The sequence below is a fragment of the Phoxinus phoxinus genome (assembly GCF_949152265.1).
Source record: "Phoxinus phoxinus genome assembly, chromosome: 6".
NCBI lineage: Eukaryota > Metazoa > Chordata > Actinopteri > Cypriniformes > Leuciscidae > Phoxinus > Phoxinus phoxinus.
The window spans coordinates 77,029-149,117 of record NC_136881.1 but is presented as its reverse complement, the minus strand read 5'-3'; the positions used below and the strand labels follow the sequence as shown (position 1 = coordinate 149,117).

Genomic DNA, 72,089 nt, shown 5'->3' with positions numbered 1-72,089 from the left:
GGACGCCGAGAGTGACGTTATGTCCACAGCTCTGACTCTGAGACGGGTCTGCCGGACGCCGAGAGTGACGTTATGTCCACAGCTCTGACTCTGAGACGGGTCTGTCGGACGGCGAGAGTGACGTTATGTCCACAGCTCTGACTCTGAGACGGGTCTGCCGGACGCCGAGAGTGACGTTATGTCCACAGCTCTGACTCTGAGACGGGTCTGTCGGACGGCGAGAGTGACGTTATGTCCACAGCTCTGACTCTGAGACGGGTCTGTCGGACACCGAGAGTGACGTTATGTCCACAGCTCTGACTCTGAGACGGGTCTGTCGGACGCCGAGAGTGACGTTATGTCCACAGCACTGACTCTGAGACGGGTCTGTCGGACGCCGAGAGTGACGTTATGTCCACAGCTCTGACTCTGAGACGGGTCTGCCGGACGCCGAGAGTGACGTTATGTCCACAGCTCTGACTCTGAGACGGGTCTATCGGACGGCGAGAGTGACGTTATGTCCACAGCTCTGACTCTGAGACGGGTCTGTCGGACGCCGAGAGTGACGTTATGTCCACAGCCCTGACTCTGGGACGGGTCTGTCAGACACAGAGAGTGACGTTATGTCCACAGCTCTGACTCTGAGACGGGTCTGTCGGACGGCGAGAGTGACGTTATGTCCACAGCTCTGACTCTGAGACGGGTATGTCAGACGGCGAGAGTGACGTTATGTCCACAGCTCTGACTCTGAGACGGGTCTGTCAGACGCAGAGAGTGACGTTATGTCCACAGCTCTGACTCGACGCAGAGAGTGACGTTATGTCCACAGCTCTGACTCTGAGACGGGTCTGTCGGACGCCGAGAGTGACGTTATGTTTACAGCTCTGACTCTGAGACGGGTCTGTCGGACGCCGAGAGTGACGTTATGTCCACAGCTCTGACTCTGAGACGGGTCTGTCGGACGCCGAGAGTGACGTTATGTCCACAGCTCTGACTCTGAGACGGGTCTGTCGGACGCCGAGAGTGACGTTATGTCCACAGCTCTGACTCTGAGACGGGTCTGTCGGACGCCGAGAGTGACGTTATGTCCACAGCTCTGACTCTGAGACGGGTCTGTCGGACGGCGAGAGTGACGTTATGTCCACAGCTCTGACTCTGAGACAGGTCTGTCGGACGGCGAGAGTGACGTTATGTCCACAGCTCTGACTCTGAGACGGGTCTGTCGGACGACGAGAGTGACGTTATGTCCACAGCTCTGACTCTGAGACGGGTCTGTCGGACGCCGAGAGTGACGTTATGTCCACAGCCCTGACTCTGAGACGGGTCTGTCAGACACAGAGAGTGACGTTATGTCCACAGCCCTGACTCTGAGACGGGTCTGTCAGACACAGAGAGTGACGTTATGTCCACAGCCCTGACTCTGAGACGGGTCTGTCAGACGCAGAGAGTGACGTTATGTCCACAGCTCTGACTCGACGCCGAGAGTGACGTTATGTCCACAGCTCTGACTCTGAGACGGGTCTGTCGGACGCCGAGAGTGACGTTATGTCCACAGCTCTGACTCTGAGACGGGTCTGTCGGACGCCGAGAGTGACGTTATGTCCACAGCTCTGACTCTGAGACGGGTCTGTCAGACACAGAGAGTGACGTTATGTCCACAGCTCTGACTCTGAGACGGGTCTGTCAGACACAGAGAGTGACGTTATGTCCACAGCCCTGACTCTGAGACGGGTCTGTCAGACGCAGAGAGTGACGTTATGTCCACAGCTCTGACTCGACGCCGAGAGTGACGTTATGTCCACAGCTCTGACTCTGAGACGGGTCTGTCAGACACAGAGAGTGACGTTATGTCCACAGCCCTGACTCTGAGACGGGTCTGTCAGACGCAGAGAGTGACGTTATGTCCACAGCTCTGACTCGACACCGAGAGTGACGTTATGTCCACAGCTCTGACTCTGAGACGGGTCTGTCAGACACAGAGAGTGACGTTATGTCCACAGCCCTGACTCTGAGACGGGTCTGTCAGACGCAGAGAGTGACGTTATGTCCACAGCTCTGACTCTGAGACGGGTCTGTCGGACGCCGAGAGTGACGTTATGTCCACAGCTCTGACTCTGAGACGGGTCTGTCAGACACAGAGAGTGACGTTATGTCCACAGCCCTGACTCTGAGACGGGTCTGTCAGACACAGAGAGTGACGTTATGTCCACAGCTCTGACTCTGAGACGGGTCTCTCGGACGCCCGAGAGTGACGTTATGTCCACAGCTCTGACTCTGAGACGGGTCTGTCGGACACAGAGAGTGACGTTATGTCCACAGCCCTGACTCTGAGACGGGTCTGTCAGACACAGAGAGTGACGTTATGTCCACAGCACTGACTCTGAGACGGGTCTGTCGGACGCCCGAGAGTGACGTTATGTCCACAGCTCTGACTCTGAGACGGGTCTCTCGGACGCCCGAGAGTGACGTTATGTCCACAGCTCTGACTCTGAGACGGGTCTGTCGGACGCTGAGAGTGACGTTATGTCCACAGCTCTGACTCTGAGACGGGTCTCTCGGACGCCGAGAGTGACGTTATGTCCACAGCTCTGACTCTGAGACGGGTCTGTCGGACGCCCGAGAGTGACGTTATGTCCACAGCTCTGACTTTGAGACGGGTCTGTCAGACGCAGAGAGTGACGTTATGTCCACAGCTCTGACTCGACGCCGAGAGTGACGTTATGTCCACAGCTCTGACTCTGAGACGGGTCTGCCGGACGCCGAGAGTGACGTTATGTCCACAGCTCTGACTCTGAGACGGGTCTGTCAGACACAGAGAGTGACGTTATGTCCACAGCTCTGACTCGACGCCGAGAGTGACGTTATGTCCACAGCTCTGACTCTGAGACGGGTCTGTCGGACGCCCGAGAGTGACGTTATGTCCACAGCTCTGACTCTGAGACGGGTCTGTCGGATGCAGAGAGTGACGTTATGTCCACAGCTCTGACTCTGAGACGGGTCTGTCGGACGCCGAGAGTGACGTTATGTCCACAGCTCTGACTCTGAGACGGGTCTGCCGGACGCCGAGAGTGACGTTATGTCCACAGCTCTGACTCTGAGACGGGTCTGTCGGACGCCGAGAGTGACGTTATGTCCACAGCTCTGACTCTGAGACGGGTCTGTCGGACGCCGAGAGTGACGTTATGTCCACAGCTCTGACTCTGAGACGGGTCTGTCGGACGGCGAGAGTGACGTTATGTCCACAGCTCTGACTCTGAGACGGGTCTGCCGGACACAGAGAGTGACGTTATGTCCACAGCCCTGACTCTGAGACGGGTCTGCCGGACGCCGAGAGTGACGTTATGTCCACAGCCCTGACTCTGAGACGGGTCTGTCAGACACAGAGAGTGACGTTATGTCCACAGCTCTGACTCTGAGACGGGTCTGTCAGACGCAGAGAGTGACGTTATGTCCACAGCTCTGACTCTGAGACGGGTCTGCCGGACGCCGAGAGTGACGTTATGTCCACAGCTCTGACTCTGAGACGGGTCTGTCAGACACAGAGAGTGACGTTATGTCCACAGCTCTGACTCTGAGACGGGTCTGTCAGACGCAGAGAGTGACGTTATGTCCACAGCTCTGACTCGACGCCGAGAGTGACGTTATGTCCACAGCTCTGACTCTGAGACGGGTCTGTCGGACGCCGAGAGTGACGTTATGTCCACAGCTCTGACTCTGAGACGGGTCTGTCAGACACAGAGAGTGATGTTATGTCCACAGCTCTGACTCTGAGACGGGTCTGTCGGACGCCGAGAGTGACGTTATGTCCACAGCTCTGACTCTGAGACGGGTCTGTCGGACGCCGAGAGTGACGTTATGTCCACAGCTCTGACTCTGAGAAGGGTCTGCCGGACGCCGAGAGTGACGTTATGTCCACAGCTCTGACTCTGAGACGGGTCTGTCGGACGCCCGAGAGTGACGTTATGTCCACAGCTCTGACTCTGAGGCGGCTCTGTCGGACGCCGAGAGTGACGTTATGTCCACAGCTCTGACTCTGAGGCGGCTCTGTCGGACGCTGAGAGTGACGTTATGTCCACAGCTCTGACTCTGAGACGGGTCTGCCGGACGCTCGAGAGTGACGTTATGTCCACAGCTCTGACTCTGAGACGGGTCTGTCGGACGCCGAGAGTGACGTTATGTCCACAGCTCTGACTCTGAGACGGGTCTGCCGGACGCCCGAGAGTGACGTTATGTCCACAGCTCTGACTCTGAGACGGGTCTGCCGGACGCCCGAGAGTGACGTTATGTCCACAGCTCTGACTCTGAGACGGGTCTGCCGGACGCCCGAGAGTGACGTTATGTCCACAGCTCTGACTCTGAGACGGGTCTGTCGGACGCCGAGAGTGACGTTATGTCCACAGCTCTGACTCTGAGACGGGTCTGTCGGACGCCGAGAGTGACGTTATGTCCACAGCTCTGACTCTGAGAAGGGTCTGCCGGACGCCCGAGAGTGACGTTATGTCCACAGCTCTGACTCTGAGACGGGTCTGTCGGATGCCCGAGAGTGACGTTATGTCCACAGCTCTGACTCTGAGAAGGGTCTGCCGGACGCCCGAGAGTGACGTTATGTCCACAGCTCTGACTCTGAGACGGGTCTGTTGGATGCCCGAGAGTGACGTTATGTCCACAGCTCTGACTCTGAGACGGGTCTGTCAGACACAGAGAGTGACGTTATGTCCACAGCTCTGACTCTGAGAAGGGTCTGCCGGACGCCCGAGAGTGACGTTATGTCCACAGCTCTGACTCTGAGGCGGCTCTGTCGGACGCTGAGAGTGACGTTATGTCCACAGCTCTGACTCTGAGATCCGCTCGTTCTGTCTGTCAGGGAGATGTTCGGGTGTTCATCCATGGCTGGCCACGATTCGACCCGGTCCGGTGTGCTTTACACCTTGAATGCGCTGATTTAGTCCGGATCAGAGCATGATTTTCATTATATTTAATGGATACACTTGTGTTGTTCTCGATCGTGCTCGACTGTTGAATATCTTATGTTGTGGAGTCTTTTAGCTTATTCTCGTCAGTTATGGCTCATGTTCATATGCTGCATATGTGGATCCAGCGGTGCTGCTGCCAGTTCATGTGAAATAGCCTTAACTGTATATACTGTTGCTTATTCCCGCTTTGCTATGAGCTGGCACTTATTTGTTCCTACTATCTTTTCCCCTAGGTTCTCTGATGGATTTTGGTGAATCCGGCCCCAGAATATCCCTGAGAATCACCCTAGAAATGACGGACAGGCACTCAGAACGCCTTAGCAACAGCATAGCAACACAAATGACTCGCATGTTCATCAGAAAGTCTCAGAATCACATTTGTCCCTACAGCTGTGGTTTATGAATGCTCTGTTGGACGACAGTGAAAGGACTGTTCTCCGCCCTGATCATGAGGGCATCAGATCTCACATAATCAGATCAAATCAAAGCAACATAGTTCTTCTTATTGCTGCTGGGGTGTTTCTGTTTCACAAAGTGCTTATTGTTACACAGTTTTACAATCCGTTCACATTGTGTGGTTCTGGCTGGTCATCGCTTGAGGTGCAAACGCACATCCAGTAACACACTTGAAAACACCTGGCTTTACCATTCAAGAGCAGTGGAAGTGAGTCAAACACACACACACACACACACACTCTCTCTCACACACACACTCACACACACACACACACACACACACACTCTCACACACACACACACACACACACACACACACAGGGTGAGTCCGCAGCGTGGGTTTGTTTTGAAGCTTTGAATGTTGGGTGTGGATGGGAGTCAGAAACTCTGTTCCCTTCCTGACAGGATCCGAGTTCCTGAGAGATCCCAGAAGGAGAAATGCTAACGGTGAGTTATTCCCACAAACAGAGGAACGTGTCTCAAGTCTGTTTCTCTCCACTGTAGTTCCAGACCCAAGCCCGAGAGCGAGCGGAGAGCCGGGATTGTGTCCACATTAAGCCCGGAGGTCTTTCTAAAGCCCAGGTTAAGATCACTTTACTCTGGATTATTCTTCATTTTCAATAAGAGTTACCGTTGCTTGGTAACACGAATACTGTTCCGTCGTTAATGAACAACTTCACAGGAACAGATGAAGGACACGAGTGGCAGGATCACTTTGAGGTTTTTGTAAGATAATGACTCAACTTCATTCTAAATGATCACTAAGAGTTAGGATCAGTATTCTGAAGTGAAGATCATGGTAACTCACGAGTAATGACTCGAGTCATCAAATCCATCAGAAGCTATTATTATTATCATTATTATTATCTCACAAATACCTCAAAACTTCAGTCATTATACTAGAGTTATTCATCTTTAGAAAACTGTTCCAAATCATTAGCAATTCCTTCTTCCTGCTAGAGTCGTTCCTATTGGGTTACCATGACCTTCACTTTAGAATAAATTATATATTGTGCATTTTTCACATTAATTATGAACCCATATAGCAGTTCTTCCAGGCCTCTGGTAGGAATTAACAGTAGTCACTGATTAGCTAGTGAACTACATTATTCAACTGAGCGCTATTACTTACTAATTCCTTAATCAGAGTTTCATGTTAGTTAATATTAGTTATTAGAATTTAAATACTGTGTTACTCATTTGTTCCTGTGTAGTTATTGATTAATAATAGAGCAGTATTAGTGTTCCCCGTTGCTGAACTATGACTCTCAGGCCAGATGTGAACTGTGAATCCGTGCATTAGTTTAGCAGTCATAAACTCTGTCGATGCCTTCCTCATAAACACAGGGAAAAGGAGCGCTGGAATATGGGTTGGATTTCCTCCTCATGTTTCCTCACGCATGTTTTCGCTCGCGGTGTGTGTGACCCGCGTCTGGTTTCCGCTCACGGTGTGTGACCCGCGTCTTCCTCTGATTGTTCAAAGGCTGCGGTTTGTGTTTCACTCCTTCATATTGTTCACGTGCTTCGGTGTGTTCCAGAAATACACAAGCTGCACTAAAGCTGATCATATATATCGCCGATGAAACTCCGACGTCCAAAACGGTTACTTTTCAGGAAGTGAAATAAACACCATAATTTCAAAAGCAGTTGAACGTAGCGTTGTCATACTTGGTACGGCATCTTTAAATGTAACCATATTCTTCACATGTGAGAAATGCAGGGAGACAGTCAGGCTGACGGAAAAGACTTCAGAACTAGACACGCATCCAAACTTCAATCGAGGATAGTAAGAGTGCAAGGGCTTTAGATGCGACTAGCTTAGTGAACAATGTACATTGTTGGGCTCCAGCTGTAGAGCCGCGCAGCAGGGCAACTGGGTGAGCGTGAGACGCTGTAGAGCAGGGCAACTGGGTGAGCGTGAGACGCTGTAGAGCAGGGCAACTGGGTGAGCGTGAGGCGCTGTAGAGCAGGGCAACTGGGTGAGCGTGAGGCGCTGTGAGCCGCGCAGCAGGGCAACTGGGTGAGCGTGAGGCGCTGTAGAGCAGGGCAACTGGGTGAGCGTGAGGCGCTGTGAGCCGCGCAGCAGGGCAACTGGGTGAGCGTGAGCCGCTGTGAGCCGTGCAGCAGGGCAACTGGGTGAGCGTGAGACGCTGTAGAGCAGGGCAACTGGGTGAGCGTGAGACGCTGTAGAGCAGGGCAACTGGGTGAGCGTGAGGCGCTGTAGAGCAGGGCAACTGGGTGAGCGTGAGACGCTGTAGAGCAGGGCAACTGGGTGAGCGTGAGACGCTGTAGAGCAGGGCAACTGGGTGAGCGTGAGACGCTGTAGAGCAGGGCAACTGGGTGAGCGTGAGACGCTGTAGAGCAGGGCAACTGGGTGAGCGTGAGGCGCTGTAGAGCAGGGCAACTGGGTGAGCGTGAGACGCTGTAGAGCAGGGCAACTGGGTGAGCGTGAGACGCTGTAGAGCAGGGCAACTGGGTGAGCGTGAGACGCTGTAGAGCAGGGCAACTGGGTGAGCGTGAGACGCTGTAGAGCAGGGTAACTGGGTGAGCGTGAGGCGCTGTAGAGCAGGGCAACTGGGTGAGCGTGAGACGCTGTAGAGCAGGGCAACTGGGTGAGCGTGAGACGCTGTAGAGCAGGGCAACTGGGTGAGCGTGAGCCGCTGTGAGCCGTGCAGCAGGGCAACTGGGTGAGCGTGAGACGCTGTGAGCCGCGCAGCAGGGCAACTGGGTGAGCGTGAGGCGCTGTAGAGCAGGGCAACTGGGTGAGCGTGAGACGCTGTAGAGCAGGGCAACTGGGTGAGCGTGAGGCGCTGTAGAGCAGGGCAACTGGGTGAGCGTGAGGCGCTGTAGAGCCGCGCAGCAGGGCAACTGGGTGAGCGTGAGGCGCTGTAGAGCCGCGCAGCAGGGCAACTGGGTGAGCGTGAGGCGCTGTAGAGCCGCGCAGTAGGGCAACTGGGTGAGCGTGAGGCGCTGTAGAGCAGGGCAACTGGGTGAGCGTGAGGCGCTGTAGAGCCGCGCAGCAGGGCAACTGGGTGAGCGTGAGGCGCTGTAGAGCCGCGCAGCAGGGCAACTGGGTGAGCGTGAGCCGCTGTGAGCCGTGCAGCAGGGCAACTGGGTGAGCGTGAGGCGCTGTAGAGCAGGGTCTCTGGGTGAGCGTGAGACGCTGTAGAGCAGGGCAACTGGGTGAGCGTGAGGCGCTGTAGAGCCGCGCAGCAGGGCAACTGGGTGAGCGTGAGGCGCTGTAGAGCCGCGCAGCAGGGCAACTGGGTGAGCGTGAGGCGCTGTAGAGCAGGGCAACTGGGTGAGCGTGAGGCGCTGTAGAGCCGCGCAGCAGGGCAACTGGGTGAGCGTGAGACGCTGTAGAGCCGCGCAGCAGGGCAACTGGGTGAGCGTGAGGCGCTGTAGAGCAGGGCAACTGGGTGAGCGTGAGACGCTGTAGAGCAGGGCAACTGGGTGAGCGTGAGGCGCTGTAGAGCCGCGCAGCAGGGCAACTGGGTGAGCGTGAGACGCTGTAGAGCCGCGCAGCAGGGCAACTGGGTGAGCGTGAGGCGCTGTAGAGCAGGGCAACTGGGTGAGCGTGAGACGCTGTAGAGCAGGGCAACTGGGTGAGCGTGAGGCGCTGTAGAGCCGCGCAGCAGGGCAACTGGGTGAGCGTGAGGCGCTGTAGAGCCGCGCAGCAGGGCAACTGGGTGAGCGTGAGACGCTGTAGAGCCGCGCAGCAGGGCAACTGGGTGAGCGTGAGGCGCTGTAGAGCAGGGCAACTGGGTGAGCGTGAGACGCTGTAGAGCCGCGCAGCAGGGCAACTGGGTGAGCGTGAGGCGCTGTAGAGCCGCGCAGCAGGGCAACTGGGTGAGCGTGAGGCGCTGTAGAGCCGTGCAGCAGGGCAACTGGGTGAGCGTGAGGCGCTGTAGAGCCGCGCAGCAGGGCAACTGGGTGAGCGTGAGACGCTGTAGAGCAGGGCAACTGGGTGAGCGTGAGGCGCTGTAGAGCAGGGCAACTGGGTGAGCGTGAGGCGCTGTAGAGCACGCTGTAGTCGCGGGCCGCTCCTCTGTACCGATAACATCATCAGACAGCTTCTCCTCACTCAGTGACGCTGAGAACCCTGCTGAACGTGCGCTAGGTGCTCCTTTGCGCTTAAAGGAGATTAAGAAAAATAGCATTATACGGGTGTCCCACAGCAGAACTGAATTCAGTCAGTCTGATGGTCAGGTCAGACTTAAATAAGTGCTGGAATGGGAACGCTCTGCTAGCGACTCATTAGCATTAGCACTTTATTCTGGAGTGTGGATTTATAGACAAACGAGACAATCTATTTTTATCAACTATAGTTACCTTTCATTCTCTGTTTCAACTTCTGATCTGAGCTGATCATCAAACCATAAAAACTGAGAGTGGCGGCTCTGATTTTCAGCGTTCACATGATATTACTCAGCTCTGCAGACACGAGCAGCGGGTGTTGGCTTCCTCAGCATCACTGAAATTCACACAATAGTTTTGAAACACTGGAATCCTTCAATAAGAGGCAAACATGCCAGGAAACGTCCCTTCGGAATGACTCTGTGTAATATTATTCACACAAACGCCCACTTGCATGGAAAACGAGGGAGGAGAACGAGTGAAGGCCGAGTGAGGGGACGAGACCAGAAGCTCTGGAGAGGCAGACTGGTTCATGCCGGTCTATCGGTCTGTGTGTGTGTGTCTATCGGTCTGTGTGTGTGTGTGTGTGTGTTTCTATCGGTGTGTGTGTGTGTGTGCCTGCGTGTGTGTGTGTGTGTGTGTGCCTGCGTGTGTGTGTGTGTGTGTGTGTGTGTGTGCGTGCGCGTGTGTGTACGCTGTGTGTGTGTGTGTGTGTGTGCGTGTGTTTGTGTGTGCGTGTGTTTGTGTGTGTGTGTGTGTGTGTGTGTTTCTCCTCAACCTCACTGAATTTCATGAGTCACTTTGGTCTCCTGCGGTCCATAATCTCAGCCAACCATCGTGATGTCAGAGTTTTCATGTAAACAGAGTGTGTGATTTGACATATAACCTCTTGGAGACGAATGTCTCAGCTGTACGGTGTGTGTCGGTTCTGGTTCTGTGTGTTTGGACTGAGGTCGCGATACGACGAGCTCCTGATGAGCGTTTCTCTGCTCTACATCTGAAGGAACTCTAGATGTTCAAATGCAACATATCAAACAAAAATAATTCAAAAGACATTTTAAAGGAGTGTTTGTCATTACGATCAGGTTTGTTCAGATCTGTGGATCGCTGGTGTGATGTCCTCTGTGTGTTTGAACATCTGCACTCTGGCTGGAGTGTTGCTCAATATATGTGGGATATCAGTTTGATCTGGAGTCTTGGGAAAGCTGTCCACACGCTTCACATTCACGCCACGATTACATCACCCGCTCCAGCAGAGCGAGGGCATGAAACGCTCCCAGTGAAGATGTGGAACACTGAAGATGTGGAACACTGAAGATGTGGAACACTGAAGATGTGGAACACTGTGAAGATGTGGAACACTGAAGATGTGGAACACTGTGAAGATGTGGAACACTGAAGATGTGGAACACTGTGAAGATGAGGAACACTGAAGATGTGGAACACTGAAGATGTGGAACACTGAAGATGTGGAACACTTAAGATGTGGAACACTGAAGATGTGGAACACTGAAGATGTGGAACACTGAAGATGTGGAACACTGTGAAGATGTGGAACACTGTGAAGATGTGGAACACTGAAGATGTGGAACACTGAAGATGTGGAACACTGTGAAGATGTGGAACACTGTGAAGATGTGGAACACTGAAGATGTGGAACACTGAAGATGAGGAACACTGTGAAGATGTGGAACACTGTGAAGATGTGGAACACTGAAGATGTGGAACACTGTGAAGATGTGGAACACTGAAGATGTGGAACACTGAAGATGAGGAACACTGTGAAGATGTGGAACACTGTGAAGATGTGGAACACTGAAGATGTGGAATATGGTTTCTCTGCTTTCGGTTGAGCTTCATCAGCACTGATGAACACGAGCGATTACAACACACCATCTCACAGACTGAGGAAGTTACTTCTGATATCATTCATATTAATAATTTATATATAAATACTGTATATATATATATCATCAATGTAAAATACAAATTCAACAATAAATCAATAATTGAATAACTGATATTCTATGACTTGTATGCGTGACAGTTGATGATAGCCATCAATGGCTACGGTTAACATTCTTCAAAACATCTCCTTTTGTGTTCAACAGAAGAAAGAATCTCATACAGGTTCAGGTCAACATAAGGGTGAGTAAATTATGAACAATCCCTTTAATAATGTATAATATTAGAGCTCAAACTAAGACAAACATGTTCAATCACATGCAGAATATTCTCCAGAGTAAATAGACACACATCATCTGTACTAAAGCTCACTGACATTAGACTGGAAAAATGTATTAAAGCATAAACTGTCAATCTGACAATATATGTTGTTAAATATGAACTAATGGAGTTTCATGGCACATGTACTTTATCCTGACAGGACGTTTATCTGCGTTCAGGTGTTTTGTGCTCAGTCACGGTATGTTAATCGTAAAATAAATGTAACACTCACATACGTCTGATCAAGCTATCTTCATGTTGTCTATCACCTGTGGTCAGGGCTCACCTGTGGTCAGGGCTCACCTGTGGTCAGGGCTCACCTGTGGTCAGGGCTCACCTGTGGTCAGCACTCACCTGTGGTCAGGGCTCACCTGTGGTCAGCACTCACCTGTGGTCAGCACTCACCTGTGGTCAGCACTCACCTGTGGTCAGGGCTCACCTGTGGTCAGCACTCACCTGTGGTCACCGCTCACCTGTGGTCAGCACTCACCTGTGGACAGGGCTCACCTGTGGTCAGGGCTCACCTGTGGTCAGCACTCAACTGTGGTCAGGGCTCACCTGTGGTCAGCACTCACCTGTGGTCAGGGCTCACCTGTGGACAGGGCTCACCTGTGGTCAGCACTCACCTGTGGACAGGGCTCACCTGTGGTCAGCACTCAACTGTGGTCAGGGCTCACCTGTGGTCAGCACTCACCTGTGGTCAGGGCTCACCTGTGGTCAGCGCTCACCTGTGGTCAGCACTCACCTGTGGTCACCGCTCACCTGTGGTCAGCGCTCCCCTGTGGTCAGCGCTCCCCTGTGGTCAGCGCTCACCTGTGGACAGGGCTCACCTGTGGACAGTAGAGGATGGATACCCGACCCGAGCCCGACGGGACCCGCCGGTACCCGACGGGCCGGGCCGGGTTCGGACAGATATTTAGAAATGATGTTCGGGTTCGGGTCGGGCTCGGTCACATCAGCGCGATAAGGCATTGAACATTTTAAATTTAAAACAGCTTATGTAGGTAGCCGATGTGCCTGATGCTTTCACCTGATGCAAACGTTCGTTTTTGTGATTAAAATACATTTAAAATATTACCGTCCGTCTTCCTGTGTGCGGACATTTGTTTATATAGCCGTGACAACGAAACGCGTGCATAATGTGCGCGCGCCAGGTGTTAAGAGCGCTTGTTGCTCCACGCGCTGATGCGCTTGTCCTGTTGACAATTACATTTCCGATTGCCTTCCTACAGTTGCTTAATAAAAGCGGGCTTTCCACACAAACAAACGTACAATTGTCATTAGTATGAGAAAAAAATGGGATTTTAACTGTCGGGCTCGGGTCGGGCTCGAACATAAATATCTTTATGCCTGTCGGGCTCGGGTCGGGTTCGGTTACTGCTCTGTCGGACGCGGGCCGGGCTCGGACTGAAAAAGTCGGCCCGATCCGCACTCTAGTGGACAGGGCTCACCTGTGGTCAGCGCTCAACTGTGGTCAGGGCTCACCTGTGGTCAGCACTCACCTGTGGTCAGGGCTCACCTGTGGTCAGCGCTCACCTGTGGTCACCGCTCACCTGTGGTCAGCGCTCACCTGTGGTCAGGGCTCACCTGTGGTCAGGGCTCACCTGTGGTCAGCGCTCACCTATGGTCAGCACTCACCTGTGGTCACTGCTCACCTGTGGTCAGGGCTCACCTGTGGTCAGCGCTCACCTGTGGTCAGCGCTCACCTGTGGTCAGGGCTCACCTGTGGTCAGGGCTCACCTGTGGTCAGCACTCACCTGTGGTCAGCGCTCACCTGTGGTCACCGCTCACCTGTGGTCAGGGCTCACCTGTGGTCAGCGCTCACCTGTGGTCAGCACTCACCTGTGGTCAGCGCTCACCTGTGGTCACCGCTCACCTGTGGTCAGGGCTCACCTGTGGTCAGCGCTCACCTGTGGTCAGCACTCACCTGTGGTCAGCACTCACCTGTGGTCAGCACTCACCTGTGGTCAGGGCTCACCTGTGGTCAGCGCTCACCTGTGGTCAGGGCTCACCTGTGGTCAGGGCTCACCTGTGGTCAGCACTCACCTGTGGTCAGCGCTCACCTGTGGTCACCGCTCACCTGTGGTCAGCGCTCACCTGTGGTCAGCGCTCACCTGTGGTCAGGGCTCACCTGTGGTCAGGGCTCACCTGTGGTCAGCACTCACCTGTGGTCAGCGCTCACCTGTGGTCAGCGCTCACCTGTGGTCAGGGCTCACCTGTGGTCAGCACTCACCTGTGGTCAGCACTCACCTGTGGTCAGGGCTCACCTGTGGTCAGGGCTCACCTGTGGTCAGGGCTCACACACACGTGAGGACACACACACAGTCACACAGACACAGTCTCTCTCTCTCACACACACACACACACACACACACACACACACACACACACACACACACAGGTGAGGACGGACACAGTCTCTCTCTCTCTCACACACACACACACACACAGCCGCTCTTGCCTTGAAACTCAACCTTTTATTCATGTGTGAGTCACTGAAAGACTTTTAATCTGTTCCCTGATGAACAACAGGCTGAACATCTTCTGTTCCGTCAGCAAAGCACCTGCACATGTCAGACTGTATTACAAAATATATTGAAACAAACAATAGAAAAGTGTCTTAAACTAAACCGGCTGAACATTATTACGGTTCGATAAACACACATGGAGAGCGATACACATACCATAGTTATATCATATAGTATATATATATTGAAGTTATTTGGACATTCATTTGCTGCCAGAGAAACTGAGATATGAATTTCTGAAAAGCTGCGTTGAATCAATTTTAATTGTGAAAACTAATTTACAAATAAACAAGACATGACAAATAAAATGTAACCAAATGGTATTTATTTATTGAGCTCACCATGTTATATAAAACGTCTTCAGCAAAACAGTGAATGCCAGGCAGTATTTATAATAAGAAAAAGATTCTTGTCCAGGTGACACTCATGAAGACTCAAACTGAACATTAAACATGATTATTTTCTTCTCCAGGAAACTGTTACACACACACACACACACACCGCGAGCGCATCACGTCTTCCAGAAGTTCGGATTCTGTATCATTCGCCTCTGAAAGTTTTCATACCTGTAAGAGAAACAGAATATCGTCACTACACACACACACACACACACACATACACACAATCTGAGGCTGATCTGGACACACACACACACACACACACAATCTGAGGCTGATCTGGACAGACACACACACACACACCATCTGAGGCTGATCTGGACACACACACACACACACACACCATCTGAGGCTGATCTGGACACACACACACCATCTGAGGATGGAGCTCGCAGGAACGAACATCTCTGACGGGTTAGGTGTCATCTGGGACTGGGACAGCGCAAAAGACGAGGTGAAGTTGTACAAGCTCTCCAGCATCTTCTGCGTGAACTGAGGAAACAAGCAAACGCTCATGAGCGTTACAGGCTCAGTCTCGGTGACGGCACACACACACACACACACACACACACGTCAGTAGTGCATCCCAGATACGAGTGAAGCCCAGCCCACTCATCTGTCAATCAAACACTGCACCGAAACACAAGATGTGCTCTGATATAACTGAGTATTAATGCATGATGAACTAAAGACTCTCATCACACACACACACACACACACACACACCTACACACACACACCTGCTGAAGACGTACGCTGAAGTTTAATGTATCCTGCTCACTTTGCGACTTAAAATAGTCTACTACAATATCTGAAATATGTTAGTTGCAGAATGCTGAACACATGTACAGTTTATTATAGAGTCGGCTTATATAGAGGTCTACGTTCGAGATTGTTGCCCACTCAGAGGCAGATCTACAACGACTCTGCTCATCAAAGACCGTTATCCCTGCCCAACCCTGACCTGCAGTACACACTAACCCCAACCCTGACCTGCAGTACACACTAACCCCAACCCTGACCTGCAGTACACACTAACCCCAACCCTGACCTGCAGTACACACTAACCCCAACCCTGACCTGCAGTACACACTAACCCCAACCCTGACCTGCAGTACACACTAACCCCAACCCTGACCTGCAGTACACACTAACCCCAACCCTGACCTGCAGTACACACTAACCCCAACCCTGACCTGCAGTACACACTAACCCCAACCCTGACCTGCAGTACACACTAACCCCAACCCTGACCTGCAGTACACACTAACCCCAACCCTGACCTGCAGTACACACTAACCCCAAACCCTGACCTGCAGTACACACTAACCCCAACCCTGACCTGCAGTACACACTAACCCCAACCCTGACCTGCAGTACACACTAACCCCAACCCTGACCTGCAGTACACACTAACCCCAACCCTGACCTGCAGTACACACTAACCCCAACCCTGACCTGCAGTACACACTAACCCCAACCCTGACCTGCAGTACACACTAACCCCAAACCTGACCTGCAGTACACACTAACCCCAAACCTGACCTGCAGTACACGCTAACCCCCAACCCTGACCTGCAGTACACGCTAACCCCCAACCCTGACCTGCAGTACACACTAACCCCCAACCCTGACCTGCAGTACACACTAACCCCAACCCTGACCTGCAGTACACACTAACCCCCAACCCTGACCTGCAGTACACACTAACCCCCAACCCTGACCTGCAGTACACACTAACCACAACCCTGACCTGCAGTACACACTAACCCCAACCCTGACCTGCAGTACACACTAACCCCCAACCCTGACCTGCAGTACACACTAACCCCAAACCTGACCTGCAGTACACACTAACCCCAACCCTGACCTGCAGTACACACTAACCCCAACCCTGACCTGCAGTACACACTAACCCCAACCCTGACCTGCAGTACACACTAACCCCAACCCTGACCTGCAGTACACACTAACCCCAACCCTGACCTGCAGTACACACTAACCCCAAACCTGACCTGCAGTACACACTAACCCCAAACCTGACCTGCAGTACACACTAACCCCAAACCTGACCTGCAGTACACACTAACCCCAACCCTGACCTGCAGTACACACTAACCCCAACCCTGACCTGCAGTACACACTAACCCCAAACCTGACCTGCAGTACACACTAACCCCAAACCTGACCTGCAGTACACACTAACCCCAAACCTGACCTGCAGTACACACTAACCCCAAACCTGACCTGCAGTACACACTAACCCCAACCCTGACCTGCAGTACACACTAACCCCAACCCTGACCTGCAGTACACACTAACCCCAACCCTGACCTGCACTACACACTAACCCCAACCCTGACCTGCAGTACACACTAACCCCAACCCTGACCTGCAGTACACACTAACCCCAAACCTGACCTGCAGTACACACTAACCCCAAACCTGACCTGCAGTACACACTAACCCCAAACCTGACCTGCAGTACACACTAACCCCAAACCTGACCTGCAGTACACACTAACCCCAACCCTGACCTGCAGTACACACTAACCCCAACCCTGACCTGCAGTACACACTAACCCCAACCCTGACCTGCAGTACACACTAACCCCAAACCTGACCTGCAGTACACACTAACCCCAAACCTGACCTGCAGTACACACTAACCCCAAACCTGACCTGCAGTACACACTAACCCCAAACCTGACCTGCAGTACACACTAACCCCAAACCTGACCTGCAGTACACACTAACCCCAAACCTGACCTGCAGTACACACTAACCCCAAACCTGACCTGCAGTACACACTAACCCCAAACCCTGACCTGCAGTACACACTAACCCCAACCCTGACCTGCAGTACACACTAACCCCAACCCTGACCTGCAGTACACACTAACCCCAAACCTGACCTGCAGTACACACTAACCCCAACCCTGACCTGCAGTACACACTAACCCCAACCCTGACCTGCAGTACACACTAACCCCAACCCTAACCTGACCCACACTAACCCCAAACCTGACCTGCAGTACACACTAACCCCAAACCCTGACCTGCAGTACACACTAACCCCAAACCTGACCTGCAGTACACACTAACCCCAACCCTGACCTGCAGTACACACTAACCCCAACCCTGACCTGCAGTACACACTAACCCCAACCCTGACCTGCAGTACACACTAACCCCAAACCCTGACCTGCAGTACACACTAACCCCAACCCTGACCTGCAGTACACACTAACCCCAACCCTGACCTGCAGTACACACTAACCCCAACCCTAACCTGACCCACACTAACCCCAACCCTGACCTGCAGTACACACTAACCCCAACCCTAACCTGACCCACACTAACCCACACTAACAACTAGGGGTGTGCATTGGCACTGCCCTCACAATTCGATTCGATTACGATTCACCAGGTAACGATTCGATTCAATTCGATTCTACGATGCATTGCGATGCATCAAAATTCTACTGCACACAACAAGGCAAATTTTTCATCAGTCATGAGGCAATACAAGCAGTCATATATTGAACAACAGATTTTATTGGCTGCTATATGTGTGTATTATCACTACCATTATCACTGCTGTATCTTTGACATAAATGTCATTAAACAAAATAAAATTGAATGGTACAGGGTATTGTATATGGCATTTTCAAACCTGAAAAAGAAAACATAAATCACTGCTTTCTAGGGCTGTAATCTCCCAGTCTATTAGTCGATTGTTGGTCGATACGTTCTGGCTTGACCAAAATTCTGATTGGTCGATTTTTTGCCGCGTTCATTTCATCAGTTTTGCCGCATTCATTTCATTCATTTTGTGCGTTCATTTCATCAGGTGGAAAGCACTAATTGCTAATGGGGGTGTTTTCAGAGCACCCCTGTTTCACAGGTAACAGTCTGTCTTCAGAACACCCCCCTTGTTTTCACTTCTTTTGGATTATCCCAACCCACTGGAGAAGAGAGACAGTCAGATTGAAGAAAGTAGGCTACTAAGGTTTGCTGAATATTATTTATTTAATTGAGAGACCGTTTAATTCATAGTCAGTCCTCCTCTACCATGTCAACAAAGACATCGGCAGCATTTTTTTTTAGAAGACGGGAACATATTATTGGAGCCCAATGCGCGCACTCACGCTGTGCCACTGTTTGTATTAGTTTTGAGCCTATGCTTTATTTTTCAGTTATGCACTTTATTTCGTTTTTGCTCTTGATCTGGTTTGTTTAAAAAATATCTTTTTTTTATTAAAATGGACGTGCCTTTTGTGTTTAAGAGTAAAGCTTTAAGTTAATAATAGTCTATTCGTGTCTCAGCCGCGAAGCTGCGCTCCTGTGTTCAGCCTCGTCTTGTTAAGTTTCCCATTAACTTCGTAGAATCGAAATGTGCCCAGATGTCCGCTTTTCCAAGCTTTGGGTGCGTTTTTAATTACCCGTCTATCGCGGTCATCTCCCTCCGCCTCAGCCGTCTTGATTGTTGTTGTTGTTATGCCCACGGAAGTAATAAACTTCACAACTTTATTGTCCAACTCAAGGCCAGAAAATAAACAGTGACATAATCGATTATGGCACTTTGCCGCATCGATGCTGAATCGTGCATATCCCGCATTGCGATGCATCGCCGAATCGATTATTGTTGACACCACTACTAACAACACGTCTATCTGTGGTAGACTAATTCCCCTACCTGGGCTCCACAGTATCAGACAACAATAACCTTGACGCAGAGCTTGACATGCGCATGGGAAGGCATCGTCAATGTTTGGAAAATTGTTTGGAAAATTGAGCAAGCGTGTCTGGCACAACAAGAACCTCTCATTGCTCCTCAGAGTCCGTGTATACCATGCATGTGTACTTAGCACCTTACTATAGACATGAGACAACATACAGGAGGCGCGAACATCGCCTCAACGCCTTCCATTGTCGCTGCCTTCGTTCCATACTGGGTGTACGCTGGAAGGGTCATGTGAAGGGTTAGACTGAGAGTGTTACCTGTGTGAAGGAGTCGACGGCTGAGAGTGTTACCTGTGTGAAGGAGTCGACGGCTGAGAGTGTTACCTGTGTGAAGGAGTCGACGGCTGAGACTGCTGAATGAGAAACTGGTGTTTGTTGAGCGAGAAGATCCAGAGATTCAACAGAGACTCCGACCTGAGCGACTGACTGAGAACCGGCCATCATCCCGAACGGGTGCGCACCGCCCTCGCCTGGAACACACACACACACACACACACACACACACACACACACACACACACACACACACAGTCTTAGACGGCTGATTACGGGCAGGTTTCACAGGGAACAGATTTGCTAGTTTTTAGACTGTCTGATATTCTGCAGCGTGATCTTCTTCTGTGATAAATCTGCATGTGTATGTCAAGTGATTTAAAGTGGTTTTACACAAAAGGCTCACCAGCTTTCAGCCCGGAGATCTTGAATATGGCGCTGGGCTTGTCGTTGGTGATGAAGCCCAGGAGCTGCCAGACCGGCCCAAGCGCAGGGTCCGGGAAGGAGAAGTACACGGCGCCGCCCATGCCCGCCGGGAAGGGCACCGTGCCCAGCAGGAACACCACCAGGTGATGCACTCGCTCGCAGTCCGGCAGGTCGAACACGAACTTATCAGAGGAGACCTGCTGCGCGTCCGTCTGGACCTGGAACACACCAAAAGGAAGATCAGATCAAGACTAGAGCAAAACCAGATCAAGACCAGAGCGAAACCAGAGGAAGATCAGATCAAGATCAGAGCAAAAACCAGATCAAGATCAGATCAAGACCAGAGCAAAACCAGATCAAGACCAGAGCGAAACCAGAGGAAGATCAGATCAAGATCAGAGCAAAAACCAGATCAAGATCAGATCAAGACCAGAGCAAAACCAGATCAAGACCAGACCAAAACCAGATCAAGATCAGATCAAAACCAGATCAAGATCAGATCAAGACCAGAGCAAAACCAGATCAAGACCAGACCAAAACCAGATCAAGATCAGATCAAAACCAGATCAAGATCAGATCAAGATCAGAGCAAGACCAGATAATCAGTGAGAAACCACATCAGATCGGATCAGATCAGGGCCTGTTGCAGAACAGCTGACACTAGAGGTCTGCACGGGCTTTAAACTGAAGCCCGTACCCGCGATCATTTAACCCGACCCGGCCCGACCCGACAATTACATTTACATATTAAGCCCGAACCCGACCCGAAGCCGAGGTCCATTCTGTTTCTCACAGCAAATACCATGTTTGCAATATGCTATGTTGTATTTAATGATTGCTTGACATATTAAACAAACACATGTCTGCGCAGCGGCGCTATCAGCACAGCAGTGAGAGGACAAACGTGAAGATGCTCCGGTCTTTATGCGGTCATACGCCACAGCTCTGCAAGCTCTACACTGCACGTACTCTGCAAGCTCTACACTGCACGTACTCGGCAAGCTCTACACTGCACGTACTCGGCAAGCTCTACACTGCACGTACTCGGCAAGCTCTACACTGCACGTACTCTGCAAGCTCTACACTGCACGTACTCGGCAAGCTCTACACTGCACGTACTCTGCAAGCTCTACACTGCACGTACTCTGCAAGCTCTACACTGCACGTACTCTGCAAGCTCTACACTGCACGTACCCGGCAAGCTCTACACTGCACGTACTCGGCAAGCTCTACACTGCACGTACTCGGCAAGCTCTACACTGCACGTACTCGGCAAGCTCTACACTGCACGTACTCCGCAAGCTCTACACTGCACGTACTCCGCAAGCTCTACACTGCACGTACTCCGCAAGCTCTACACTGCACGTACTCCGCAAGCTCTACACTGCACGTACTCCGCAAGCTCTACACTGCACGTACTCCGCAAGCTCTACACTGCACGTACTCCGCAAGCTCTACACTGCACGTACTCAGCAAGCTCTACACTGCACGTACTCTGCAAGCTCTACACTGCACGTACTCTGCAAGCTCTACACTGCACGTACTCTGCAAGCTCTACACTGCACGTACTCTGCAAGCTCTACACTGCACGTACTCCGCAAGCTCTACACTGCACGTACTCCGCAAGCTCTACACTGCACGTACTCTGCAAGCTCTACACTGCACGTACTCTGCAAGCTCTACACTGCACGTACTCCGCAAGCTCTACACTGCACGTACTCTGCAAGCTCTACACTGCACGTACTCCGCAAGCTCTACACTGCACGTACTCCGCAAGCTCTACACTGCACGTACTCCGCAAGCTCTACACTGCACGTACTCAGCAAGCTCTACACTGCACGTACTCTGCAAGCTCTACACTGCACGTACTCTGCAAGCTCTACACTGCACGTACTCTGCAAGCTCTACACTGCACGTACTCTGCAAGCTCTACACTGCACGTACTCTGCAAGCTCTACACTGCACGTACTCTGCAAGCTCTACACTGCACGTACTCTGCAAGCTCTACACTGCACGTACTCCGCAAGCTCTACACTGCACGTACTCCGCAAGCTCTACACTGCACGTACTCCGCAAGCTCTACACTGCACGTACTCCGCAAGCTCTACACTGCACGTACTCGGCAAGCTCTACACTGCACGTACTCTGCAAGCTCTACACTGCACGTACTCCGCAAGCTCTACACTGCACGTACTCTGCAAGCTCTACACTGCACGTACTCCGCAAGCTCTACACTGCACGTACTCCGCAAGCTCTACACTGCACGTACTCTGCAAGCTCTACACTGCACGTACTCCGCAAGCTCTACACTGCACGTACTCTGCAAGCTCTACACTGCACGTACTCCGCAAGCTCTACACTGCACGTACTCCGCAAGCTCTACACTGCACGTACTCGCAAGCTCTACACTGCAAATACTCTGCAAGCTCTACACTGCACGTACTCCGCAAGCTCTACACTGCACGTACTCCGCAAGCTCTACACTGCACGTACTCCGCAAGCTCTACACTGCACGTACTCCGCAAGCTCTACACTGCACGTACTCCGCAAGCTCTACACTGCACGTACTCCGCAAGCTCTACACTGCACGTACTCCGCAAGCTCTACACTGCACGTACTCAGCAAGCTCTACACTGCACGTACTCTGCAAGCTCTACACTGCACGTACTCCGCAAGCTCTACACTGCACGTACTCCGCAAGCTCTACACTGCACGTACTCCGCAAGCTCTACACTGCACGTACTCTGCAAGCTCTACACTGCACGTACTCCGCAAGCTCTACACTGCACGTACTCTGCAAGCTCTACACTGCACGTACTCTGCAAGCTCTACACTGCACGTACTCCGCAAGCTCTACACTGCACGTACTCCGCAAGCTCTACACTGCACGTACTCCGCAAGCTCTACACTGCACGTACTCTGCAAGCTCTACACTGCACGTACTCCGCAAGCTCTACACTGCACGTACTCTGCAAGCTCTACACTGCACGTACTCCGCAAGCTCTACACTGCACGTACTCTGCAAGCTCTACACTGCACGTACTCCGCAAGCTCTACACTGCACGTACTCAGCAAGCTCTACACTGCACGTACTCAGCAAGCTCTACACTGCACGTACTCCGCAAGCTCTACACTGCACGTACTCCGCAAGCTCTACACTGCACGTACTCAGCAAGCTCTACACTGCACGTACTCTGCAAGCTCTACACTGCACGTACTCCGCAAGCTCTACACTGCACGTACTCTGCAAGCTCTACACTGCACGTACTCTGCAAGCTCTACACTGCACGTACTCTGCAAGCTCTACACTGCACGTACTCTGCAAGCTCTACACTGCACGTACTCTGCAAGCTCTACACTGCACGTACTCAGCAAGCTCTACACTGCACGTACTCCGCAAGCTCTACACTGCACGTACTCCGCAAGCTCTACACTGCACGTACTCCGCAAGCTCTACACTGCACGTACTCAGCAAGCTCTACACTGCACGTACTCCGCAAGCTCTACACTGCACGTACTCCGCAAGCTCTACACTGCACGTACTCCGCAAGCTCTACACTGCACGTACTCAGCAAGCTCTACACTGCACGTACTCCGCAAGCTCTACACTGCACGTACTCTGCAAGCTCTACACTGCACGTACTCTGCAAGCTCTACACTGCACGTACTCAGCAAGCTCTACACTGCACGTACTCAGCAAGCTCTACACTGCACGTACTCAGCAAGCTCTACACTGCACGTACTCTGCAAGCTCTACACTGCACGTACTCCGCAAGCTCTACACTGCACGTACTCCGCAAGCTCTACACTGCACGTACTCCGCAAGCTCTACACTGCACGTACTCCGCAAGCTCTACACTGCACGTACTCCGCAAGCTCTACACTGCACGTACTCCGCAAGCTCTACACTGCACGTACTCTGCAAGCTCTACACTGCACGTACTCCGCAAGCTCTACACTGCACGTACTCTGCAAGCTCTACACTGCACGTACTCCGCAAGCTCTACACTGCACGTACTCAGCAAGCTCTACACTGCACGTACTCAGCAAGCTCTACACTGCACGTACTCCGCAAGCTCTACACTGCACGTACTCCGCAAGCTCTACACTGCACGTACTCAGCAAGCTCTACACTGCACGTACTCTGCAAGCTCTACACTGCACGTACTCCGCAAGCTCTACACTGCACGTACTCTGCAAGCTCTACACTGCACGTACTCTGCAAGCTCTACACTGCACGTACTCTGCAAGCTCTACACTGCACGTACTCTGCAAGCTCTACACTGCACGTACTCTGCAAGCTCTACACTGCACGTACTCAGCAAGCTCTACACTGCACGTACTCCGCAAGCTCTACACTGCACGTACTCCGCAAGCTCTACACTGCACGTACTCCGCAAGCTCTACACTGCACGTACTCAGCAAGCTCTACACTGCACGTACTCCGCAAGCTCTACACTGCACGTACTCCGCAAGCTCTACACTGCACGTACTCCGCAAGCTCTACACTGCACGTACTCAGCAAGCTCTACACTGCACGTACTCCGCAAGCTCTACACTGCACGTACTCTGCAAGCTCTACACTGCACGTACTCTGCAAGCTCTACACTGCACGTACTCAGCAAGCTCTACACTGCACGTACTCAGCAAGCTCTACACTGCACGTACTCAGCAAGCTCTACACTGCACGTACTCTGCAAGCTCTACACTGCACGTACTCCGCAAGCTCTACACTGCACGTACTCCGCAAGCTCTACACTGCACGTACTCCGCAAGCTCTACACTGCACGTACTCAGCAAGCTCTACACTGCACGTACTCCGCAAGCTCTACACTGCACGTACTCTGCAAGCTCTACACTGCACGTACTCTGCAAGCTCTACACTGCACGTACTCAGCAAGCTCTACACTGCACGTACTCAGCAAGCTCTACACTGCACGTACTCCGCAAGCTCTACACTGCACGTACTCCGCAAGCTCTACACTGCACGTACTCCGCAAGCTCTACACTGCACGTACTCCGCAAGCTCTACACTGCACGTACTCCGCAAGCTCTACACTGCACGTACTCTGCAAGCTCTACACTGCACGTACTCAGCAAGCTCTACACTGCACGTACTCTGCAAGCTCTACACTGCACGTACTCTGCAAGCTCTACACTGCACGTACTCTGCAAGCTCTACACTGCACGTACTCTGCAAGCTCTACACTGCACGTACTCTGCAAGCTCTACACTGCACGTACTCAGCAAGCTCTACACTGCACGTACTCAGCAAGCTCTACACTGCACGTACTCTGCAAGCTCTACACTGCACGTACTCCGCAAGCTCTACACTGCACGTACTCTGCAAGCTCTACACTGCACGTACTCAGCAAGCTCTACACTGCACGTACTCTGCAAGCTCTACACTGCACGTACTCAGCAAGCTCTACACTGCACGTACTCTGCAAGCTCTACACTGCACGTACTCTGCAAGCTCTACACTGCACGTACTCCGCAAGCTCTACACTGCACGTACTCTGCAAGCTCTACACTGCACGTACTCAGCAAGCTCTACACTGCACGTACTCTGCAAGCTCTACACTGCACGTACTCTGCAAGCTCTACACTGCACGTACTCAGCAAGCTCTACACTGCACGTACTCAGCAAGCTCTACACTGCACGTACTCTGCAAGCTCTACACTGCACGTACTCCGCAAGCTCTACACTGCACGTACTCTGCAAGCTCTACACTGCACGTACTCCGCAAGCTCTACACTGCACGTACTCAGCAAGCTCTACACTGCACGTACTCCGCAAGCTCTACACTGCACGTACTCCGCAAGCTCTACACTGCACGTACTCAGCAAGCTCTACACTGCACGTACTCAGCAAGCTCTACACTGCACGTACTCAGCAAGCTCTACACTGCACGTACTCCGCAAGCTCTACACTGCACGTACTCAGCAAGCTCTACACTGCACGTACTCTGCAAGCTCTACACTGCACGTACTCTGCAAGCTCTACACTGCACGTACTCCGCAAGCTCTACACTGCACGTACTCCGCAAGCTCTACACTGCACGTACTCTGCAAGCTCTACACTGCACGTACTCTGCAAGCTCTACACTGCACGTACTCTGCAAGCTCTACACTGCACGTACTCCGCAAGCTCTACACTGCACGTACTCAGCAAGCTCTACACTGCACGTACTCTGCAAGCTCTACACTGCACGTACTCTGCAAGCTCTACACTGCACGTACTCAGCAAGCTCTACACTGCACGTACTCTGCAAGCTCTACACTGCACGTACTCTGCAAGCTCTACACTGCACGTACTCCGCAAGCTCTACACTGCACGTACTCCGCAAGCTCTACACTGCACGTACTCTGCAAGCTCTACACTGCACGTACTCTGCAAGCTCTACACTGCACGTACTCTGCAAGCTCTACACTGCACGTACTCCGCAAGCTCTACACTGCACGTACTCGGCAAGCTCTACACTGCACGTACTCAGCAAGCTCTACACTGCACGTACTCTGCAAGCTCTACACTGCACGTACTCTGCAAGCTCTACACTGCACGTACTCCGCAAGCTCTACACTGCACGTACTCCGCAAGCTCTACACTGCACGTACTCAGCAAGCTCTACACTGCACGTACTCCGCAAGCTCTACACTGCACGTACTCTGCAAGCTCTACACTGCACGTACTCTGCAAGCTCTACACTGCACGTACTCCGCAAGCTCTACACTGCACGTACTCCGCAAGCTCTACACTGCACGTACTCCGCAAGCTCTACACTGCACGTACTCCGCAAGCTCTACACTGCACGTACTCCGCAAGCTCTACACTGCACGTACTCCGCAAGCTCTACACTGCACGTACTCGGCAAGCTCTACACTGCACGTACTCCGCAAGCTCTACACTGCACGTACTCCGCAAGCTCTACACTGCACGTACTCTGCAAGCTCTACACTGCACGTACTCCGCAAGCTCTACACTGCACGTACTCAGCAAGCTCTACACTGCACGTACTCAGCAAGCTCTACACTGCACGTACTCCGCAAGCTCTACACTGCACGTACTCAGCAAGCTCTACACTGCACGTACTCAGCAAGCTCTACACTGCACGTACTCCGCAAGCTCTACACTGCACGTACTCAGCAAGCTCTACACTGCACGTACTCAGCAAGCTCTACACTGCACGTACTCTGGCTCTCTACTGGTCGAAACCACACGATCGTAATGCTTCCAGATTGCAGCTATTCCGGCATCATTTGGAAGTTTCCCTCAGTAATATTTTGCTTTGTCGGACTCATGGCTGCTTGTTGTCGTCTGCTGTCTGTATTGGGACTGAAACAGCGCGAGAGCGGCAGCACATGCGCAAAACAGTTTTGTGATATAAATAATATGATAAAATAAAACAAATGATTAAATTTTTATTTATTTATTTATAACTAAAACTATATATAGCCTATTTAGCTTTTCTTAGTTAAACCCGAACCCGACCCGAGCCCGAGGCTGTTCATTAAACATTAACCCGAACCCGACCCGAGCCCGAGGCTGTTCATTAAACATTAACCCGAACCCGACCCGAGCCCGAGGCTGTTCATTAAACATTAACCCGAACCCGACCCGAACCCGTTCATTAAACATTAACCCGAACCCGACCCGAACCCGAGGCTGTTCATTAAACATTAACCCGAACCCGACCCGAACCCGTTCATTAAACATTAACCCGAACCCGACCCGAACCCGACCCGAGCCCGAGGCTGTTCATTAAACATTAACCCGAACCCGACCCGAGCCCGAGGCTGTTCATTAAACATTAACCCGAAACCCGACCCGAGCCCGTTCATTAAACATTAACCCGAACCCGACCCGAGCCCGAGGCTGTTCATTAAACATTAACCCGAACCCGACCCGAACCCGTTCATTAAACATTAACCCGAACCCGACCCGAGGCTGTTCATTAAACATTAACCCGAACCCGACCCGAACCCGACCCGAGCCCGAGGCTGTTCATTAAACATTAACCCGAACCCGACCCGAGCCCGAGCCCGTTCATTAAACATTAACCCGAACCCGACCCGAACCCGAGGCTGTTCATTAAACATTAACCCGAACCCGACCCGAGCCCGAGGCTGTTCATTAAACATTAACCCGAACCCGACCCGAGCCCGAGGCTGTTCATTAAACATTAACCCGAACCCGACCCGAGCCCGAGGCTGTTCATTAAACATTAACCCGAAACCCGCACATTTTTCGGGACCCGCCGGGCTCGGGTCGGGTAGCAGACCTGTAGCTGACAGTAGTTAGTTCCATCTACTCTTAAGTTGGCGGACTCTGAGTTGAGCGCGTGCACCACAACTATAAAAAGCCATTATCAATGGAGCGCAGATATTATGAGGAACCATGGCAACAGCGCCAGACAAAAAGAGGAATTACTGTTATACAGTGTTGGGTGTAATTAATTACCAAGTAATCTAAATATTGTAATTTAATTAAAGGGATTACTCTTAATTCTTCTGTAATTTAAAATAAAATCTGATGTATTATAATTAAATAGGCTACTGCAGACTATAGAATCCTGAAGTATTGAGGGAATAACATTATATCTAGTAGGCTACTGCAGCACATCGCAGTGATATAATGTTAAGGCAACTAAACAACCAAGAGAAATATATGTCTACTTCAAATGTAACATTTGATCTGTACATCAGCATCGGGGGAATAACATTATAATCTCAGCTGTAAAAACAGCTCTTGTAATAATCACAAATACACTTACATTTCTATAAACGGGTTTTTATGAATGAACTGTTGCTCTCGTCTTCGTCAACAACACGCGCTTGCGCCCCCTGCTGGTGAGGCTGAATAACAGCAGGTGGAGATTATGCTCGGTAATCTACTGCTTTTCCTGCAGTTCCTGGATGTCAATGTTGAATTTACTGTCGAATTTTAACCACTGAATTTGAGGAAGCGAATTTTTAAAGCGAAATAAAATGGATTGAAAATTCCCTGTTGAATATTAAAGGTTGTATTTTTAAACCGTTTGAATATTTTGGAATTGAAATATGAAAGGTGAATATGGATTATTGAATTTTTAATAATGAAAATGTGTTTGAAATGTTTTGAATTGAAATATTCACAGCTTAAATATTTAACCATGTTGAATTTGAGGCAATAAAAAAATGCAAGTCCTAAAATACAATGCATTAAAATGCAAGCATGGTTAATGCAATGCATTTTTTTTTCAAGTAGTGCAATTCAACAGGCTTTTTGTTTCAAAAACATTTGTCATTAATTTACTTCCATACATGCCACAGTTTAATTCTGTAGAATTAGTTTAGAACTACATGATGTAACTCTAATCTACTGTATTTTCAGCTGCCAGTTAAGGAGTTATATAGACTTCATCTTTTTAAAAAAACAACAGTAAAAACAGCAATAAATAAATGTACAGAAAGAATGAATGAGGAGTTTAAACACCGCTTCCTCTTTACAAGGGCAGGAGACCGCTGGAAACTCTGGGTTTACCGGAGAATACCTGCTCCCGACCAGGTTAGGTTCACGGAGTAAGTCACCATGGTAACTGACTCTGAGTATAAGTCACCATGGTAACTGACTCTGAGTATAAGTCACCATGGTAACTGACTCTGAGTATAAGTCACCTCTCTTTCAGAAACGGGCTTGACTTACTCTGCTTTCTCGGGTTTGATAACTTTACCTCCCATTCTGAACCGGAAAACCCAGAGTTTCCCTCATTTCAGGGTTAGCATACTTAAGCATACTTTTCAGAGTTTTCACTTAACCTCCAGATCAACATCCTCTGATGATTAAACAGCTGCATGTGTAATAATGAAAGCTTAATCTGACGTCATCCTGAAATCATATAAACGTCACCATCAGCAGAATTACACGCGCTATGCTGATCATGTGACTGACGCGTTACTGTGTGTGATGATGATGATGATGATGATGATGTTCTCACCAGTCTGCCCGCGACTAAACACCCGAACATCGCCAGCGCTGCTGCACACACACACCGACACACACGCGGACACGAGCATTAATATCTCATGTTACTCAGTGCTGGAAACTTCCAGACGCAGCTGACAGGCTGTAACCTCTGACCCGGAAACAAAACACTAAAGCGCTTCGCTGATTGGAGGATCCAGCGCGCACGCGCGTCCTTAAAGTGCCCTGTTGTGGACTTCTGAACATGACCTCATGCAGTGTGTAATGTTGCTGTGTGGGGGTGTGCATCATAAATAAAGTTCGTTTTTCTCAAAAGAAGAGTCGACTCTGAACCGCTCAAACGAGTCGTTTGTAATTCGAATCTATTTTCGTGAAGTTCACACGTCACGACTTCCTACATTTGCATAATCCCCGCCCACATCTCGCTGTAGCTCGTGCGTGTTTACATCACGTCATCAGAGTAAATCCGGTTTATGGGCTGTGAAGGATCCGTGTGTGTGTGTGTGTGTGTGTGTTTGTGTGTGTGTTTGTGTGTTTGTGTGTGTGTGTGGGATCTGAGACTGGTGCACTGAGGATGAGGAGAGCCCTTCATCACTCCTGTGTGTGTGTGTGTGTGTGTGTGTGTGTTTGTGTGTGTTTGTGTGTGTGTGTGGGATCTGAGACTGGTGCACTGAGGATGAGGAGAGCCCTTCATCACTCCTGTGTGTGTGTGTGTGTGTGTGTGTGTGTGTGTGTGTGTGTGTGTGTGTGTGTGTGTGTGTGTGTGTGTGTGTGTGTGTGTGTGTGTGTGTGTGTGTGTGAGAGAGAGAGAGAGATCACACATGAGGCTCTTCCTCAGGGTTCAAGTCTTCATCGTGGTCTTCCTGAACTGGTGATGCTGAAGACACACTGGTGATGCTGTGGAGTAGGGCTGCACGATATTGGAAAAAAATTACATTGCGATATTTTTCCCCCCAACGATATATATTGCGATATTGAGAGCCATAACTCCAGGCTAAAGACAATAATTACCATTCCATGATATGAATAATTTCACTAATAAGCAAGCTTCATTACAAGTGACAAAAAGGTCACTTAATATTTTATTCCAAAATTAGAACATTTCTGTAAACACAAAAGCAGAACACATTTTTTAATAAAACAGCAGCTTTACACCAACCCCCTGATTGGTTTACAACAATATAACTTAAAATAAATATATTTTTTATAAAACAACTTAAGCATTTTGGTTCACAATCTTTTAAGTCAACTTTTCTTAGCCAAAGTGCCAAAGTAAAACTGTGTTGGTGTTGGTCATCATAATCATATGAAATAAACAAAATGATATAAAACTTTAATATATTTTGTATTAAATCTTCTGAACAGATTAGAGAACATGTTTCTGTAAACAGAAAAGCCGAACACATTTAAACAGCAGCTTTACCGCCTCTGTCAGCGCCGCCGCTCCACGCGCATCACGTGCTGAGGGAGCACCAAAAAAATACCCTAATGAAAAATCAATAATTCTAATGCCGATATTCTTATAGATACAGACATCCCAAGTCTACCGTAAGTTCCGGGAGTCTCCCGCATATTGATATCGGCTCACTGATGCACGCGAATTAGTTAAAATCTCCGGAATCTAAAGCGAGCGCGGCCGCGAGACAGAGACTGTGCTAACACACCGCGCAGCGCGTGCACGGCAGAGAGAGCAAGAGACCGCGCGCATGCCTCATGAAGCGCATGTAATATCTCCCGCTGGTGCTACTGTGCTACTACCCTTCACATCGCATGTTCCGGCGATGTGACTATCGCTCACTCACACATCGCGATGTCGATGTTAAAATCGAATATCGTTCAGCCCTACTGAAGACACACTGGTGAAGCTGAAGACACACTCAGCACCAGTGTGTCTTCAGCATCACCAGTGTGTCTTCAGCATCACCAGTGTGTCTCCAGCAGCACCAGTGTGTCTCCAGCAGCACCAGTGTGTCTTCAGCAGCACCAGTGTGTCTTCAGCAGCACCAGTGTGTCTTCAGCATCACCAGTGTGTCTTCAGCATCACCAGTGTGTCTTCAGCAGCACCAGTGTGTCTTCAGCAGCACCAGTGTGTCTCCAGCAGCACCAGTGTGTCTCCAGCAGCACCAGTGTGTCTTCAGCATCACCAGTGTGTCTTCAGCATCACCAGTGTGTCTCCAGCAGCACCAGTGTGTCTCCAGCAGCACCAGTGTGTCTCCAGCATCACCAGTGTGTCTTCAGCAGCACCAGTGTGTCTTCAGCATCACCAGTGTGTCTTCAGCATCACCAGTGTGTCTTCAGCATCACCAGTGTGTCTCCAGCAGCACCAGTGTGTCTCCAGCAGCACCAGTGTGTCTCCAGCAGCACCAGTGTGTCTTCAGCAGCACCAGTGTGTCTTCAGCATCACCAGTGTGTCTTCAGCATCACCAGTGTGTCTTCAGCATCACCAGTGTGTCTTCAGCATCACCAGTGTGTCTTCAGCATCACCAGTGTGTCTTCAGCATCACCAGTGTGTCTTCAGCATCACCAGTGTGTCTTCAGCAGCACCAGTGTGTCTTCAGCATCACCAGTGTGTCTTCAGCATCACCAGTGTGTCTTCAGCATCACCAGTGTGTCTTCAGCAGCACCAGTGTGTCTTCAGCATCACCAGTGTGTCTTCAGCATCACCAGTGTGTCTTCAGCATCACCAGTGTGTCTTCAGCAGCACCAGTGTGTCTCCAGCAGCACCAGTGTGTCTTCAGCAGCACCAGTGTGTCTTCAGCATCACCAGTGTGTCTTCAGCAGCACCAGTGTGTCTTCAGCAGCACCAGTGTGTCTTCAGCAGCACCAGTGTGTCTTCAGCAGCACCAGTGTGTCTTCAGCAGCACCAGTGTGTCTTCAGCATCACCAGTGTGTCTTCAGCAGCACCAGTGTGTCTTCAGCATCACCAGTGTGTCTTCAGCAGCACCAGTGTGTCTTCAGCATCACCAGTGTGTCTTCAGCATCACCAGTGTGTCTTCAGCAGCACCAGTGTGTCTCCAGCAGCACCAGTGTGTCTTCAGCATCACCAGTGTGTCTCCAGCAGCACCAGTGTGTCTTCAGCATCACCAGTGTGTCTTCAGCAGCACCAGTGTGTCTTCAGCAGCACCAGTGTGTCTCCAGCAGCACCAGTGTGTCTCCAGCAGCACCAGTGTGTCTTCAGCAGCACCAGTGTGTCTTCAGCATCACCAGTGTGTCTTCAGCATCACCAGTGTGTCTTCAGCATCACCAGTGTGTCTTCAGCATCACCAGTGTGTCCTCAGCATCACCAGTGTGTCCTCAGCATCACCAGTGTGTCTCCAGCAGCACCAGTGTGTCTTCAGCATCACCAGTGTTTCTTCAGCATCACCAGTGTGTCTTCAGCATCACCAGTGTGTCTTCAGCATCACCAGTGTGTCTTCAGCATCACCAGTGTGTCCTCAACATCACCAGTGTGTCTCCAGCAGCACCAGTGTGTCTTCAGCATCACCAGTGTGTCTTCAGCATCACCAGTGTGTCTTCAGCATCACCAGTGTGTCTTCAGCATCACCAGTGTGTCTTCAGCATCACCAGTGTGTCTTCAGCATCACCAGTGTGTCTTCAGCAGCACCAGTGTGTCTTCAGCATCACCAGTGTGTCTTCAGCATCACCAGTGTGTCTTCAGCATCACCAGTGTGTCTTCAGCAGCACCAGTGTGTCTTCAGCATCACCAGTGTGTCTTCAGCATCACCAGTGTGTCTTCAGCATCACCAGTGTGTCTTCAGCAGCACCAGTGTGTCTCCAGCAGCACCAGTGTGTCTTCAGCAGCACCAGTGTGTCTTCAGCAGCACCAGTGTGTCTTCAGCAGCACCAGTGTGTCTTCAGCAGCACCAGTGTGTCTTCAGCAGCACCAGTGTGTCTTCAGCAGCACCAGTGTGTCTTCAGCATCACCAGTGTGTCTTCAGCAGCACCAGTGTGTCTTCAGCATCACCAGTGTGTCTTCAGCAGCACCAGTGTGTCTTCAGCATCACCAGTGTGTCTTCAGCATCACCAGTGTGTCTTCAGCAGCACCAGTGTGTCTCCAGCAGCACCAGTGTGTCTTCAGCATCACCAGTGTGTCTCCAGCAGCACCAGTGTGTCTTCAGCATCACCAGTGTGTCTTCAGCAGCACCAGTGTGTCTTCAGCAGCACCAGTGTGTCTCCAGCAGCACCAGTGTGTCTCCAGCAGCACCAGTGTGTCTTCAGCAGCACCAGTGTGTCTTCAGCATCACCAGTGTGTCTTCAGCATCACCAGTGTGTCTTCAGCATCACCAGTGTGTCTTCAGCATCACCAGTGTGTCCTCAGCATCACCAGTGTGTCCTCAGCATCACCAGTGTGTCTCCAGCAGCACCAGTGTGTCTTCAGCATCACCAGTGTTTCTTCAGCATCACCAGTGTGTCTTCAGCATCACCAGTGTGTCTTCAGCATCACCAGTGTGTCTTCAGCATCACCAGTGTGTCCTCAACATCACCAGTGTGTCTACAGCATCACCGGTGTGTCTTCAGCATCACCGGTGTGCCTCCAGCATCACCGGTGTGTCTTCAGCATCACCAGTGTGTCTTCAGCAGCACCAGTCTCTCTTCAGCAGCACCAGTGTGTCTTCAGCAGCACCAGTGTGTCTCCAGCAGCACCAGTGTGTCTCCAGCAGCACCAGTGTCTCCAGCAGCACAAGTGTCTACAGCATCACCGGTGTGTCTTCAGCATCACCAGTGTGTCTTCAGCATCACCAGTGTGTCTTCAGCATCACCAGTGTGTCTCCAGCAGCACCAGTGTCTACAGCATCACCGGTGTGTCTCCAGCATCACCGGTGTGTCTTCAGCATCACCAGTGTGTCTCCAGCAGCACCAGTGTGTCTTCAGCAGCACCAGTCTCTCTTCAGCAGCACCAGTGTGTCTTCAGCAGCACCAGTGTGTCTCCAGCAGCACCAGTGTGTCTCCAGCATCACCAGTGTGTCTCCAGCAGCACCAGTGTGTCTCCAGCATCACCAGTGTGTCTTCAGCATCACCAGTGTGTCTTCAGCAGCACCAGTGTGTCTTCAGCAGCACCAGTGTGTCTTCAGCATCACCGGTGTGTCTTCAGCATCACCGGTGTGTCTTCAGCATCACCGGTGTGTCTTCAGCATCACCGGTGTGCCTTCAGCATCACCGGTGTGTCTTCAGCAGCACCGGTGTGTCTTCAGCAGCACCGGTGTGTCTTCAGCAGCACCGGTGTGTCTTCAGCATCACCGGTGTGTCTTCAGCAGCACCAGTGTGTCTTCAGCAGCACCAGTGTGTCTTCAGCATCACCAGTGTGTCTCCAGCAGCACCAGTGTGTCCTCAGCATCACCGGTGTGTCTCCAGCAGCACCGGTGTGTCTACAGCAGCACCGGTGTGTCTCCAGCATCACCGGTGTGTCTTCAGCATCACCAGTGTGTCTCCAGCAGCACCAGTGTGTCTTCAGCAGCACCAGTGTGTCTTCAGCAGCACCAGTGTGTCTCCAGCAGCACCAGTGTGTCTCCAGCATCACCAGTGTGTCTCCAGCAGCACCAGTGTGTCTTCAGCAGCACCGGTGTGTCTTCAGCAGCACCGGTGTGTCTTCAGCAGCACCGGTGTGTCTTCAGCATCACCGGTGTGTCTTCAGCATCACCGGTGTGTCTTCAGCATCACCGGTGTGTCTTCAGCATCACCGGTGTGTCTTCAGCATCACCGGTGTGTCTTCAGCATCACCGGTGTGTCTTCAGCATCAGCGGTGTGTCTACAGCATCACCGGTGTGTCTCCAGCATCACCAGTGTGTCTTCAGCAGCACCGGTGTGTCTCCAGCATCAGCGGTGTGTCTACAGCATCACCGGTGTGTCTCCAGCATCACCAGTTTGTCTTCAGCATCACCAGTGTGTCCTCAGCATCACCAGTGTGTCTTCAGCAGCACCAGTGTCTTCAGCATCACCAGTGTCTTCAGCAGCACCAGTGTGTCTTCAGCAGCACCAGTGTGTCTTCAGCAGCACCAGTGTGTCTTCAGCATCACCAGTGTCTCCAGCAGCACCAGTGTGTCTCCAGCATCAACAGTGTGTCTCCAGCATCACCAGTGTCTCCAGCATCACCAGTGTGTCCTCAGCAGCACCAGTGTGTCTTCAGCATCATCAGTGTGTCTTCAGCATCAATAGTGTGTCCTCAGCATCACCAGTGTGTCTCCAGCATCACCAGTGTGTCTTCAGCAGCACCAGTGTGTCTTCAGCAGCACCAGTGTGTCTCCAGCATCAACAGTGTGTCTCCAGCATCAACAGTGTCTCCAGCATCACCAGTGTCTCCAGCATCACCAGTGTCTCCAGCATCACCAGTGTGTCCTCAGCATCACCAGTGTGTCCTCAGCATCACCAGTGCAGCACCAGTGTGTCTCCAGCATCACCAGTGTGTCTTCAGCATCACCAGTGTGTCTCCAGCATCACCAGTGTGTCTTCAGCATCACCAGTGTGTCTTCAGCATCACCAGTGTGTCTTCAGCATCACCAGTGTGTCTTCAGCAGCACCAGTGTGTCTTCAGCAGCACCAGTGTGTCTTCAGCATCACCAGTGTGTCTTCAGCAGCACCAGTGTGTCTTCAGCATCACCAGTGTGTCTTCAGCAGCACCAGTGTGTCTTCAGCAGCACCAGTGTGTCTTCAGCAGCACCAGTGTGTCTTCAGCAGCACCAGTGTGTCTTCAGCAGCACCAGTGTGTCTTCAGCAGCACCAGTGTGTCTTCAGCATCACCAGTGTGTCTTCAGCAGCACCAGTGTGTCTTCAGCATCACCAGTGTGTCTTCAGCATCACCAGTGTGTCTTCAGCATCACCAGTGTGTCTTCAGCAGCACCAGTGTGTCTTCAGCAGCACCAGTGTGTCTTCAGCATCACCAGTGTGTCTTCAGCATCACCAGTGTGTCTTCAGCATCACCAGTGTGTCTTCAGCAGCACCAGTGTGTCTCCAGCAGCACCAGTGTGTCTTCAGCAGCACCAGTGTGTCTTCAGCAGCACCAGTGTGTCTTCAGCAGCACCAGTGTGTCTTCAGCAGCACCAGTGTGTCTTCAGCAGCACCAGTGTGTCTTCAGCATCACCAGTGTGTCTTCAGCATCACCAGTGTGTCTTCAGCATCACCAGTGTGTCTTCAGCATCACCAGTGTGTCTTCAGCAGCACCAGTGTGTCTCCAGCAGCACCAGTGTGTCTTCAGCAGCACCAGTGTGTCTTCAGCATCACCAGTGTGTCTTCAGCAGCACCAGTGTGTCTTCAGCAGCACCAGTGTGTCTTCAGCAGCACCAGTGTGTCTTCAGCAGCACCAGTGTGTCTTCAGCATCACCAGTGTGTCTTCAGCAGCACCAGTGTGTCTTCAGCATCACCAGTGTGTCTTCAGCAGCACCAGTGTGTCTTCAGCATCACCAGTGTGTCTTCAGCATCACCAGTGTGTCTTCAGCAGCACCAGTGTGTCTCCAGCAGCACCAGTGTGTCTTCAGCATCACCAGTGTGTCTCCAGCAGCACCAGTGTGTCTTCAGCATCACCAGTGTGTCTCCAGCAGCACCAGTGTGTCTCCAGCAGCACCAGTGTGTCTTCAGCATCACCAGTGTGTCTTCAGCAGCACCAGTGTGTCTTCAGCAGCACCAGTGTGTCTTCAGCATCACCAGTGTGTCTTCAGCATCACCAGTGTGTCTTCAGCAGCACCAGTGTGTCTCCAGCAGCACCAGTGTGTCTTCAGCAGCACCGGTGTGTCTTCAGCAGCACCGGTGTGTCTTCAGCATCACCGGTGTGTCTTCAGCATCACCGGTGTGTCTCCAGCATCAGCGGTGTGTCTACAGCATCACCGGTGTGTCTCCAGCATCACCGGTGTGTCTTCAGCATCACCAGTGTGTCCTCAGCATCACCAGTGTGTCTTCAGCAGCACCAGTGTCTTCAGCATCACCAGTGTCTTCAGCAGCACCAGTGTGTATTCAGCAGCACCAGTGTGTCTTCAGCAGCACCAGTGTGTCTTCAGCATCACCAGTGTCTCCAGCAGCACCAGTGTGTCTCCAGCATCAACAGTGTGTCTCCAGCATCACCAGTGTGTCCTCAGCAGCACCAGTGTGTCTTCAGCATCATCAGTGTGTCTTCAGCATCAATAGTGTGTCCTCAGCATCACCAGTGTGTCTCCAGCATCACCAGTGTGTCTTCAGCAGCACCAGTGTGTCTTCAGCAGCACCAGTGTGTCTCCAGCAGCACCAGTGTGTCTCCAGCAGCACCAGTGTGTCTTCAGCAGCACCAGTGTGTCTCCAGCAGCACCAGTGTGTCTCCAGCAGCACCAGTGTGTCTTCAGCAGCACCAGTGTGTCTCCAGCAGCACCAGTGTGTCTCCAGCATCACCAGTGTCTCCAGCAGCACCAGTGTGTCTCCAGCAGCACCAGTGTCTTCAGCAGCACCAGTGTGTCTTCAGCATCACCAGTGTGTCTTCAGCAGCACCAGTGTGTCTTCAGCAGCACCAGTGTGTCTTCAGCAGCACCAGTGTGTCTTCAGCAGCACCAGTGTGTCTTCAGCATCACCAGTGTGTCTTCAGCAGCACCAGTGTGTCTTCAGCAGCACCAGTGTGTCTTCAGCATCACCAGTGTGTCTTCAGCAGCACCAGTGTGTCTTCAGCATCACCAGTGTGTCTTCAGCATCACCAGTGTGTCTTCAGCAGCACCAGTGTGTCTCCAGCAGCACCAGTGTGTCTTCAGCAGCACCAGTGTGTCTTCAGCAGCACCAGTGTGTCTTCAGCAGCACCAGTGTGTCTTCAGCAGCACCAGTGTGTCTTCAGCATCACCAGTGTGTCTCCAGCAGCACCAGTGTGTCTTCAGCAGCACCAGTGTGTCTCCAGCAGCACCAGTGTGTCTCCAGCAGCACCAGTGTGTCTCCAGCATCACCAGTGTGTCTCCAGCAGCACCAGTGTGTCTTCAGCAGCACCGGTGTGTATTCAGCATCACCGGTGTGTCTTCAGCATCACCGGTGTGTCTTCAGCATCACCGGTGTGTCTTCAGCATCACCGGTGTGTCTTCAGCATCACCGGTGTGTCTTCAGCATCACCGGTGTGTCTTCAGCATCACCGGTGTGTCTCCAGCATCAGCGGTGTGTCTACAGCATCACCGGTGTGTCTCCAGCATCACCGGTGTGTCTTCAGCATCACCAGTGTGTCCTCAGCATCACCAGTGTGTCTTCAGCAGCACCAGTGTCTTCAGCATCACCAGTGTCTTCAGCAGCACCAGTGTGTATTCAGCAGCACCAGTGTGTCTTCAGCAGCACCAGTGTGTCTTCAGCATCACCAGTGTCTCCAGCAGCACCAGTGTGTCTCCAGCATCAACAGTGTGTCTCCAGCATCACCAGTGTGTCCTCAGGAGCACCAGTGTGTCTTCAGCATCATCAGTGTGTCTTCAGCATCAATAGTGTGTCCTCAGCATCACCAGTGTGTCTCCAGCATCACCAGTGTGTCTTCAGCAGCACCAGTGTGTCTTCAGCAGCACCAGTGTGTCTCCAGCATCAACAGTGTGTCTCCAGCATCAACAGTGTCTCCAGCATCACCAGTGTCTCCAGCATCACCAGTGTCTCCAGCATCACCAGTGTGTCCTCAGCATCACCAGTGTGTCCTCAGCATCACCAGTGCAGCACCAGTGTGTCTCCAGCATCACCAGTGTGTCTTCAGCAGCACCAGTGTGTCTTCAGCAGCACCAGTGTGTCTTCAGCATCACCAGTGTCTCCAGCAGCACCAGTGTGTCTCCAGCATCAACAGTGTGTCTCCAGCATCACCAGTGTGTCCTCAGGAGCACCAGTGTGTCTTCAGCATCATCAGTGTGTCTTCAGCATCAATAGTGTGTCCTCAGCATCACCAGTGTGTCTCCAGCATCACCAGTGTGTCTTCAGCAGCACCAGTGTGTCTTCAGCAGCACCAGTGTGTCTCCAGCATCAACAGTGTGTCTCCAGCATCAACAGTGTCTCCAGCATCACCAGTGTCTCCAGCATCACCAGTGTCTCCAGCATCACCAGTGTGTCCTCAGCATCACCAGTGTGTCCTCAGCATCACCAGTGCAGCACCAGTGTGTCTCCAGCATCACCAGTGTGTCTTCAGCATCACCAGTGTGTCTCCAGCATCACCAGTGTGTCTTCAGCATCACCAGTGTGTCTTCAGCATCACCAGTGTGTCTTCAGCATCACCAGTGTGTCTTCAGCAGCACCAGTGTGTCTTCAGCAGCACCAGTGTGTCTTCAGCATCACCAGTGTGTCTTCAGCAGCACCAGTGTGTCTTCAGCAGCACCAGTGTGTCTTCAGCAGCACCAGTGTGTCTTCAGCAGCACCAGTGTGTCTTCTGCATCACCAGTGTGTCTTCAGCAGCACCAGTGTGTCTTCAGCATCACCAGTGTGTCTTCAGCAGCACCAGTGTGTCTCCAGCAGCACCAGTGTGTCTCCAGCAGCACCAGTGTGTCTTCAGCATCACCGGTGTGTCTTCAGCATCACCGGTGTGTCTCCAGCATCACCAGTGTGTCTTCAGCAGCACCAGTGTGTCTCCGGCATCACCAGTGTGTCTCCATTAGCACCAGTGTGTCTCCATTAGCACCAGTGTGTCTCCAGCAGCACCAGTGTGTCTCCAGCAGCACCAGTGTGTCTTCAGCAGCACCAGTGTCTCCAGCAGCACCAGTGTGTCTTCAGCAGCACCAGTGTGTCTTCAGCAGCACCAGTGTGTCTCCGGCATCACCAGTGTGTCTCCATTAGCACCAGTGTGTCTTCAGCAGCACCAGTGTCTCCAGCAGCACCAGTGTGTCTCCAGCAGCACCAGTGTGTCTCCAGCAGCACCAGTGTCTCCAGCATCACCAGTGTGTCTCCAGCAGCACCAGTGTGTCTCCAGCAGCACCAGTGTCTCCAGCAGCACCAGTGTGTCTTTAGCAGCACCAGTGTGTCTTCAGCAGCACCAGTGTGTCCTCAGCAGCACCAGTGTGTCTTCAGCAGCACCAGTGTGTCTCCAGCAGCACCAGTGTGTCTCCAGCAGCACCAGTGTGTCTTCAGCAGCACCAGTGTGTCTCCAGCACCAGTGTGTCTTCAGCATCACCAGTGTGTCTTCAGCAGCACTAGTGTGTCTCCAGCAGCACCAGTGTGTCTCCAGCAGCACCAGTGTGTCTCCAGCAGCACCAGTGTGTCTCCAGCAGCACCAGTGTGTCTTCAGCAGCACCAGTGTGTCTCCAGCACCAGTGTGTCTTCAGCATCACCAGTGTGTCTTCAGCAGCACTAGTGTGTCTCCAGCAGCACCAGTGTGTCTCCAGCAGCACCAGTGTCTCCAGCAGCACCAGTGTGTCTCCAGCAGCACCAGTGTGTCTTCAGCATCACCAGTGTGTCTTCAGCATCACCAGTGTCTCCAGCAGCACCAGTGTCTCCAGCATCACATTTATTATTATTAATTCTAAGAAGTTTCATTTAGATTGTGACCCCCGTTTTTAATCCACTAACAATGTCGTAAATTTCAGTGTTTTATTGTCCAACACAATCAAAATATCCCCTTTTAATTTCAGAAAGCCGGTGAAATTAGTGAATCTTTGTTCACCATCAAATAGTGTTGGCTTTAATTAAACAATTTCACAACAATTCAAGTGAGATTGAAGAACGGAGAAAGAAATAGGTTAGAAAAATAGATTTTATTAAAGTCAGACAAGGAAACAAAAGCAACGTCAATAAAAACGTGATAAAAAAAAAGCAATGAGATAAGAAGATGATCATTATGATCAGTGATGCGTGAGGAGTGTGTCAGCGCAGCCGGTCCCAGCACCAGATGGAGGCGTCGTCACACACACACACACACACACACGGGTGAGGAGTGTCAGCGCAGCCGGTCCCAGCGCCAGATGGAGGCGTCGTCACACACAGCGATCAGGATCCCACTGTCCCGACTGAAGCTCGTCTGCCGGATCGCAGAGGTGCACTTGGGGAGGGTGAGCGTCGTACACCTGAGGACACACACATATACAGTCAGGACACACACACACACACACACACACACATACAGGTGAGGACACACACACAGGTGAGGACACACACACAGGTGAGGACACACACACACACACATATACACGTGAGGACACACACACACACATACAGGTGAGGACACACACACACACACACACACACACACATACAGGTGAGGACACACACACACATACAGGTGAGGACACACACACACACACACACATACAGGTGAGGACACACACACACACACACACATACAGGTCAGGACACACACACACACACATACAGGTCAGGACACACACACACACACATACAGGTGAGGACACACACACACACACACACACACACATACAGGTGAGGACACACACACACACACACACACACACATACAGGTGAGGACACACACACAGGTGAGGACACACACACAGGTGAGGACACACACACACACACATATACACGTGAGGACACACACACACACATACAGGTGAGGACACACACACACACACACACACACACACATACAGGTGAGGACACACACACACATACAGGTGAGGACACACACACACACACACACACACATACAGGTGAGGACACACACACACACACACACATACAGGTCAGGACACACACACACACACATACAGGTGAGGACACACACACACACACACACACACACACTTACTTTGCTTTATGAGGATCTTCCACTTCCAGGTCCCAAACGTACAGCTTCCCGACTTGATTTCCCAGAGCAAGCATCTGAGAGGGTGAACGCACACACACACACTCAATCATCTTCTCACAAACACTACTTATTGACTGAGTCATTAGCTTGCTCTGTTGTCAGTAGCCTACAGTTCACTTGATAGCAGAACGAGACTGAGCTCCACTGTATACCTTCTGCCAGAAGTCCATAGAGAAGCGCATGTACCATATGTCACACTGACTGTAATCAAAGCGGCCGAGAATCGTCACATTAGACTCGTTCGGTTTGATACGGTCAATATCGTCTTCCATTTTCCCAGGTTTCCAACACACAATTGCGTTCTCACATGACTGCGAAACATGATCAAACAAGAGAAATAATAAAGATGAGTGAACGAACATAAGTGTGTATGAGCTTGTGTGTTAGGGTGGCGCACCTTGGAGAGGATCAGGTCCCCGAGCCAGCGCACGCAGTCCACGTAGTTCCTGTGGATGTCCCGCGTCGAGAAGTCTGGGAAGTGGATCTTCTGAGACACGAAAGGCCTGAAACCGACGTAGAAACGGCAGGATAAATGAGTGGCATCAGGGCAGGGAAGTGCACTAGATAGTGGACATCAAGGCAGGGAAGTGCACTAGATAGTGAGCATCAGGGCAGGGAAGTGCACTAGACAGTGGGCATCAGGGCAGGGAAGTGCACTAGACAGTGAGCATCAGGGCAGGGAAATGCACTAGACAGTGAGCATCAGGGCAGGGAAATGCACTAGATAGTGAGCATCAGGGCAGGGAAGTGCACTAGATAGTGAGCATCAGGGCAGGGAAGTGCACTAGACAGTGAGCATCAGGGCAGGGAAGTGCACTAGATAGTGAGCATCAGGGCAGGGAAGTGCACTAGATAGTGAGCATCAGGGCAGGGAAGTGCACTAGATAGTAGGCATCAGGGCAGGGAAGTGCACTAGATAGTGAGCATCAGGGCAGGGAAGTGCACTAGATAGTAGGCATCAGGGCAGGGAAGTGCACTAGATAGTAGGCATCAGGGCAGGGAAGTGCACTAGATAGTGGGCATCAGGGCAGGGAAGTGCACTAGACAGTGGGTGCTTCTCAATATCCCTCCTCGTCTCCTCGCTCCTCCGTCCTCTATCCTATGACCCGGAAACCGATCGAGCTCAGCCATCTTGAAGGACATCTCAATTCTCTAATTGCACCGTGAGGAGGCGAGGATCGAGGAGTGAGGAGCTTCGAGAGGAGCTGTGAGAGAGGATACACAGGTGTATATGCGGAAGTGTTTTATTGACTAAACGTGACGCACGTGTAAATTCTCCTCCCCCTTCACATCGGTCACAATAATTTTATAGTTATATAATTGTATTGCAGTTTATATAAACCACACGTCACATATTTCAACAGGGTATCTTGCTTTATTATTATTTATTATGAATTTCTTAAATAACCAAACTTCAACAACATAAGGGCAGATCTTTTTAGCTCTGCTGATGACGCTGTAAAGTGACGCTCGAGTGATCAAGTATTCCAATGTATAAAAAAAGCTTTCATTCGATTCCTACGTCCTCATTTCCTTTCCTTGCAGCCTTCCCCCGCGTCCTCCAGGGGCTCAGCTCAGTCAGCTGAGACGCGAGGAAAGGAAGCGAGGAAAGGAAACGAGGATGCACAAATAAGAATTGAGAAGCACCCAGAGAGCATCAGGGCAGGGAAGTGCACTAGATAGTAGGCATCAGGGCAGGGAAGTGCACTAGATAGTAGGCATCAGGGCAGGGAAGTGCACTAGATAGTAGGCATCAGGGCAGGGAAGTGCACTAGATAGTGAGCATCAGGGCAGGGAAGTGCACTAGATAGTGAGCATCAGGGCAGGGAAGTGCACTAGATAGTAGGCATCAGGGCAGGGAAGTGCACTAGATAGTAGGCATCAGGGCAGGGAAGTGCACTAGATAGTGAGCATCAGGGCAGGGAAGTGCACTAGATAGTGAGCATCAGGGCAGGGAAGTGCACTAGATAGTGAGCATCAGGGCAGGGAAGTGCACTAGATAGTGAGCATCAGGGCAGGGAATTGCAAGAGATAGTGAGCACTGACCGGTTGGTTTTGCTGGGGTTGTACTCGTACGAGCCGCGAATGGCTTTCAGCATCCGCTCAGAGTCGATCCTCCACAGCTTCAGCGAGTGGTCCATCCCACAAGACATGATCTTCTCCCCGAGCAGGTCAAAATCCTACACACACACACACACACTCTCATCGGTATTAACTTTCTATTAGCCTCACAAACATCATCATCAGCGTGTTTCTTATAATGAGACACACAGGGAATCCTCTGAGACTCACCGCGCTCAACACCTCGTCCCGATGGCCTTCGACTCCACCAAAGATGGCCACCAGTGTATCTGTCTGAACGTTCCACAGGCGCAGCGCGTGATCTACACACAAACACACACACACACACACACGCGATGAAACACTGAGTGCTGAACACGCGTGTCCGTCTTCACACGCCTCATTACCTTTACTGACGGACAGCAGCAGGTTCGGGTCCCGCGGGTGAAACTTGAGTTCGTTGATGGCGTTCCCGTGTCCGACGTAATGCTGCGGGCGAGAGGAGTGTGTGTGACGGAGGAGCAGAAATGCACGAGAGAGTTCAGAGTTCAGCACAGTCACTGGCTCTCACCTTGACGCACTGCATGGTGATGTGGTTGATGATGCGGATGATCCCGCGTGACCCGGCGACGGCTAGTAACGGGTGACTGGTGCTCGAGTCGAACGTCCAGGCGCAGGTGTAGAAGTTCTCATCAGCCTGACAGAGCGAGAGTGGAGGAATAACACACGCCCACGGCACACACACAGTCAGACAGACAGACAGACACACACACAGTCAGACAGACACACACACACACAGTCAGACACACACACACAGTCAGTCAGACACACACACACACACAGTCAGACACACACACAGTCAGTCAGACAGACAGACAGACAGACACACACACACACAGTCAGACAGACAGACAGACAGACACACACACACACACAGTCAGACAGACACACACACACACACAGTCAGTCAGACACACACACACACAGTCAGACACACACACAGTCAGACAGACAGACACACACACACACACACAGTCAGACAGACACACACACACACACAGTCAGACACACACACACACACACAGTCAGTCAGACAAACACACACACACAGTCAGACAGACAGACACACACACACAGTCAGACACGCACACACACAGTCAGACACACACACACAGTCAGACACACACACACACAGTCAGACACACACACAGTCAGACAGACAGACAGACAGACACACACACACAGTCAGACAGACAGACAGACAGACAGACACACACACACACACACACAGTCAGACAGACACACACACACACACAGTCAGTCAGACACACACACACACAGTCAGACACACACACAGTCAGACAGACAGACAGACAGGCACACACACACACACACAGTCAGACAGACACACACACACACACAGTCAGACACACACACACACACACAGTCAGTCAGACAAACACACACACACAGTCAGACAGACAGACACACACACACAGTCAGACACGCACACACACAGTCAGACACACACACACAGTCAGACACACACACACAGTCAGACACACACACACAGTCAGACACACACACACAGTCAGACACACACACACAGTCAGACACACACACACAGTCAGACACACACACACACAGTCAGACACACACACACAGTCGGACGCGCGCACACAGTCGGACGCGCGCACACAGTCGGACGCGCGCACACAGTCGGACGCGCGCACACAGTCGGACGCGCGCACACAGTCGGACGCGCGCACACAGTCGGACGCGCGCACACAGTCGGACGCGCGCACACAGTCGGACGCGCGCACACAGTCGGACGCGCGCACACAGTCGGACCCGCGCACACAGTCGGACCCGCGCACACAGTCGGACCCGCGCACACAGTCGGACCCGCGCACACACAGTCGGACCCGCGCACACAGTCGGACCCGCGCACACAGTCGGACCCGCGCACACAGTCGGACCCGCGCACACAGTCGGACCCGCGCACACAGTCGGACCCGCGCACACAGTCGGACCCGCGCACACAGTCGGACCCGCGCACACAGTCGGACCCGCGCACACAGTCAGACACGCGCACACAGTCAGACACGCACACACAGTCAGACACGCACACACAGTCAGACACGCACACACAGTCAGACACGCACACACAGTCAGACACGCACACACAGTCAGACACGCACACACAGTCAGACACGCACACACAGTCAGACACGCACACACAGTCAGACACGCACACACAGTCAGACACACACGCACACACAGTCAGACACACACGCACACACAGTCAGACACACACGCACACACAGTCAGACACGCACGCACACACACACAGACAGACACACACACACAGTCAGACAGACACACACACACACACAGTCAGACACACACACACACACACACACACACAGTCAGACACACACACACACACACAGTCAGTCAGACAAACACACACACACAGTCAGACAGACAGACACACACACACAGTCAGACACGCACACACACAGTCAGACACACACACACAGTCAGACACACACACACACAGTCAGACACACACACAGTCAGACAGACAGACAGACAGACAGACACACACACACAGTCAGACAGACAGACAGACAGACACACACACACACACAGTCAGACAGACACACACACACACACAGTCAGTCAGACACACACACACACAGTCAGACACACACACAGTCAGACAGACAGACAGACACACACACACACACACAGTCAGACAGACACACACACACACACAGTCAGACACACACACAGTCAGTCAGACAAACACACACACACAGTCAGACAGACAGACACACACACACAGTCAGACACGCACACACACAGTCAGACACACACACACAGTCAGACACACACACACACAGTCAGACACACACACACAGTCGGACGCGCGCACACAGTCGGACGCGCGCACACAGTCGGACGCGCGCACACAGTCGGACGCGCGCACACAGTCGGACCCGCGCACACAGTCGGACCCGCGCACACACAGTCGGACCCGCGCACACACAGTCGGACCCGCGCACACAGTCGGACCCGCGCACACAGTCGGACCCGCGCACACAGTCGGACCCGCGCACACACAGTCGGACCCGCGCACACAGTCGGACCCGCGCACACAGTCGGACCCGCGCACACAGTCGGACCCGCGCACACAGTCGGACCCGCGCACACAGTCGGACCCGCGCACACAGTCGGACCCGCGCACACAGTCGGACCCGCGCACACAGTCGGACCCGCGCACACAGTCGGACCCGCGCACACAGTCGGACCCGCGCACACACAGTCGGACCCGCGCACACAGTCGGACCCGCGCACACAGTCGGACCCGCGCACACAGTCGGACCCGCGCACACAGTCGGACCCGCGCACACAGTCGGACCCGCGCACACAGTCGGACCCGCGCACACAGTCGGACGCGCGCACACAGTCAGACACGCGCACACAGTCAGACACGCACACACAGTCAGACACGCACACACAGTCAGACACGCACACACAGTCAGACACGCACACACAGTCAGACACGCACACACAGTCAGACACGCACACACAGTCAGACACGCACACACAGTCAGACACACACGCACACACAGTCAGACACGCACGCACACACAGTCAGACACGCACGCACACACAGTCAGACACGCACACACAATCAGACACACACACACACAGTCAGACACGCACACACAGTCAGACACGCACACACAGTCGGACACGCACACACAGTCGGACACGCACACACAGTCGGACACGCACACACAATCAGACACACACACACACAGTCAGACACGCACACACACAGTCAGACACACACGCACACACAGTCAGACACACACACACACAGTCAGACACGCACACACACAGTCAGACACGCACACACACGCACACACAGTCAGACACGCACACACAGTCAGACACGCACACACAATCAGACACACACACACACAGTCAGACACGCACACACACAGTCAGACACGCACACACAGTCAGACACACACACACCCCGAGCTCTGAGAAGGATACATCAGCGTCCACATACGACTGCAGCAGACGAATCTCTCCTTGAGAATGACACTCGTATAGAGTCACCTGCAGGAACAAGACAGAGAATCAGCAGAGACACACACGTGTGTGTGTGTGTGTGTGTGTGTGTGTGTGTAATGAATAAGGAGTGTGTCTTACTCACCCGGTTGCTCCCGACTGTAGCGAACACCAGTGGATCTCCTTCTTTACTGTGCCAGTTAAACTGAACCCCGAACAGCGGCTGCCCGTGATCCTCCTGCACGCGTCACATTACACTGTCAAGGTGCCACAAAAGTGCACACTACAGGTGCCTCACAAGTGCACACTACAGAAACACCACAGGCTCTCTTACCCTCAGACTGTTGACACACTTGAAGGAGTATTTGCATTTCTTGGACTTCCATTTGCCCTTGCCCCAGCTCTTCCTGCCCGGGGCATTAGCCGTGTTAGTCGGGGTGTCCGGCCGCTCCGTGTTGGGTCCGCTCTCCACACTGATCGCATCATCCTGGGAAACACATGGGGATCGGGAAACACACAGGGATCGGGAAACACACAGGGGATCGGGAAACACACAGGGGATCGGGAAACACACCGGGATCGGGAAACACACAGGGGATCGGGAAACACACAGGGGATCGGGAAACACACAGGGGATCGGGAAACACACAGGGGATCGGGAAACACACAGGGATCGGGAAACACACAGGGGATCGGGAAACACACAGGGGATCGGGAAACACACCGGGATCGGGAAACACACAGGGGATCGGGAAACACACAGGGGATCGGGAAACACACAGGGGATCGGGAAACACACAGGGGATCGGGAAACACACGGGGATCGGGAAACACACGGGGATCGGGAAAGGAAAAATGGAGACACATTGGGATAACGTCAGAACGTCCTAAACATATAGCAGAAACAAAGCTGTGCACACAAACACACTTCACAGAGAAAGATCAGGCTTAATGTAGTTATTAATTATTGTTATGGGTATTAATAGTAAGACTGACTGGGTTGATCATTCATCGATATAAACAGATAACCGAAGCCAGTCAGATTATACTGATGCTATTCTTGACAATAACATCACAATACTGAACACACTAAATCATGCTAATAAACGAAGGTGATTATCTTTCGCTTATAATGAACACACGATAACAGACAAAGATGAGATCACTCACAAACACACACATTACACATAAACCTACATTATCGTCTCCGGACAGATCGGGGTTGCTGTTTTCGTCGCTGCTTAATTTCTGTTTTTTGTTATTCGGCATCTCGTTTCCCGCCTCGGCATGAGATTCAGACATCTTCCTCCTCATCTTCTTCCAGCAATGCCACACTGCCGGAAAGCGACTCGGGCGGGCTCGTGCCACACTGCCGAAAAGCCGCGAAACAGCACGACAGCTGCAGTAACAGCGCCAGCAGAGGGAGACAGAACTAAGAGTAAACAGCAGAGAAAACCGAAGCTGAATCCGAAATCGTCCCTTATACAGGGCACTATTCGAGAGGACAGCCATTTGTAGTGGTGTCTGAAACCATAGTTATTGACTGCACATTCAATCCCACACTGCACCGCACACCGGCTAGAGAATAATGCACTGTGACTGAACTCCCGCGTCTGACCGGAAGAAGGCGCCGCTGAATCAATCATCCAGTTTCCAAACCTCGCTGGACCAGATATCATACAGGTAGACATTCCTTTTTAATTTATTATTAAATTGTTTAATCAAGGTGTATGCTAGTTTCCATGTCGGAGTTCAAGATAAATATTTTCATTTCTAACGGAGCTGCCAGTTTGCTACGTTTCAAATTATTATTATTAAACAGCAAACAAAATCGGCATCCACTCACTCGTCTTCACTCACTCCTTCAAGTGCACTATATTAGTGGAGTAATGTTCTTCACTCACTCCTTCAAGTGCACTATATTAGTGGAGTAATGTTCTTCACTCACTCCTTCAAGTGCACTATATTAGTGGAGTAATGTTCTTCACTCACTCCTTCAAGTGCACTATATTAGTGGAGTAATGTTCTTCACTCACTCCTTCAAGTGCACTATATTAGTGGAGTAATGTCTTCACTCACTCCTTCAAGTGCACTATATTAGTGGAGTAATGTCTTCACTCACTCCTTCAAGTGCACTATATTAGTGGAGTAATGTCTTCACGCACTCCTTCAAGTGCACTATATTAGTGGAGTAATGTCTGCACTCACTCCTTCAAGTGCACTATATTAGTGGAGTAATGTCTTCACTCACTCCTTCAAGTGCACTATATTAGTGGAGTAATGTCTTCACTCACTCCTTCAAGTGCACTATATTAGTGGAGAAATGTCTTCACGCACTCCTTCAAGTGCACTATATTAGTGGAGTAATGTCTTCACACACTCCTTCAAGTGCACTATATTAGTGGAGTAATGTCTTCACTCACTCCTTCAAGTGCACTATATTAGTGGAGTAATGTCTTCACTCACTCCTTCAAGTGCACTATATTAGTGGAGTAATGTCTTCACTCACTCCTTCAAGTGCACTATATTAGTGGAGTAATGTCTTCACTCACTCCTTCAAGTGCACTATATTAGTGGAGTAATGTCTTCACTCACTCCTTCAAGTGCACTATATTAGTGGAGAAATGTCTTCACGCACTCCTTCAAGTGCACTATATTAGTGGAGTAATGTCTTCACGCACTTCTTCAAGTGCACTATATTAGTGGAGTAATGTCTTCACTCACTTATTCAAGTGCACTATATTAGTGGAGTAATGTCTTCACTCACTCCTTCAAGTGCACTATATTAGTGGAGTAATGTTCTTCACTCACTCCTTCAAGTGCACTATATTAGTGGAGTAATGTCTTCACGCACTCCTTCAAGTGCACTATATTAGTGGAGTAATGTCTTCACTCACTCCTTCAAGTGCACTATATTAGTGGAGTAATGTCTTCACTCACTCCTTCAAGTGCACTATATTAGTGGAGTAATGTCTTCACGCACTCCTTCAAGTGCACTATATTAGTGGAGTAATGTCTTCACGCACTCCTTCAAGTGCACTATATTAGTGGAGTAATGTCTTCACTCACTCCTTCAAGTGCACTATATTAGTGGAGTAATGTCTTCACGCACTCCTTCAAGTGCACTATATTAGTGGAGTAATGTCTTCACGCACTCCTTCAAGTGCACTATATTAGTGGAGTAATGTCTTCACGCACTCCTTCAAGTGCACTATATTAGTGGAGTAATGTCTTCACTCACTCCTTCAAGTGCACTATATTAGTGGAGTAATGTCTTCACGCACTCCTTCAAGTGCACTATATTAGTGGAGTAATGTCTTCACTCACTCCTTCAAGTGCACTATATTAGTGGAGTAATGTCTTCACTCACTCCTTCAAGTGCACTATATTAGTGGAGTAATGTCTTCACGCACTCCTTCAAGTGCACTATATTAGTGGAGTAATGTCTTCACGCACTCCTTCAAGTGCACTATATTAGTGGAGTAATGTCTTCACGCACTCCTTCAAGTGCACTATATTAGTGGAGTAATGTCTTCACTCACTCCTTCAAGTGCACTATATTAGTGGAGTAATGTCTTCACTCACTCCTTCAAGTGCACTATATTAGTGGAGTAATGTCTTCACGCACTCCTTCAAGTGCACTATATTAGTGGAGTAATGTCTTCACTCACTCCTTCAAGTGCACTATATTAGTGGAGTAATGTCTTCACGCACTCCTTCAAGTGCACTATATTAGTGGAGTAATGTCTGCACTCACTCCTTCAAGTGCACTATATTAGTGGAGTAATGTCTTCACTCACTCCTTCAAGTGCACTATATTAGTGGAGTAATGTCTTCACTCACTCCTTCAAGTGCACTATATTAGTGGAGAAATGTCTTCACGCACTCCTTCAAGTGCACTATATTAGTGGAGTAATGTCTTCACTCACTCCTTCAAGTGCACTATATTAGTGGAGAAATGTCTTCACGCACTCCTTCAAGTGCACTATATTAGTGGAGTAATGTCTTCACTCACTCCTTCAAGTGCACTATATTAGTGGAGTAATGTCTTCACTCACTCCTTCAAGTGCACTATATTAGTGGAGAAATGTCTTCACGCACTCCTTCAAGTGCACTATATTAGTGGAGTAATGTCTTCACTCACTCCTTCAAGTGCACTATATTAGTGGAGAAATGTCTTCACTCACTCCTTCAAGTGCACTATATTAGTGGAGTAATGTCTTCACTCACTCCTTCAAGTGCACTATATTAGTGGAGTAATGTCTTCACACACTCCTTCAAGTGCACTATATTAGTGGAGTAATGTCTTCACTCACTCCTTCAAGTGCACTATATTAGTGGAGTAATGTCTTCACGCACTCCTTCAAGTGCACTATATTAGTGGAGTAATGTCTTCACGCACTCCTTAGAGTGCACTATATTAGTGGAGTAATGTCTTCACTCACTCCTTCAAGTGCACTATATTAGTGGAGAAATGTCTTCACGCACTCCTTCAAGTGCACTATATTAGTGGAGTAATGTCTTCACTCACTCCTTCAAGTGCACTATATTAGTGGAGTAATGTCTTCACTCACTCCTTCAAGTGCACTATATTAGTGGAGTAATGTCTTCACTCACTCCTTCAAGTGCACTATATTAGTGGAGAAATGTCTTCACGCACTCCTTCAAGTGCACTATATTAGTGGAGTAATGTCTTCACTCACTCCTTCAAGTGCACTATATTAGTGGAGAAATGTCTTCACGCACTCCTTCAAGTGCACTATATTAGTGGAGTAATGTCTTCACGCACTTCTTCAAGTGCACTATATTAGTGGAGTAATGTCTTCACTCACTTATTCAAGTGCACTATATTAGTGGAGTAATGTCTTCACTCACTCCTTCAAGTGCACTATATTAGTGGAGTAATGTTCTTCACTCACTCCTTCAAGTGCACTATATTAGTGGAGTAATGTCTTCACGCACTCCTTCAAGTGCACTATATTAGTGGAGTAATGTCTTCACTCACTCCTTCAAGTGCACTATATTAGTGGAGTAATGTCTTCACTCACTCCTTCAAGTGCACTATATTAGTGGAGTAATGTCTTCACGCACTCCTTCAAGTGCACTATATTAGTGGAGTAATGTCTTCACGCACTCCTTCAAGTGCACTATATTAGTGGAGTAATGTCTTCACTCACTCCTTCAAGTGCACTATATTAGTGGAGTAATGTCTTCACGCACTCCTTCAAGTGCACTATATTAGTGGAGTAATGTCTTCACGCACTCCTTCAAGTGCACTATATTAGTGGAGTAATGTCTTCACGCACTCCTTCAAGTGCACTATATTAGTGGAGTAATGTCTTCACTCACTCCTTCAAGTGCACTATATTAGTGGAGTAATGTCTTCACGCACTCCTTCAAGTGCACTATATTAGTGGAGTAATGTCTTCACTCACTCCTTCAAGTGCACTATATTAGTGGAGTAATGTCTTCACTCACTCCTTCAAGTGCACTATATTAGTGGAGTAATGTCTTCACGCACTCCTTCAAGTGCACTATATTAGTGGAGTAATGTCTTCACGCACTCCTTCAAGTGCACTATATTAGTGGAGTAATGTCTTCACTCACTCCTTCAAGTGCACTATATTAGTGGAGTAATGTCTTCACTCACTCCTTCAAGTGCACTATATTAGTGGAGAAATGTCTTCACGCACTCCTTCAAGTGCACTATATTAGTGGAGTAATGTCTTCACACACTCCTTCAAGTGCACTATATTAGTGGAGTAATGTCTTCACTCACTCCTTCAAGTGCACTATATTAGTGGAGTAATGTCTTCACTCACTCCTTCAAGTGCACTATATTAGTGGAGTAATGTCTTCACTCACTCCTTCAAGTGCACTATATTAGTGGAGTAATGTCTTCACTCACTCCTTCAAGTGCACTATATTAGTGGAGTAATGTCTTCACTCACTCCTTCAAGTGCACTATATTAGTGGAGAAATGTCTTCACGCACTCCTTCAAGTGCACTATATTAGTGGAGTAATGTCTTCACGCACTTCTTCAAGTGCACTATATTAGTGGAGTAATGTCTTCACTCACTTATTCAAGTGCACTATATTAGTGGAGTAATGTCTTCACTCACTCCTTCAAGTGCACTATATTAGTGGAGTAATGTTCTTCACTCACTCCTTCAAGTGCACTATATTAGTGGAGTAATGTCTTCACGCACTCCTTCAAGTGCACTATATTAGTGGAGTAATGTCTTCACTCACTCCTTCAAGTGCACTATATTAGTGGAGTAATGTCTTCACTCACTCCTTCAAGTGCACTATATTAGTGGAGTAATGTCTTCACGCACTCCTTCAAGTGCACTATATTAGTGGAGTAATGTCTTCACGCACTCCTTCAAGTGCACTATATTAGTGGAGTAATGTCTTCACTCACTCCTTCAAGTGCACTATATTAGTGGAGTAATGTCTTCACGCACTCCTTCAAGTGCACTATATTAGTGGAGTAATGTCTTCACGCACTCCTTCAAGTGCACTATATTAGTGGAGTAATGTCTTCACGCACTCCTTCAAGTGCACTATATTAGTGGAGTAATGTCTTCACTCACTCCTTCAAGTGCACTATATTAGTGGAGTAATGTCTTCACGCACTCCTTCAAGTGCACTATATTAGTGGAGTAATGTCTTCACTCACTCCTTCAAGTGCACTATATTAGTGGAGTAATGTCTTCACTCACTCCTTCAAGTGCACTATATTAGTGGAGTAATGTCTTCACGCACTCCTTCAAGTGCACTATATTAGTGGAGTAATGTCTTCACGCACTCCTTCAAGTGCACTATATTAGTGGAGTAATGTCTTCACGCACTCCTTCAAGTGCACTATATTAGTGGAGTAATGTCTTCACTCACTCCTTCAAGTGCACTATATTAGTGGAGTAATGTCTTCACTCACTCCTTCAAGTGCACTATATTAGTGGAGTAATGTCTTCACGCACTCCTTCAAGTGCACTATATTAGTGGAGTAATGTCTTCACTCACTCCTTCAAGTGCACTATATTAGTGGAGTAATGTCTTCACGCACTCCTTCAAGTGCACTATATTAGTGGAGTAATGTCTGCACTCACTCCTTCAAGTGCACTATATTAGTGGAGTAATGTCTTCACTCACTCCTTCAAGTGCACTATATTAGTGGAGTAATGTCTTCACTCACTCCTTCAAGTGCACTATATTAGTGGAGAAATGTCTTCACGCACTCCTTCAAGTGCACTATATTAGTGGAGTAATGTCTTCACTCACTCCTTCAAGTGCACTATATTAGTGGAGAAATGTCTTCACGCACTCCTTCAAGTGCACTATATTAGTGGAGTAATGTCTTCACTCACTCCTTCAAGTGCACTATATTAGTGGAGAAATGTCTTCACGCACTCCTTCAAGTGCACTATATTAGTGGAGTAATGTCTTCACGCACTTCTTCAAGTGCACTATATTAGTGGAGTAATGTCTTCACTCACTTATTCAAGTGCACTATATTAGTGGAGTAATGTCTTCACTCACTCCTTCAAGTGCACTATATTAGTGGAGTAATGTTCTTCACTCACTCCTTCAAGTGCACTATATTAGTGGAGTAATGTCTTCACGCACTCCTTCAAGTGCACTATATTAGTGGAGTAATGTCTTCACTCACTCCTTCAAGTGCACTATATTAGTGGAGTAATGTCTTCACTCACTCCTTCAAGTGCACTATATTAGTGGAGTAATGTCTTCACGCACTCCTTCAAGTGCACTATATTAGTGGAGTAATGTCTTCACGCACTCCTTCAAGTGCACTATATTAGTGGAGTAATGTCTTCACGCACTCCTTCAAGTGCACTATATTAGTGGAGTAATGTCTTCACTCACTCCTTCAAGTGCACTATATTAGTGGAGTAATGTCTTCACGCACTCCTTCAAGTGCACTATATTAGTGGAGTAATGTCTTCACGCACTCCTTCAAGTGCACTATATTAGTGGAGTAATGTCTTCACTCACTCCTTCAAGTGCACTATATTAGTGGAGTAATGTCTTCACGCACTCCTTCAAGTGCACTATATTAGTGGAGTAATGTCTTCACTCACTCCTTCAAGTGCACTATATTAGTGGAGTAATGTCTTCACTCACTCCTTCAAGTGCACTATATTAGTGGAGTAATGTCTTCACGCACTCCTTCAAGTGCACTATATTAGTGGAGTAATGTCTTCACGCACTCCTTCAAGTGCACTATATTAGTGGAGTAATGTCTTCACGCACTCCTTCAAGTGCACTATATTAGTGGAGTAATGTCTTCACTCACTCCTTCAAGTGCACTATATTAGTGGAGTAATGTCTTCACTCACTCCTTCAAGTGCACTATATTAGTGGAGTAATGTCTTCACGCACTCCTTCAAGTGCACTATATTAGTGGAGTAATGTCTTCACTCACTCCTTCAAGTGCACTATATTAGTGGAGTAATGTCTTCACGCACTCCTTCAAGTGCACTATATTAGTGGAGTAATGTCTTCACGCACTCCTTCAAGTGCACTATATTAGTGGAGTAATGTCTTCACTCACTCCTTCAAGTGCACTATATTAGTGGAGTAATGTCTTCACTCACTCCTTCAAGTGCACTATATTAGTGGAGTAATGTCTTCACTCACTCCTTCAAGTGCACTATATTAGTGGAGTAATGTCTTCACGCACTCCTTCAAGTGCACTATATTAGTGGAGTAATGTCTTCACTCACTCCTTCAAGTGCACTATATTAGTGGAGTAATGTCTTCACTCACTCCTTCAAGTGCACTATATTAGTGGAGTAATGTCTTCACTCACTCCTTCAAGTGCACTATATTAGTGGAGAAATGTCTTCACGCACTCCTTCAAGTGCACTATATTAGTGGAGTAATGTCTTCACGCACTCCTTCAAGTGCACTATATTAGTGGAGTAATGTCTTCAGGCACTCCTTCAAGTGCACTATATTAGTGGAGTAATGTCTTCACGCACTCCTTCAAGTGCACTATATTAGTGGAGTAATGTCTTCAGGCACTCCTTCAAGTGCACTATATTAGTGGAGTAATGTCTTCAGGCACTCCTTCAAGTGCACTATATTAGTGGAGTAATGTCTTCAGGCACTCCTTCAAGTGCACTATATTAGTGGAGTAATGTGTCACAGGTCGGGGGGGTCAAGCCAGACTGCACCCACCCCTGAAACCCAGGACCACCTCGAGGAGCGTACCAGGAAAACCAGACAGACGAGAGAATAAAAGTTTACAAGGTTTATTTTGTTAAAATCAATTAAAAGTCTCAATGCTGATTCTGTGTCTCCCAACCAGAACGGGATTGGACCGCGGACGCCGGGAGGGCGTGGAGTTCCCTTCGGCAGCTCGTGCCTGTGCGTGGCCGGTCAGGGAAAAGAGGAGTCGGCCACCCGTCCACTGAGTGGGGGAGTATCCTGGTAAGTAGAACTTGTAGCTGCTTTAGTCAAGACGATGCAAGGAATATTTCTTATGTCCAACTCTTTTCACAGCGACATCACATACGGCGTGGGCCAGGAGGATCCTTCAATCTGCACAGCAGAGTAAGTAGTTCAACAACAGGTATATGTTCTTGGAAGGAGTGATGGGGCTTACGGCTGGAAGATGCTTCGGTCCAGACGAGGAAAGGAATAACTCTGGTGTCCACCTCTCTTCACAGCGGCATCACATATGGCGCTTGACCAGGAGGATCCTTCAATCTGCACAGCAGAGTAAGTTAATACATATACACACGATCTTCCAGCAGGTAGGGAGGATTTTCACACTGAACGCCTGGATTGTTTTGTCACGGTGACAGTGGTGGGCTTTCGAGATGGTGAGCGTACGGCATTAACTCTGCATATATTCCCCACACCCTGAAACTTCACTTCAAGCAATGTCTTGTGCAAACACACCACTTCAGGCACTGCATATCCACTCTTAGTGACAAATAGAGCCAGCACTCACCCAACGATTGCTCCTTCCACTGTCAGGCTGGAGTCCCACCCAGTAGCGAGGAAGTGCGAATGCCTCCTTACTGACCCGGGGACCAAGCGTTTCCTTGCCCACACTCGAAGGAGAAGACGAGAGTTCAACGGATCCCTTAATCCACACACTCTCCGGTGATACAACCCTCGTGATCAATCCACTTCACAACGTTATATCAATCTCAGTGCAGGTACATGCATTCAATCAAATTCCCGATCATATTACTTATCTTCCCTCAGATGATAATGGCGCGGCTTGGTCTGCACCTGGTCCTCGTAACTCACTCTCTTTCCGTCCTCAGTATCTCCACTCGATCGCTGTTACATCTGCCGCACAGCCGAACGGCCAAACCCCACAACAATCCTCAGATGCCTTAGCACGCCAGCCCAACCGTCAAAGAGATCCACTTCTCTCAGGGGAACACATCCGAAGAAAAGGACAACCAGGAATAACGACCGGAAGAACGAACAACCCGTGGGGATCACCAACTTCCTGGTCTCTGCACTTCCTTTTTATACGGTTAGTCCGCCTCTATAATCCTCGCGCAGATCCCAACATCTAACCCTCCGCACCAGATGTCAATCCGTCATTAGCGTTGTTATGGTGACATTATGCGCAACCCGGAAGTGGACCGGTGTTACAATAACACCGTCCCGGGGGGAACACAATTCCAGCGGGACTCAGTTCCGCTTGTCTTTCGTCACCCCGTGACAAATGTCTTCACGCACTCCTTCAAGTGCACTATATTATACCTCTGATGCTGGCCGCGGCGCTCCCTAACAATATAAATAGAGCGCGTTCGCATCAGTTTGCCGCTCAATCGCGAGTTTCTGTCAGTACTAGTTACTACAGCCTACAGTTTGCTAGTTAGCTATGCCTTCGTCACGGAAATGCGTACTACCTGGATGCGATCATGTAGGAAACAGATCGGTGTCCTTATTTAAATTTCCTAAACGATCACATCAAGAAGAGGTGGATTAATTTTGTGAAGAGCCCCTTGATGGAGAGCTGAGGATCACCACCAAAACCCGCCTCTGTAGTGATCATTTTACACGGGATAGTTTTATAAACTTTCGTCGGAGACAACTGGGATGCTCTGATAATCCGCTGTTACTGGTGAATGTGGCCGAACCGACTATCTCCCGCCTCGGCCTTCATCCTCCCGTCGCGCCGACACCTGGTGCCATCCTCGGCAGTGCGTGTCCACAAATGAGGGTAAGCGGCATTGTGTGCTTATGTTATAATTATAAACCTAATAAGCTGCTAGGACTAGGAGCATCCATTCCGGCTGTAGCGGTGACAGTTGAGTGTGGCGACGTGGAACATGTTGTGATTAAACCAGGTTCTCCGTCGTGAGCAGAGTTTATAAGGCCGGTTGTAGAAGAATCTGATGAAGACGACTTGCGTCGCTGAGACACGTCGACTCTCCCAGATGTTTCCAGCAGGGGTTCAGTCTTCAGCTGGCAGGAGTCGCCACTGGCATGTCACGTGACCCGTCATTGGCTGATTCTGGCATGTCACGTGACCCGTCATTGGCTGATTCTAGCATGTCATGTGACCCGTCATTGGCTGATTCTAGCATGTCATGTGACCCGTCATTGGCTGATTCTGGCATGTCATGTGACCCGTCATTGGCTGATACTGGCATGTCACGTGACCCGTCAGTGGCTGATTCTGGCATGTCATGTGACCCGTCATTGGCTGATTCTGGCATGTCATGTGACCCGTCATTGGCTGATTCTGGCATGTCATGTGACCCGTCATTGGCTGATTCTGGCATGTCACGTGACCCGTCATTGGCTGATTCTGGCATGTCATGTGACCCGTCATTGGCTGATTCTGGCATGTCATGTGACCCGTCATTGGCTGATTCTGGCATGTCATGTGACCCGTCATTGGCTGATTCTGGCATGTCATGTGACCCATCAGTGGCTGATTCTGGCATGTCATGTGACCCGTCATTGGCTGATTCTGGCATGTCATGTGACCCGTCATTGGCTGATTCTGGCATGTCACGTGACCCGTCATTGGCTGATTCTGGCATGTCACGTGACCCGTCATTAAAGCACGGTTGTTCAGGCTCACTGTAACGTCATCAACAACGGAGATTCCTCAACCACTGCCGGGTCAAAGGTCAGAGCGACTGATAGAGGATGAGACTAATGCGTTTATCCATTGCCTGTCCTGCATAAAATGTAATATTTCTTCCTTTCATCTTAGTATATAAGTGTAAACATGACTGACACGTCAGAATAAACCATTAACTGAATTATGAACTGTCTTTGTGACATCATTGTTTGACCAATCAAATGTTTGGTTTTGTGTATGTGTGTGTGTGTGTGTGTGTGTGTGTGTATGTCAATGAATATTCTAGTCAAATCATCTATAAAAAGACAGTGTGTGTGTGTGTGTGTGTCAATTAATATTCTAGTCAAATCATCTATAAAAAGACAGTGTGTGTGTGTGTGTGTGTGTGTGTGTGTGATGACTCGTCAGTGCTGGGAATGTGACAGGAAGTAGAAGCACCTGCAGGAGGAAGTGGGAGTTCCACTGATGAGCTGGTGCTGCTTCTCAATTCGCCTACTAACCCTAACCCTAAAGTGTGTAGCCGACTCCTAATGTGAAGAAAAAGTAGATACTTTTGAGTGTGTAGCAGAAAACTGTGACACACTATCACATCATAAAATAGCGTCTTTAGCGGTTGCTCTCTCGCTTACTTACACGCATCCAGTCACTTAAACTGACCTGTCAGTCATCATGTCACTTAAACTGACCTGTCACTTAAACTGACCTGTCAATCATCTTGTCAAAGATAAAATCCTCCACAATTAATTTAATGTAATTTTCTACTGCATGGGAGAGAAATGAAGCACGTTGATCTGCTGTCGCGGGTCTTTCATGCGACTCTCCTCATATTCATGCATAAATTAAAAGTTAATGGCCAAATGGATTTTCATAAAAGTTCACGTTGTTGTTAGAGATGAAATATAACACGGATACAATTACATCAATATTTTTTTATCAGCATAAATGTTGATTATTAGTCACTCAAACCTCTTTATCTAAAACTCTCATCGTCGGTCGGGCAAATTCCCATGTTTCGTAGTTGTCATATATCAGATTATGTCCTGTCATATATCAGATTATGTCCTGTCATATATCAGATTATGTCCTGTCATATATCAGATTATGTCCTGTCATATATCAGATTATGTCCTGTCATATATCAGATTATGTCCTGCCATATATCTGATTATGTCCTGTCATATATCAGATTATGTCCTGTCATATATCAGATTATGTCCTGTCATATATCAGATTATGTCCTGTCATATATCAGATTATGTCCTGTCATATATCAGATTATGTCCTGTCATATATCAGATTATGTCCTGTCATATATCAGATTATGTCCTGTCATATATCAGATTATGTCCTGCCATATATCTGATTATGTCCTGTCATATATCAGATTATGTCCTGTCATATATCAGATTATGTCCTGTCATATATCAGATTATGTCCTGCCATATATCTGATTATGTCCTGTCATATATCAGATTATGTCCTGTCATATATCAGATTATGTCCTGTCATATATCAGATTATGTCCTGTCATATATCTGATTATGTCCTGTCATATATCTGATTATGTCCTGTCATATATCTGATTATGTCCTGTCATATATCAGATTATGTCCTGTCATATATCAGATTATGTCCTGTCATATATCAGATTATGTCCTGCCATATATCTGATTATGTCCTGTCATATATCAGATTATGTCCTGTCATATATCAGATTATGTCCTGTCATATATCAGATTATGTCCTGTCATATATCAGATTATGTCCTGTCATATATCAGATTATGTCCTGTCATATATCAGATTATGTCCTGTCATATATCAGATTATGTCCTGTCATATATCTGATTATGTCCTGTCATATATCAGATTATGTCCTGCCATATATCTGATTATGTCCTGTCATATATCAGATTATGTCCTGTCATATATCAGATTATGTCCTGTCATATATCAGATTATGTCCTGTCATATATCAGATTATGTCCTGTCATATATCTGATTATGTCCTGTCATATATCAGATTATGTCCTGTCATATATCAGATTATGTCCTGTCATATATCAGATTATGTCCTGTCATATATCAGATTATGTCCTGTCATATATCTGATTATGTCCTGTCATATATCTGATTATGTCCTGTCATATATCTGATTATGTCCTGTCATATATCTGATTATGTCCTGTCATATATCAGATTATGTCCTGTCATATATCAGATTATGTCCTGTCATATATCTGATTATGTCCTGTCATATATCTGATTATGTCCTGTCATATATCTGATTATGTCCTGTCATATATCTGATTATGTCCTGTCATATATCAGATTATGTCCTGTCATATATCAGATTATGTCCTGTCATATATCAGATTATGTCCTGTCATATATCAGATTATGTCCTGTCATATATCTGATTATGTCCTGTCATATATCTGATTATGTCCTGTCATATATCTGATTATGTCCTGTCATATATCAGATTATGTCCTGTCATATATCAGATTATGTCCTGCCATATATCAGATTATGTCCTGTCATATATCAGATTATGTCCTGTCATATATCTGATTATGTCCTGTCATATATCTGATTATGTCCTGTCATATATCTGATTATGTCCTGTCATATATCAGATTATGTCCTGTCATATATCAGATTATGTCCTGTCATATATCTGATTATGTCCTGTCATATATCAGATTATGTCCTGCCATATATCTGATTATGTCCTGTCATATATCAGATTATGTCCTGTCATATATCAGATTATGTCCTGTCATATATCTGATTATGTCCTGTCATATATCAGATTATGTCCTGCCATATATCAGATTATGTCCTGTCATATATCAGATTATGTCCTGTCATATATCAGATTATGTCCTGCCATATATCTGATTATGTCCTGTCATATATCAGATTATGTCCTGTCATATATCAGATTATGTCCTGTCATATATCAGATTATGTCCTGTCATATATCAGATTATGTCCTGTCATATATCTGATTATGTCCTGTCATATATCAGATTATGTCCTGTCATATATCTGATTATGTCCTGTCATATATCTGATTATGTCCTGTCATATATCTGATTATGTCCTGTCATATATCTGATTATGTCCTGTCATATATCAGATTATGTCCTGTCATATATCAGATTATGTCCTGTCATATATCTGATTATGTCCTGTCATATATCAGATTATGTCTTGCCATATATCAGATTATGTCCTGTCATATATCAGATTATGTCCTGTCATATATCTGATTATGTCCTGTCATATATCTGATTATGTCCTGTCATATATCTGATTATGTCCTGTCATATATCAGATTATGTCCTGTCATATATCAGATTATGTCCTGTCATATATCTGATTATGTCCTGTCATATATCTGATTATGTCCTGTCATATATCTGATTATGTCCTGTCATATATCAGATTATGTCCTGTCATATATCAGATTATGTCCTGTCATATATCTGATTATGTCCTGTCATATATCTGATTATGTCCTGTCATATATCAGATTATATCCTGTCATATATCTGATTATGTCCTGCCATATATCAGATTATGTCCTGTCATATATCAGATTATGTCCTGTCATATATCAGATTATGTCCTGTCATATATCAGATTATGTCCTGTCATATATCAGATTATGTCCTGTCATATATCAGATTATGTCCTGTCATATATCAGATTATGTCCTGTCATATATCAGATTATGTCCTGTCATATATCAGATTATGTCCTGCCATATATCTGATTATGTCCTGTCATATATCTGATTATGTCCTGCCATATATCAGATTATGTCCTGTCATATATCTGATTATGTCCTGTCATATATCAGATTATGTCCTGTCATATATCAGATTATGTCCTGTCATATATCTGATTATGTCCTGTCATAATTCTCTGCTAAACGCTGATGTAGCGAACGCCCGAAGGATATAAACCTTACAAAGGCTTCAGTTTAACGATCTCCAGCGGTTTACACTTTGACTTTTATAAATGAGAGTTTTAATGTGGAGCCTCTGTCAGGGTTATTTTTTTTAATCACTGAAGAAGAAAACAAGAATGACACACATACTAGACTTGGGTATTATATTCTGGCAGGGCCTTTTATTTAATGTACAACATAGAAAATATTACGTTGTTAATTTAATATAATCTATGGTTTAAGATCCGACAGCTTGAAATCCTCGATCAGACTCGAATTACCAGTTTATCTGGATCACACTGAAAGTGCCTCACAGACACACCCGAGCTTGAGACGCATGAAGTTCCTTATTATCCACGAGTTTGGCTGTTTGATCGTTGCTGTAACCCGTCGACATGAAGGGAGAATATTCAGAAAAGTGAAAGAGCAATCGTTCGCTCAGTGGTTGGAACTTAATCTGGGAACTTTAAAACCCCCAGACCAATGAAACTGTTTTTTTAACTTCACATTCCCAGAAGAGGATTTGAATAATATTTGTCCTGCTTGTATCAGGTTTTTTTGTAACCTCATTCACATCATACAAGATATTACTTATGCAATTTTACTTATTATATTATATAATATTACTGTTGTTCAGTATGATGAGAATCACTGAGGTTTATTGAAACCTGAGGTTTATTGAACGGTGAGAATATTGTGGTTTCATGTTTTTGTAAATGTGACCGTAGAAGGAAATGCAGAAGTCGAGGTTAAAGCTGATGATGCTTTATTTGACTAGAACGTTCCCAAAAGGCCTCTAGAGTTTCACCAGACTCAGAGTATGAGGAAACCTTCTTTCCGTCTCTTATACAACAACATATTTATTCTGCTTCCCTCTTGTAAAAATAGAACTTGCATAAGTGAGGGGATTCTCCTGGGATATACTTTTCAAATCTATTTTCAGTGACTTCCGTGTGCGTATTGTATGTATATGAGTGTGGAATTTTGACATTGTGATTTAAAGGTCAAAGTTTGTTAGCAGATGAACATGGCTGTGACAGAGACTTGCCCAGGTAAACGCTTCAACAGGTAGATACTGTGCTCAGTAACGTCACGGAGAACGGCATTGGTACAATGAATATTAGTACTATTACTGTAAGTTCCTGTAAGTCGCGTTGAGATGTATGCTTGTTTTTCACATATTCAGTGTGATTATTTCCTTGTCTGGATCAGTTTTCTGCTCTTTTGTTCTGAAATGTGTTGAAAGCTGAAACACTCGTGAGAACAGAGGAAAATGAAACTTTATTTAAGGTTAAATTACAGTTGAGAAAAATCAGACTTACAGAATATCGAGTGACCTGCAGGGAAACACTAACCCACTCCTGCTATAATACACACACAACACTAACCCATCACCACACAAACATCATGCAGATTAATTTAATACGAGAACACCTTTAACCATATTTTAATACAGGTGTTACTGTTGATTCTGAGAATAACAGTTAGAATCAAACTGAATAATCTGAATATTTATCCAGGATAATAATTAGATGACTTCTAGAGAATCACATGACCTCACAAAAAAGTTAATAATCAATGTAAGAAAGTCCCAAAGTCACATGTTGAAACACGCCTTGAGTCAACAATCAAGGACGTTCTGGTCCAACTGGTTTAAAGTTACTGATTACCATCTCCGATAGAGACTGTTGATAATGTTTAACATGCAAACCTTGAAAGTAAAAATAACAACAATACACCTATAGTTATATTGTTTGGAGATTATGGTTTACAACCCTTTACACACCAAACGCAACACTTCAGATCTGCACTGAACAAGAGAAGAAGATCCACTGTTTAACCCAGTCACTGAATCTGACTTTCTTTCTCTTATTATTACTTGTGGAATAATCCACCCTAACCTCCTCATAACACGGATTCCTCTTCTATTGCCCGACAGATTCTCTGAACTGTTGCTCTCACTTTCCTGTGCCGTCTACTACTCAGTAGTGAACAATGATAAAACTGTTTCATAGAAACAACCGACATCTGCCTGAAGTGGCAAATGATTCTGTACACGATCCGGACTGCCTGACTGACAGCGATTCCTGTGGGACGAACGGGTCGGTGTTCAGGAGCGGGACTGCACTCCTTTACCTTTCAGGATCCGACGCACCTGTGGACAAGAGGAGGAACAGGGTGAGTGGACACTGGAGAAGAGGAGGAACAGGGTGAGTGGACACCGGAGAAGAGGAGGAACAGGGTGAGTGGACACCGGAGAAGAGGAGGAACAGGGTGAGTGGACACCGGAGAAGAGGAGGAACAGGGGGGACAGGGTGAGTGGACACCGGAGAAGAGGAGGAACAGGGTGAGTGGACACCGGAGAAGAGGAGGAACAGGGTGAGTGGACACTGGAGAAGAGGAGGAACAGGGTGAGTGGACACCGGAGAAGAGAAGGAACAGGGTGAGTGGACACCGGAGAAGAGGAGGAACAGGGTGAGTGGACACCGGAGAAGAGGAGGAACAGGGTGAGTGGACACCGGAGAAGAGGAGGAACGGGGTGAGTGGACACCGGAGAAGAGGAGGAACAGGGTGAGTGGACACCGGAGAAGAGGAGGAACAGGGTGAGTGGACACCGGAGAAGAGAAGGAACAGGGTGAGTGGACACTGGAGAAGAGGAGGAACAGGGTGAGTGGACACCGGAGAAGAGAAGGAACAGGGTGAGTGGACACCGGAGAAGAGGAGGAACAGGGTGAGTGGACACCGGAGAAGAGGAGGAACAGGGTGAGTGGACACCGGAGAAGAGGAGGAACAGGGTGAGTGGACACCGGAGAAGAGGAGGAACAGGGTGAGTGGACACCGGAGAAGAGAAGGAACAGGGTGAGTGGACACCGGAGAAGAGGAGGAACAGGGTGAGTGGACACCGGAGAAGAGGAGGAACAGGGTGAGTGGACACCGGAGAAGAGGAGGAACAGGGTGAGTGGACACCGGAGAAGAGGAGGAACGGGGTGAGTGGACACTGGAGAAGAGGAGGAACAGGGTGAGTGGACACTGGAGAAGAGGAGGAACGGGGTGAGTGGACACTGGAGAAGAGAAGGAACAGGGTGAGTGGACACTGGAGAAGAGGAGGAACAGGGTGAGTGGACACCGGAGAAGAGGAGGAACGGGGTGAGTGGACACCGGAGAAGAGGAGGAACAGGGTGAGTGGACACTGGAGAAGAGGAGGAACGGGGTGAGTGGACACTGGAGAAGAGAAGGAACAGGGTGAGTGGACACTGGAGAAGAGGAGGAACAGGGTGAGTGGACACCGGAGAAGAGGAGGAACGGGGTGAGTGGACACCGGAGAAGAGGAGGAACGGGGTGAGTGGACACCGGAGAAGAGGAGGAACAGGGTGAGTGGACACTGGAGAAGAGGAGGAACAGGGTGAGTGGACACTGGAGAAGAGAAGGAACAGGGTGAGTGGACACTGGAGAAGAGGAGGAACAGGGTGAGTGGACACTGGAGAAGAGGAGGAACGGGGTGAGTGGACACTGGAGAAGAGGAGGAACAGGGTGAGTGGACACTGGAGAAGAGGAGGAACGGGGTGAGTGGACACCGGAGAAGAGGAGGAACGGGGTGAGTGGACACCGGAGAAGAGGAGGAACAGGGTGAGTGGACACTGGAGAAGAGGAGGAACGGGGTGAGTGGACACGGAGAAGAGGAGGAACAGGGTGAGTGGACACTGGAGAAGAGGAGGAACGGGGTGAGTGGACACTGGAGAAGAGGAGGAACAGGGTGAGTGGACACCGGAGAAGAGGAGGAACAGGGGGAACAGGGTGAGTGGACACTGGAGAAGAGGAGGAACAGGGTGAGTGGACACCGGAGAAGAGGAGGAACAGGGTGAGTGGACACTGGAGAAGAGGAGAAACGGGGTGAGTGGACACTGGAGAAGAGGAGGAACGGGGTGAGTGGACACTGGAGAAGAGGAGGAACGGGGTGAGTGGACACTGGAGAAGAGGAGGAACGGGGTGAGTGGACACTGGAGAAGAGGAGGAACGGGGTGAGTGGACACCGGAGAAGAGGAGGAACGGGGTGAGTGGACACTGGAGAAGAGGAGGAACGGGGGGAACAGGGTGAGTGGACACCGGAGAAGAGGAGGAACAGGGTGAGTGGACACCGGAGAAGAGGAGGAACGGGGTGAGTGGACACTGGAGAAGAGAAGGAACAGGGGGAACAGGGTGAGTGGACACTGGAGAAGAGGAGGAACGGGGTGAGTGGACACTGGAGAAGAGAAGGAACAGGGGGAACAGGGTGAGTGGACACCGGAGAAGAGGAGGAACAGGGTGAGTGGACACCGGAGAAGAGGAGGAACGGGGTGAGTGGACACTGGAGAAGAGGAGGAACGGGGTGAGTGGACACCGGAGAAGAGGAGGAACGGGGTGAGTGGACACCGGAGAAGAGGAGGAACGGGGTGAGTGGACACCGGAGAAGAGGAGGAACAGGGTGAGTGGACACTGGAGAAGAGGAGGAACGGGGTGAGTGGACACGGAGAAGAGGAGGAACAGGGTGAGTGGACACTGGAGAAGAGGAGGAACGGGGTGAGTGGACACTGGAGAAGAGGAGGAACAGGGTGAGTGGACACCGGAGAAGAGGAGGAACAGGGGGAACAGGGTGAGTGGACACTGGAGAAGAGAAGGAACAGGGGGAACAGGGTAAGTGGACACTGGAGAAGAGGAGGAACAGGGTGAGTGGACACCGGAGAAGAGGAGGAACAGGGTGAGTGGACACTGGAGAAGAGGAGGAACGGGGTGAGTGGACACCGGAGAAGAGGAGGAACGGGGTGAGTGGACACCGGAGAAGAGGAGGAACAGGGTGAGTGGACACTGGAGAAGAGGAGGAACGGGGTGAGTGGACACTGGAGAAGAGGAGGAACGGGGTGAGTGGACACTGGAGAAGAGGAGGAACAGGGTGAGTGGACACCGGAGAAGAGGAGGAACAGGGGGAACAGGGTGAGTGGACACTGGAGAAGAGGAGGAACAGGGTGAGTGGACACTGGAGAAGAGGAGGAACAGGGTGAGTGGACACTGGAGAAGAGGAGGAACAGGGTGAGTGGACACTGGAGAAGAGGAGGAACGGGGTGAGTGGACACTGGAGAAGAGGAGGAACAGGGTGAGTGGACACCGGAGAAGAGGAGGAACAGGGGGAACAGGGTGAGTGGACACTGGAGAAGAGGAGGAACAGGGTGAGTGGACACTGGAGAAGAGGAGGAACAGGGTGAGTGGACACACGGAGAAGAGGAGGAACAGGGTGAGTGGACACTGGAGAAGAGGAGGAACGGGGTGAGTGGACACTGGAGAAGAGGAGGAACAGGGTGAGTGGACACCGGAGAAGAGGAGGAACAGGGGGAACAGGGTGAGTGGACACTGGAGAAGAGGAGGAACAGGGTGAGTGGACACCGGAGAAGAGGAGGAACAGGGTGAGTGGACACTGGAGAAGAGGAGAAACGGGGTGAGTGGACACTGGAGAAGAGGAGGAACGGGGTGAGTGGACACTGGAGAAGAGGAGGAACGGGGTGAGTGGACACTGGAGAAGAGGAGGAACGGGGTGAGTGGACACCGGAGAAGAGGAGGAACGGGGTGAGTGGACACTGGAGAAGAGGAGGAACGGGGGGAACAGGGTGAGTGGACACCGGAGAAGAGGAGGAACAGGGTGAGTGGACACCGGAGAAGAGGAGGAACGGGGTGAGTGGACACTGGAGAAGAGAAGGAACAGGGGGAACAGGGTGAGTGGACACCGGAGAAGAGGAGGAACAGGGTGAGTGGACACCGGAGAAGAGGAGGAACGGGGTGAGTGGACACTGGAGAAGAGAAGGAACAGGGGGAACAGGGTGAGTGGACACTGGAGAAGAGGAGGAACGGGGTGAGTGGACACTGGAGAAGAGAAGGAACAGGGGGAACAGGGTGAGTGGACACCGGAGAAGAGGAGGAACAGGGTGAGTGGACACCGGAGAAGAGGAGGAACAGGGTGAGTGGACACTGGAGAAGAGGAGGAACGGGGTGAGTGGACACCGGAGAAGAGGAGGAACGGGGTGAGTGGACACCGGAGAAGAGGAGGAACAGGGTGAGTGGACACTGGAGAAGAGGAGGAACGGGGTGAGTGGACACGGAGAAGAGGAGGAACAGGGTGAGTGGACACTGGAGAAGAGGAGGAACGGGGTGAGTGGACACTGGAGAAGAGGAGGAACAGGGTGAGTGGACACCGGAGAAGAGGAGGAACAGGGGGAACAGGGTGAGTGGACACTGGAGAAGAGAAGGAACAGGGGGAACAGGGTAAGTGGACACTGGAGAAGAGGAGGAACAGGGTGAGTGGACACCGGAGAAGAGGAGGAACAGGGTGAGTGGACACTGGAGAAGAGGAGGAACAGGGTGAGTGGACACCGGAGAAGAGGAGGAACAGGGGGAACAGGGTAAGTGGACACTGGAGAAGAGGAGGAACAGGGGGAACAGGGTAAGTGGACACTGGAGAAGAGGAGGAACAGGGTGAGTGGACACTGGAGAAGAGGAGGAACAGGGTGAGTGGACACCGGAGAAGAGGAGGAACAGGGTAAGTGGACACTGGAGAAGAGGAGGAACAGGGTGAGTGGACACTGGAGAAGAGGAGGAACAGGGTGAGTGGACACCGGAGAAGAGGAGGAACAGGGGGAACAGGGTGAGTGGACACTGGAGAAGAGGAGGAACAGGGTAAGTGGACACTGGAGAAGAGGAGGAACAGGGTGAGTGGACACTGGAGAAGAGGAGGAACAGGGTGAGTGGACACTGGAGAAGAGGAGGAACAGGGTGAGTGGACACTGGAGAAGAGGAGGAACAGGGTAAGTGGACACTGGAGAAGAGGAGGAACAGGGTGAGTGGACACTGGAGAAGAGGAGGAACAGGGTGAGTGGACACTGGAGAAGAGGAGGAACAGGGGGAACAGGGTGAGTGGACACCGGAGAAGAGGAGGAACAGGGGGAACAGGGTGAGTGGACACTGGAGAAGAGGAGGAACAGGGTAAGTGGACACTGGAGAAGAGGAGGAACAGGGTGAGTGGACACTGGAGAAGAGGAGGAACAGGGTG

General features: G+C 49.6%; 3 protein-coding genes and 1 long non-coding RNA gene across 5 annotated transcripts in view; 1 reads left to right on the top strand and 3 right to left on the bottom strand.

Moving 5' to 3' along the window:
* Window positions 1-14,607: 14,607 nt before the first annotated feature.
* On the bottom strand, window positions 14,608-43,919 carry hikeshi (heat shock protein nuclear import factor hikeshi). The gene is made up of 6 exons (XM_079615015.1): window positions 43,854-43,919; window positions 30,120-30,344; window positions 20,123-20,360; window positions 19,768-19,913; window positions 15,071-15,189; window positions 14,608-14,865 (listed from the first exon to the last, which is right to left on the bottom strand). The coding sequence occupies exons 2-6, from the start codon at window positions 30,147-30,149 to the stop codon at window positions 14,811-14,813; spliced, it is 588 nt and encodes a 195-aa protein (XP_079471141.1). The 5' UTR covers window positions 30,150-30,344; window positions 43,854-43,919; the 3' UTR covers window positions 14,608-14,810.
* Window positions 41,604-50,376, bottom strand: eed (embryonic ectoderm development). Its single transcript, XM_079615014.1, has 12 exons — window positions 50,163-50,376; window positions 49,300-49,452; window positions 49,111-49,203; window positions 48,948-49,013; window positions 45,445-45,570; window positions 45,281-45,362; window positions 45,105-45,196; window positions 44,859-44,992; window positions 43,210-43,315; window positions 42,965-43,123; window positions 42,753-42,826; window positions 41,604-42,051 (listed from the first exon to the last, which is right to left on the bottom strand). The coding sequence occupies exons 1-12, from the start codon at window positions 50,277-50,279 to the stop codon at window positions 41,925-41,927; spliced, it is 1,329 nt and encodes a 442-aa protein (XP_079471140.1). The 5' UTR covers window positions 50,280-50,376; the 3' UTR covers window positions 41,604-41,924.
* A 7,611-nt stretch (window positions 50,377-57,987) lies between these two features.
* LOC307000693 lies at window positions 57,988-59,249 on the top strand. The gene is made up of 3 exons (XR_013798061.1): window positions 57,988-58,422; window positions 58,495-58,545; window positions 58,662-59,249. It is a non-coding gene; the product is annotated as an uncharacterized lncRNA (long non-coding RNA).
* A 7,030-nt stretch (window positions 59,250-66,279) lies between these two features.
* Window positions 66,280-72,089, bottom strand: part of nfkbiz (nuclear factor of kappa light polypeptide gene enhancer in B-cells inhibitor, zeta) — a 15,105-nt gene continuing 9,295 nt past the window's right edge. For both annotated transcript variants that reach the window (XM_079617361.1, XM_079617360.1), the window contains exon 12: window positions 66,280-67,172. In XM_079617361.1, the coding sequence (XP_079473487.1) occupies window positions 67,128-67,172 (45 nt within the window). In that variant the 3' untranslated portion in view covers window positions 66,280-67,127. The remainder of the gene's footprint in view (window positions 67,173-72,089) is intronic.

Excerpts from the sequence above, each read along its gene's own strand:
- hikeshi (XM_079615015.1), bottom strand. The coding sequence starts at position 30,149 with ATGTTCGGGTGTTTAGTCGCGGGCAGACTG. Across the intron at positions 20,361-30,119 it reads GTTTAGTCGCGGGCAGACTG|GTCCAGACGGACGCGCAGCA; the intron begins GTGAGAACATCA and ends GGTGTGTTCCAG. Across the intron at positions 19,914-20,122 it reads GATCTCCGGGCTGAAAGCTG|GCGAGGGCGGTGCGCACCCG; the intron begins GTGAGCCTTTTG and ends TGTGTGTTCCAG.
- eed (XM_079615014.1), bottom strand. The coding sequence starts at position 50,279 with ATGAGGAGGAAGATGTCTGAATCTCATGCCGAGGCGGGAAACGAGATG. Across the intron at positions 49,204-49,299 it reads AGTGTGTCAACAGTCTGAGG|GAGGATCACGGGCAGCCGCT; the intron begins GTAAGAGAGCCT and ends TGACGCGTGCAG. Across the intron at positions 43,316-44,858 it reads AACCCCAGCAAAACCAACCG|GCCTTTCGTGTCTCAGAAGA; the intron begins GTCAGTGCTCAC and ends CGTCGGTTTCAG.